Source organism: Diplotaxodon limnothrissa, linkage group LG15 (genome assembly GCF_057381915.1).
Source record: "Diplotaxodon limnothrissa isolate DT_005_m linkage group LG15, D_limnothrissa_male_GT1.1, whole genome shotgun sequence".
NCBI lineage: Eukaryota > Metazoa > Chordata > Actinopteri > Cichliformes > Cichlidae > Diplotaxodon > Diplotaxodon limnothrissa.
Genome location: NC_140610.1, coordinates 23312360 through 23380479, shown reverse-complemented (window position 1 = coordinate 23380479; position 68120 = coordinate 23312360). Strand labels below are relative to the sequence as shown.

The 68120-nt window shown below is 40.6% G+C and overlaps 2 protein-coding genes and 2 pseudogenes across 2 annotated transcripts; 3 read left to right on the top strand and 1 right to left on the bottom strand.

The window, feature by feature from the left end:
* Nucleotides 1-18809: 18809 nt before the first annotated feature.
* Nucleotides 18810-27754, top strand: LOC146617550 (cytochrome P450 2K1-like; annotated as a pseudogene).
* A 1760-nt stretch (nt 27755-29514) lies between these two features.
* LOC146617549 (cytochrome P450 2K1-like) lies at nt 29515-34949 on the top strand. Its single transcript, XM_085373342.1, has 9 exons — nt 29515-29821; nt 29913-30075; nt 30361-30510; nt 30605-30765; nt 30853-31032; nt 31239-31380; nt 31508-31692; nt 33731-33872; nt 33954-34949. The coding sequence occupies exons 1-9, from the start codon at nt 29615-29617 to the stop codon at nt 34139-34141; spliced, it is 1518 nt and encodes a 505-aa protein (XP_085229468.1). The 5' UTR covers nt 29515-29614; the 3' UTR covers nt 34142-34949.
* Nucleotides 34950-37622: 2673 nt separating this feature from the next.
* LOC146617548 (cytochrome P450 2K4-like) lies at nt 37623-48085 on the bottom strand. Its single transcript, XM_085373343.1, has 9 exons — nt 47843-48085; nt 47586-47748; nt 47328-47477; nt 47102-47259; nt 39520-39699; nt 39188-39329; nt 38904-39088; nt 38331-38472; nt 37623-38253 (listed from the first exon to the last, which is right to left on the bottom strand). Exons 1-9 carry the CDS (start codon nt 48035-48037, stop codon nt 38069-38071), a joined length of 1500 nt encoding a protein of 499 aa, XP_085229469.1. The 5' UTR covers nt 48038-48085; the 3' UTR covers nt 37623-38068.
* Nucleotides 48086-64206: 16121 nt separating this feature from the next.
* LOC146617547 (cytochrome P450 2K1-like) lies at nt 64207-66655 on the top strand (annotated as a pseudogene).
* Nucleotides 66656-68120: the final 1465 nt, after the last annotated feature.

The following is a 68120-nucleotide window of genomic DNA, read 5'->3' as shown; positions in this document are numbered from 1 at the left end:
AAGTTGATACGATAGGTGTAGCTACTAAAGATTTCAGGTGAGTGTAAATGTCAGTGACTTTGACATAAAGTTCAGAGGTCAAGTTTTCTGAAAAAATCATGAAAGCCATAACTCAAGAAGATTTTGAACTCAATACCGTAGCCGTATGTACAATAAATCTTGGATGAGTTTTCTGAAAATTTTGTAGATGTCAAAAAATTACTTTTCAACAAAATGCAATAGGATTTTGAAATTTAGATCATAGGATCAGCTCCTAAGATTCGTGGACGAGTTTGAATCTCAGTGACCTCGACTTCAAGGTTGAAAAGAAAAGTCAGAGTTTTTCTTAAAATCTTTTGAATGCAACAACTCAAGAATGAGGTGACGTAGGATTATAAAATTGATACCAGAGGTGTGCCTACTAAGAGGTTGAGGGGTAACATTGGTGGCTGCCAGTAGTTTTCAGATCATCGTTGTTGAAAATTTTTCACTGAAAATTATTTTACTGCATTTGAGTCTTGTTTCATCTCATCGCAAACCAGGCATAAAATGAAAAATTTCTAAAACTCTGAAAACATTTAAGTACATTTTTAAAAGTAGCAATTTAGTAGCTTTGTAAATGCACTAGAGTAGATTTCACAGGTATTTTCTTCATGCTACATGTCTATCCGCACGTTATTCTCAGCAGCTCTGTGTTTTATTGACTTTATTGGCAGCTCTCTGTCCATCTGAGGTGCATGAACTGTAACAACCCTTACTGTGTTACAGCACCACTAGGAGGGGTTGCCCTACTATTGTAATCGTTGGGAGAGTCCTCCTAGTGTGTGTGAGTATAGTGTGGCAACCATTACATGCTGCTAGTGTGTCTGTTCCGAGAGAGACCTTGCCATTGTAACAGGCTGGTGCCAGCGACTACCTATCCCCTCACATGTATGTACGGACGGAGTAGAGCCGTGGAGACCTGGCTTGTATGGTCTTATGTTGCTAATGTCAAATAAAGGTCTGTTGATCAACTTAACTGACTGGCTTCGAGTTATCCAGCTAACCGCCACACCACATTCCCACTGGACCAGTTAGCTGCTCTTTCCTCGCCAGATTGCTGTTACAGAACAGTCTGGAGAGCAAGATGAGCAATATTTTTTTAGTCATCTCAAAGGGCACAAAATCGGATCTTATAGCTTTTAGAAGTTTTTCAAACTCATGTTATCTGTGTAACCCCAGTCACGAGTCTAGACAGCTTGGCACAGTGTGTAATGATTTTTATTAGCAACAAGAGCATTTTTTGACTTGCATTGTTGTCACGACCACAGCTGCCGAGCTTCCTAGCTGACATCAGTACCTCACTCCGGGTCCCAGCGTCACTGTAAAAGGGGTGAGATGTGATTACACAATAACATACAGTTGTCCACCAGCCTCTCTGGCACTGCCCCTTGAGCCTGCTGCACCACCCCTCCCCTGCAGCGAAGTCAAAGACCACACCTCTGCCACAGTCTGATTTACAGTTTTTTCTGATTGCTTAAGCACATTTTTTGTAACTATTGGCTAATTTTGCAAAACTCTTCACACAAATAAGAAAACCTGTCACCCAATCATCAAAACATTGTAGTTCTCTTGCAAAAGCGAACACAGCTAGACTAACTCTTCACACCTTCGTAAAAGTGGTGTTTCCGTATCAAACAGTACACACAAGCCATCATCTACTAAGCACACAATGCGCCAACTGCACACTGATGGTATGAATACAAAACACATCTGGCTTTTGCTTTCTCTGTGCACAAGGTAGGCTATGTCAGTTTGAGCTCATACTTCTGTCATAGATCCATAAGCATAGAGGGATCCAAACTTCAAGTACTGGTGTTTATTCAAACACATCAAAACAAACACAAGTGTTCATTTCCAAGTATAGGATTATTTGCAATCGCCATAATGACTATATGGGTTACTTGGTCTGCAGTGAACATGCTTCCTCTGCCCCCAGCATCTGGTCATCTAGCAATTCTGTTAAGTAACAATTTCCGTATTTTTACATCAATGGTATTGGTGTGTTTCTCATTGGCATATGGCAGTGCTACAAATCTTTGTGCGAAGTGACTGTACTAACCGATTCTCATTTCAAGATGTCCCTATGGTACTTGCTACAGTGTAGCGGCTCGAGTTAGGCTGGACCCGTTGGCCAGCTACCCTCAGGGTCATTCCACGGTTGATTACATGGTCCACTATTGTAGCTCTGATGTCATCAGCAATTCTATTTCTTACTCTTCCTACCCTTCCTCTCCCCCCTCCTCATTTTCCTCTCCCCCCTCCTCATCTTCCTCTTGCTCCTCCTTGTCCTTGTCGTCCTCTTCATCCTACTTCTTCACCTCCACGTCCTCTTCCTCGGCCTCCTCTTCTTCTCACTCTTTCTGCTCCCTCCATTGTACTCCGCACACACAGCTTACCTGTATTATAGTGCTTAGGCTGATTGCAAAGTGAACTAATTATCTAAAAAAGTTTTCACATGTGAAAGTGTGCCAGACAGTTGGCAAATTAGTGTTAATGATAGCCATACATGTATATACTTTTGCTAGGAGTGTGTTGGAAATTTGGTAATTGAGTGTTGTGCAGTGAATTGTGCCTACAGTTTTGCAAAGTGTGTGTTACAAAATTGCAAACTGAGTGCAAAGCAGTTTTTGTGCTTTTAGTTTTGCAAACTCAGTGAGTGGTTTTGCTATAAGTCTGAATAGTTTTAGAGATTGTGCTACAGGAATCACAGTTAGGGTTTAAGCATTCAGAAAAAACTGTAAAGCTGTCTGATGCAGAAGACAACCACTCCCATTTAAAATTAAGATTTCATTAGAATCTACACTAAAATAGACAATTTATCACTAAATTAAAGCCTCATTATTTGCCGAGACGGATCTATAAGAATCTACAATACTAATTAAATGGCCCTTGAAAAGTTGGAGCTTGAGGGCAAGAAATTCAAATTCCTCTCAAACAGACACTGATGATTGAAAAGTACTGTGGAATCTGTTTTTAACATAAATTGCAACACCACCACCTTACTTTGGGCATTCACAACGATAAAGGTTGTAATGCTTTGCTGCAATATCTTCGTCAGTAATTGATTTATTAGCCCAGGTGTCAGATAACAAAAGAATATCAGTATCCAATGCTTTCTCCCAATTTTTTAAAATTATTTTTAGGAAGAAGACTTCTAACATTTAAATGAATAATATCTAGCTTTAAAATCAAAGGGAGTACTCAAACATTTGCAATCTGGATCAGGGTTAGGTTGTACATTTCCAGATAAAATAAGCACAAGAACAATGAAGCATTTTGTCTTAACAGAATTTTGAAGCATTACAGATTGATTTTTTTCTAGCCCCCGAGCTCTTTGGGAGGTGAGAGTACAGGGAAATAAACCAGTCATACAGAACAAATAAATCAATTACAGTTTTTTCTGAATGCTTAAACCCTAACTGTGATTCCTGTAGCACAATCTCTAAAACTATTCAGACTTATAGCAAAACCACTCACTGAGTTTGCAAAACTAAAAGCACAAAAACTGCTTTGCACTCAGTTTGCAATTTTGTAACACACACTTTGCAAAACTGTAGGCACAATTCACTGCACAACACTCAATTACCAAATTTCCAACACACTCCTAGCAAAAGTATACACATGTATGGCTATCATTAACACTAATTTGCCAACTGTCTGGCACACTTTCACATGTGAAAACTTTTTTAGATAATTAGTTCACTTTGCAATCAGCCTAAGCACTATAATACAGGTAAGCTGTGTGTGCGGAGTACAATGGAGGGAGCAGGAAGAGTGAGAAGTAGAGGAGGCCGAGGAAGAGGACGTGGAGGTGAAGAAGTAGGATGAAGAGGACAACAAGGACAAGGAGGAGCAAGAGGAAGACGAGGAGGGGGGAGAGGAAGATGAGGAGGGGGGAGAGGAAGGGTAGGAAGAGTAAGAAATAGAATTGCTGATGACATCAGAGCTACAATAGTGGACCATGTAATCAACCGTGGAATGACCCTGAGGGTAGCTGGCCAACGGGTCCAGCCTAACTTGAGCCGCTACACTGTAGCAAGTACCATAGGGACATCTTGAAATGAGAATCGGTTAGTACAGTCACTTCGCACAAAGATTTGTAGCACTGCCATATGCCAATGAGAAACACACCAATACCATTGATGTAAAAATACGGAAATTGTTACTTTACAGAATTGCTAGATGACCAGATGCTGGGGGCAGAGGAAGCATGTTCACTGCAGACCAAGTAACCCATATAGTCATTATGGCGATTGCAAATAATCCTATACTTGGAAATAAACACTTGTGTTTGTTTTGATGTGTGTGAATAAACACCAGTACTTGAAGTTTGGATCCCTCTATGCTTATGGATCTATGACAGAAGTATGAGCTCAAACTGACATAGCCTACCTTGTGCACAGAGAAAGCAAAAGCCAGATGTGTTTTGTATTCATACCATCAGTGTGCAGTTGGCGCATTGTGTGCTTAGTAGATGATGGCTTGTGTGTACTGTTTGATACGGAAACACCATTTTTACGAAGGTGTGAAGAGTTAATCTGGCTGTGTTTGCTTTTGCAAGAGAACTACAATGTTTTGATTATTGGGTGACAGGTTTTCTTATTTGTGTGAAGAGTTTTGCAAAATTAGCCAATAGTTACAAAAAATGTGCTTAAGCAATAGGGCTGAACGATATATCGCATTTGCGATAATATCGCGACATGATCAAGTGCAATTTTCTAACCGCAAAGGCTGCGATTATACTCTGGACATGTCCAAATTCATGGGCTGCATCCTCCTGAGGCCGCATTTGTAGACCGATTACGTCACAGCGACGCGCCGAAGGCTGTCCAAATTACTACCATATCCCAGAATTCATAGCGCGGCCCAGCCAAACTCCAGTTTCCAGCAATGGCGGCCGCTACTAAGTTTTAAAATTACTCATACTAATCTTTCAGGGTCACAAAATAAACTTTTAACATATTTTCAGGCGAGAAAGTAGTTGTGTAAACATCAAATATCTGCTCGGTTTATCAAGATATCCCATATTTGCAAAAGTGCTTCGACGTTTTCAGAGGCGTCTGCTACCCACCAGCTCGACAGCTAGCCGGGAGCTCGAGGGTTACTGATGCGGCCGAGAACGGCACAACTCCCGGCACATCATTTTCAGATCACCGCGGAGTTTTGCTGCTCGGGTTAAACGTAATATATAAGTCACTTAGACAACCTAAAAATGTTATTGTTGGGCTTTTTTCAGTGTTTTGTTCGTGAGTAAATCGGTTTGGCTGAGATTAAAGTTATTAGATTAGATAAAATAAAACTTTATTAATCCCCCGGGTGGGTTCCTCCTTGGTTTTCACACAGCTGACTAAACGTCAAACAGAAAACTTATTAAACAGAAGTATGAGACAGTCGAGAATTTACACCAGTGTCTGGTTATATTTTAGATAGCAAGAAGCAGACGGCCGAGTTTATTAAACTCCACCGAGACAGCGGTGACGCTAATCAGAACTAGACCGTCCAATTTCACGCCTTTAAATTTTAAAGGCGTGTTTGTGTGTGTGTTTATACAATTGCTATTATGTTTGCACTTTATGTGTAATGTTACTGACTGCAGAGATCAGTAAGATGTGTGTATTTTTTATTTATTAGTTTTATTTATTTAATATTATTTTTTAATTTAATGACTGTCTAGTAGTTCACAGATGTCGAAAAACTGAGTGTGGTAAAGCCACTGATTTTTTTTTATGTATATTTCTGCAATCTGCACATTGTACTGACTTTCATTTTAATGTTTACACCAGGGTTCCTTGTCAGCACTTTATGCTCAGGGCCCTGTTTCAGGAAGCCGGTTTAGTGGAAAAACTGAGTAAGTATACCCTGAGTTAACGAAAACTCTGGGTTTTCGGTTTCAGAAAGCGAGTTCAGATGAAGCCTCAGTGAGTCACTATGACGACACACTCCGTGAAGCTAACCTGCCCCCTAGCAGGTTTACTACAACTAACCCTGACTGTCTCCGCCCCTTTGTCGGAAACCTGACAGTAGGAAGTGTCGGACATGGCGTGCCCCTTCCTTGAAGAGCCAGTAGATCGTGAAGCCCAAATTCTCCGCAGGGCTCTCCGCCGGGAGAGAGTGATCAGAGCGCGTTTGGACATTTTATCATTTCCTGATGATTTTCTGTGTGAACGTCACCGTTTCTCAGCACAATCTATAATTTATTTGGATAACATCCTCAGGCCATATATTACGCATGTGACACATCGCGGACATGCTCTCAGTTCATTACATATTATTTGTATCGCACTTCGGTTTTTTGCAAACGGGAGCTTTCTGTATAATATTGGTGACGCTGAGCACGTTTCCAAGGCTACCGTCTGTCGGGCAGTCAGGAATGTTACAGTTGCACTGAAACGTCTCCTGTACACGTTTGTGGTGTTCCCCGGTCACAGACCCACAAGATTTATCAAAGAGGGATTCCACAAAATTGCAGGTATCAGGATGACCAAAACTTAATTTATGATGTGGTGATACTTGGACTACTACTTAAATTGCACATTTATTTTCAGGGTTCCCAGGCGTGATTGGCTGTACAGATGGCACTCACATTCCAATCATTGCTCCTTCAGTAAATGAAGGAGACTATGTGAACAGGAAGTCTTTCCACAGCATTAATGTACAGGTACATAGTTCCCTGTAGCATTTCAAACTAACAAATTATTTCATCATAGTAATGGATGCTAATTTGTGTTCTCTGCACTGTGAAGATCATATATGATGCTGCCAACATTATCACAAATGTGGAAGCCAAGTGGCCAGGCTCTGTCCATGACTCACAAATATTCCGTGAATGTACACTGAGCACAAAATTTGGACATGGTGAGTTGAGAATACTGTAAAATATATAAAGACCAATTGCTTCAGGGACATTTGAACTGAAGTGTATCCTTCTGTCTTAGGAGAGTTCACTGGCTACTTGCTTGGTGATAGGGGGTATCCATGTTTACCCTATTTGCTTACCCCTTACCCTGACCCTGAACCGGGCCCACAGCAGCGATATAATCTGGCTAATTGCAGGGCAAGAGCCAGAATTGAAATGACTATCGGAATGCTTAAGGCCCGGTTCCAGTGCCTGCAAAGACTCAGGGTCACCCCAGAAAGGGCATGTGACATTATTGTGGCATGTGTGATTCTTCACAACATTGCCACAATTAGAGGAGAACACTGTCCTTCTGAACCAAACATCAGCAGTGATCCAAACCATGAACATCCTGACCCTCCCACGGACATACAAGATGGAAGAGCAGTCAGAGACACCATATGTCACAGTCATTTCTTTTGACCCATCACCTCAACATGTTGAAAGAAGAATAAACAGATTTTTTGTTCAACTGGCTTTATTGGTCGCCTGTATTTCCTGTACACAAAGTATTAAAAGATGTAAACCTCATAAAGTGTCTCTGTTGCTTCCGCCTCTGTAACAGCTGTCAATGTTTCTTCATTATTTTCCTGTAGTAAAGAAATAAACAACATTGCTGTTCTACTGTAAACTCATATAATCTGTGGAGTATTACTCACAACTGCATGTTGGTCTGGCTCAACAGGAGGCTGCACCAGATGCAGTACACCACCACCATCAACTGATAGAATATGAGGTTTATACAGGTCACTTATAACTTACAAGGGACCAAATGGCAATTAACAAACATACCAATCACCTTACACTTCATTGTCATTATGCTCTCAAAGACAACCAAGACTGAGGGAAGGCAAAATCAGTAGGAAAATAACTTCACTACAAAATAATCCATTATGGTAAAGAGTTTATCAAATGAATGAGCAGCACTGCAAAGGTGACTGTGAAGAAAGGATGTATGCACATCATGTATTATTTTGGATTTACCCCCTATGTAGGCACTTGTGTCTTGCGGGGTTATTGACTCAGAGGATGTCCCCACAGAGATGCCTTCGGCCACAGGGCGCCCACTGTTTTGGCTGAGGGCCAACTGCTCAGCCTCTGTGAGTGGTGGTGGTGGAGGACCCCCACCTGTTTTTCGGGCCTCCGCTTTTTTTCTGTTGGCTATAACGGGTCACATTTGAGCATACAGAGTAAGCAAATATGTACTTGTAATGTGCTCAGATAATTTCAATAAGTGCTTACAGAAAGAAAATTAATGTAGCCTCTAACTGCAATTGATTTACATCGGACAAACAGACCAAGCACTATGGCTCATAATACAATTACACCTTACCTGTTTGGACTATATTTTTATATTTCATTTTTACTTGCTGCCAGGAACGTTTGGGGCCTGTTGGGTTGCACCTGCGCTCACATCACGTCACAAAATAAAATGTATAAAATAACAAATAAAATAACATATGATAAAATAACGTGTTAAATGGGTGGAAATCCCTAGATCAATGTTTATATTAACACTCAGGCATTGACTCTGTCGGCTATGTTTTGCCATGCATGCTCCCTTTCTTTTGCAGCTGTGGCTGTGTTACTTTTTTCCGCGGAATTTGCATGTTATCGGCATATACTGCCATCAGAATTTCGGCCTCAAGCGCTGTGAAATACATTGACCGCGCCCTCTTTCCCTCCGTCTCCATGGTGACTCGCTTAATCTGTGCTCCGCTTATCAGGGCTTTATGTATCCTCGTCCGCGCGCTTCACTTGGGGTTGACGCAACTCCGCGTTGATTGAACTAATTGTTATCAGCCTTTCTGAAACCGAATATTCCGAGTTGGACAGTTCGGGGTTACTCAACCCTGCGTATCGTTTTTCACTCTGAGTTTTCTAAACCGGCTTCCTGAAACAGGGCCCAGATGTTTGTAAGCTAAAAATAAACTATTGTGTATGTTCAAATATACTGTTGTGATTGAAGAAGTTAAATAAAAATGTCAGTCATCAATTCATGCATCACCTCATGTCATCATAACAGAAGTCTGTCTTCCAGGAAAGAACAGTTTAAAATTAATGTAATATAGTATTGGCCATACTATATGATGTATTGCTTGTCTTTGTTTAATAATACAGAAGACAAAGACCTTAAAAAATAATCGCATATCGCATCGCAATCGCAATATTGGGGCAAAAAATCGCAATTAGATTATTTTCCATAATCGTTCAGCCCTATTAAGCAATCAGAAAAAACTGTAATAACTATAGCGCCATATCTAAATTAGCTTAGTTTAGTAGTGAACAACTACAATATTTTTTTACAATCCTTTTTTTTTCTTTTCCAACATTAGTCAAGATTCAGAAAACAACACAACACAATAACTGCTGCTATTAAAGTGGTGAATGATATTATGCTGTCCTCGCCCTGAGTCTCTTAGTTTCACCAGCTAGACAGCGAGATAATGATGCTCCAATAACCAGACTTATTTTCCTTTTTGCGCTGACTTATTGAAGAATGGCCTCTGACCATTGCCTTCTCTATGACCATCGTAAAACTGAAAGTACAAAATACTGTATTAGCTAACTAACATTGTAAACTAGCTTGTTACACTCTTACTGCAAGCTAACAAGATAAAACTTTCAAATGTACAAATTATCGTACCATTTTTACACAAAACAAAAGATAATAATTATTTTATCGACTGTATAGGAATTTCTTTCACTTATCTATTAATCACATTATTGTAATGCCTTGGTGCCACTGGATTTTAACATGTCTGACACTCATACTTAAGACAAATGGTAGGGGGTGTAGTAAGGATGTTGGGGGAAACAGGAACTCCAGAGGACCAGTCTTTTGTCTCTTCGAGGACTCTGGGAAGTAGCAAGGGAGTGTGAACCTTAAGGTGTGAAACAGCTGTGTACTGCCTTTTGTTCCTGGAGAAGGTATTTAACTAAGAGCCATGCTAGGCTCAGTGAGACTCTGCTGACCCTGCCCCGTGGTCATGTAGGCTCTCCATCAAGCTTGGTTGTATGTTCTTTGTGTGTTTGGATTAAAAAATGTTAGCTGCCGCTCACCGCTCATCTGCAGGCTTTATTTAAATAGAAAACTTCCACAACACGACACTCATACATACAAACATATCTTGTCCAAGGAAACAACATTTTAAGGTCCGTATCAGCTTAGAACATTACGGTATCACTTTCCGCCATCTTTTATTTCTTCTTCACGTTCTCATTTTTTCCCTTCCCAAAGTAACCAAACCCATATTACAAAGCAGCCACTAGAGGGAGCTCTAGGGCAGTTTACAACTATAATATCCAATTTAAGTTATAAAAGGCAGAACACTCCTTGCCTGGTACAATATAATTGTGCCATTACAACAAACTTTTCTAATAAACATTTTGAACAGTTTAGGGCTATTTCAAACACTTATATATATCACTTGATAAAAGCAAAACCATATCAGCGATGGGTCTCAAAAACACTTATTCATTTCCATCCTTCACAGTCTTTACTTCTGCTTTTCGAACCTTATTGTCCTTGCTCTCAAATGTTCTTACAACTTTTCCCATGGACCAGTCATTTCTGTGTGCGAGAGCATCTTTCAATAACACAACATCACCAACTTTTATGTTTGTTTTATCATCAGTCCATTTTCTCCTTTGCTGTAGTGTTGAAAGATATTCACTTTTCCACTGTTTCCAAAAGCAGTCTGCCAAACACTGTACTTGCTTCCATTGCTTTGAGTAGAGGTCTGGCGGTCCAAAGCTTCCTGTTGGTGCAGATAATGCATTGACCTTTTGTGTAGGAGCATTGCTGGAGTGAGAAGGTTTGGTTTGTCTGGATCTGTTGAGACTGGTACAAGTGGTCTTGCATTCATTATTGCCATTACTTCTGCCATGAATGTACTTAACATTTCATGCGATAGTTGGACATGTACGGCTTTCAACAGAATACCATCTAGGATGCGCCTTGCAACTCCAATAAGTCTCTCCCATGATCCACCCATGTGTGACGAGTGTGGGGGATTAAACAGCCATGTGCATCCTTTCTCTTGCAGGTATGAGTTTAGTTCTGTGTCCTTGTGATCAATTTGCAACTCATTGCATGCTCCAACAAAATTTGTACCTCTATAAGATGTGAGTATTTGAGCAGGTCCACGGATGCAGAAAAATCTCCTTAGCGCATTGATGAAGCTGGATGTTGACATTGTTTCAATGAGCTCAATGTGCACAGCTCTCGTGGACATGCAGGTGAAAAGCACAGCCCAGCGTTTACTGTCTGCACTCCCTCCTCTGGTGCGACATGTGGTGACCGTCCAGGGTCCAAAGACATCCAGTCCTACACTAGTGAACGGTGGCATTGGTGTCAGCCTGTCCACGGGTAAATCTGCCATCTTTTGGGTCTGAAGTCGTCATCAAAGCTTTCGACACACTTGTAAATAACAGAAGAGACGAGCTGTTTACTGCCAATAATCCAAAATCCAGCACCTCTGAGCGCTCCTTCTGTTAGGTGACGCCCCTGATGTGCTACCTTCTCATGATAGTATCTAATAAGAAGGATGGCTATATGATGAGCATTTGGGATAATGAGTGGATGTTTCTCATCTTTTGTCAGGTGCCAATCGACCCCCTAGTCTGAGGAGCCCATCTTCATCAATAACTGGATTTAACCTTTGAAGACAGCTTTGTTTTGGAAGTGGCTGATTTTCTTTTATGCATCTGTACTCTTCTTTGAACGTTTCACTTTGTACTGTGTGAATGATGAACTTTGCTGCTTTAGACACTTCATCTGCGGTGTTAGTTTCACTGAAACACTTCCAGCCTTTACCTTCTGTGTTTGTTTTCTTGAATGATGCTGCCACACGCTTTAGTGATGCAATAGTGCGACACAATCTCATCCAGAGAGAGAGAATCTTTCAAAACGGCATGGCTCTAGCTGTGTTACTGAGGCTTTGGTAACAAAACTTGTTATATCAGGTCTGATCTCTGCATCTGTGTCAGGATCGATCAGTGTGAAACCATCACAGTGAGACTTCTCTATGTCGTGTTGTGTCAAAAAGGAAGGACCACTAAACCAGTTCGTAGAAGCCAATGCAGAAGCTGCAATCGGTCTAGTGGCTGTGTCTGCTGGATTGTCACTAGTGGCTATGTAAAACCACTGTGCTGGATGTGTAGTCTTCCTGGTTCTAATCACTCGGTTAGCCAAGTGTAGAACCTCTTTGTGTTGTTGTGTATGTAACCAAGAACGATTTTACTGTCTGTGAAAAATCTGACAGTGTCTACTTCAATGTCAATCCCATCTCTAATGAGTTCGTACATCTCTACAGCTAACACTGCTGCACATAACTCCAATCTAGGAACAGTGTGTGCGGGTCTTGGGGCTACTTTGGACTTGCCCATGATGAAACCTGAGTGCCACTGACCTTCACCATCAAGAGCTCTCAGATATGCCACTGCTCCTATAGCCATATTGGAAGCATCTGAAAATATGCACAGTTCTTTTTTCACAGCAATGGCCTGGGAGAATGGGAGGTAGCACCTCGGTATCTGTAGCCACTCAAGATCCTTCAATGAGCTTCTCCATTTGCTCCATTCATCTTCTCTTTCTGCAGGAAGTGATTCATCCCAGTCCTTTTGCTCCGAGGTCAATTCACGGAGAAGAGCTTTTCCCTGCATTGTGATGGGTGACACGAAACCCAGCGGGTCATACAGACTGTTAACAGTGGCCAAGACACCTCTCCTGGTGAACGGCTTTTGTTCAGTGGTGACGTGAAAGTTAAAACAGTCATTTTTAAGATTCCACAGTACCCCCAAGCTCCTTTGCAGGGGTATGTCATCCGACTTTAAATCCAAGTCTTTTAGATCCTTGGCTCTCTCAGCAGCAGGAAACGCTTCCACTACTTTGTGGTCATTAGAGGCTATTTTATGTAGCCTTAAGTTTGACTGTGCCAGCATCTTTTGAGCGCTTGTGAGAGTCTCAACAGCTTCTTCCACTGTTGCTGTGGATGTGAGACCATCATCAACATAAAAATGTCTCATTACAAACTGCTTTGCATCATGTCCGTGCTCTTCTTCTCCCTTGACTGCAGCATGCCTCATACAATAAATAGCCACAGCTGGGGAAGGGCTATTCCCAAAAACATGAACCCTCATTCTATAGTCACAAATACCTTGGTCGGGATCATTATCTTCATACCAAAGGAATCTCAGATAATCCCTATGATCCTCTCTCACTTCAAAACAATAAAACATTTGTTGCACATCAGCTGGAAATGCTACAGGCTCTTTCCTAAAACCCATAAGGACACCCAGTAGTGTGTTATTCAGGTCGGGTCCACTTAATAAGACTTTGTTAAGGGACTGTCCTTCAAATTCTGCACTTGAGTCAAAGACTACTCTCAGCTGATTAGGGTTTTGTGGGTGGTACACACCGAAGGATGGCAAGTACCAGTGTTCTTTGTTTGAGTCCAAATGTGGAGCGACTTCTGCATGATCATTGTCCAGCATGTTTTGAATGAATTCGATATATTGTCTTTTCATGGGTTCCGGTCCAGTGTCTTTCTGAGAGATTGGAGGCGCTTGAATGCTTGCTCTCTGTTACTCGGAAGCTCTGGTCTTGGAGAGCGGAATGGCAAAGGCGCCACCCAGCTGTTACATTCATTTTGATACACCTCCTTCTCCATGATGTCAATGAAGTCTTTGTCCTCTACTGACGGTGCTGGTTTGTCATCATCTTTTGTCCTGTCAAAAACAATTTCTCCCAGTTGATTGGTGTTTGTGTTTCCCCTGTCCTTTTTGGGGTCAGGTGTGGTGTTTAACTGGTCTTTGATTTGAAACGTGTTAGGACATGGGCAGAGGTAAGAAGCACGGCCATTCTGAAGAATATGTGTTTTGAGAACACTCACACTAGGGGGCTTATGCGTCTTTCCCATGCAGGCTTCCCCAACTATAACCCAGCCTAAATCCAAACGCTGCGCATAAGGTGTATTGTGTGGCCCACTGATTGTCTCTCTGACTTTGTGTACCTGTATAATGTCTCTTCCCAAAAGCGACAGAATAGGTACTTGTTCTTCTACAGGAGGTACTTTTTCAGCTATCTTCTGTAAGTGTGGGAACTTCATGGCCACTTGTGGAGAGGGAATCTCTCTTCTGTCGTCTGGAATCATGTCCCATTCAATCAGGTTTGGGAGTGGGAGCTTTACTTTACCATCCATTGACTCAATCATGAAGTTTATTGCCGTTCTGCCGACATTATCTGACAGTCCTGAGCATGTTCTGAGCTTGTAAGTCTCTGAGCGTGTCTTAATATTAAAGAGCTCAAAAAACTGAGACTTAGCTAGTGACTTGTTACTTTGTTCATCAAGCACTGCATACATCTTTCTAGCCTGTTCTTTTTCACCTTCTGGATAGACTAACACAGGACTTATTTTTGAGCATGAATGTGGGCTATCTTCATCACCACAGACTTCTGTGCATTTGGAAACAACTGAGGCATTTGAACTATCCTGTGTCTCCCCGCCATCATCTTTATCAGCTCCAGAGCTCTCAGCTGGAGCAGGGGGTGGACCTGGATGTAGCACTGCTAAATGCCTGTCGCTACCACAGTCCATACATTTTATTTGAGCCCTGCAGTCCCTTGCTAGATGTTGAGTAGAGCCACAGCATTTAAAACAGATTCTGTTCTCTTTTAAAAATGACTTGCGCTCATCTATGGGCTTTGCTCTAAAACTCTTGCACCTTTTACAGTTTTTTCTGAATGCTTAAACCCTAACTGTGATTCCTGTAGCACAATCTCTAAAACTATTCAGACTTATAGCAAAACCACTCACTGAGTTTGCAAAACTAAAAGCACAAAAACTGCTTTGCACTCAGTTTGCAATTTTGTAACACACACTTTGCAAAACTGTAGGCACAATTCACTGCACAACACTCAATTACCAAATTTCCAACACACTCCTAGCAAAAGTATACACATGTATGGCTATCATTAACACTAATTTGCCAACTGTCTGGCACACTTTCACATGTGAAAACTTTTTTAGATAATTAGTTCACTTTGCAATCAGCCTAAGCACTATAATACAGGTAAGCTGTGTGTGCGGAGTACAATGGAGGGAGCAGGAAGAGTGAGAAGTAGAGGAGGCCGAGGAAGAGGACGTGGAGGTGAAGAAGTAGGATGAAGAGGACGACAAGGACAAGGAGGAGCAAGAGGAAGACGAGGAGGGGGGAGAGGAAGATGAGGAGGGGGGAGAGGAAGGGTAGGAAGAGTAAGAAATAGAATTGCTGATGACATCAGAGCTACAATAGTGAACCATGTAATCAACCGTGGAATGACCCTGAGGGTAGCTGGCCAACGGGTCCAGCCTAACTTGAGCCGCTACACTGTAGCAAGTACCATAAGGACATCTTGAAATGAGAATCGGTTAGTACAGTCACTTCGCACAAAGATTTGTAGCACTGCCATATGCCAATGAGAAACACACCAATACCATTGATGTAAAAATACTGAAATTGTTACTTTAGAGAATTGCTAGATGACCAGATGCTGGGACAGAGGAAGCATGTTCACTGCAGACCAAGTAACCCATATAGTCATTATGGCGATTGCAAATAATCCTATACTTGGAAATAAACACTTGTGTTTGTTTTGATGTGTTTGAATAAACACCAGTGCTTGAAGTTTGGATCCCTCTATGCTTATGGATCTATGACAGAAGTATGAGCTCAAACTGACATAGCCTACCTTGTGCACAGAGAAAGCAAAGGCCAGATGTGTTTTGTATTCATACCATCAGTGTGCAGTTGGCGCATTGTGTGCTTAGTAGATGATGGCTTGTGTGTACTGTTTGATACGGAAACACCATTTTTACAAAGGTGTGAAGAGTTAATCTAGCTGTGTTTGCTTTTGCAAGAGAACTACAATGTTTTGATTATTGGGTGACAGGTTTTCTTATTTGTGTGAAGAGTTTTGCAAAATTAGCCAATAGTTACAAAAAATGTGCTTAAGCAATCAGAAAAAACTGTAAGAGGGTGACGCTTCTTATGTATTGGGCATACCTTGTCAGGGCTTTCTATAGGCTTGCTGTAACTATTTTGAGGTGAACTAGTGCCTGTAGGAATGTCCATTTTGTGTACACTAATCACTTGCCTGTTACTGCCTCTGAAGCTTTTCTCCTTCTTGAAGCTTGTGTCGGCAGGAGGTGTGATGACAAAGCTTGGGTCGTTTCTTATTTTGGCTTGTTGTCTTACAAACTTTGAAAAGACACTGAAAGGGGGGGAAACAACTTTATGTTCTTCTTTGTACTTTGCTCCTGTTGCAATCCATTTTTCCTGCAGTCCATATGGTAACTTTTCCACAATGGGGTTGACTCCGCGAGCTGTGTCCAAATATGAGAGGCCTGGTAGGTATCCTCCATCTTTTGCACATTCTATTTCCTGAAGAACGTCACCCAGCTCTCTTAACTTTGTGTTGTCTCTGTTGTTTAGTTTGGGAAACTGTTCAATCTTTTTTAACAGTGCATTTTCTACCACTTCTGGAGATCCATAACATTCCTCGAGTCTTTGCCACACAAGGTTGAGAGCTGCAGCTGGATTAAAGACATGGACTGATCGGATTCTTTTGGCCTGGTGACCAGACTCAACTCCAAGCCAATTGACCATTAAATCTAGCTCCTCTTGAGGTGTAACATGCAAGTCTTTAATAGCACTTTGAAATGACGCCTTCCACTCACAGTAGTTTTCTGGGTGGTCATCAAACTGCAAAAGTCCAGTACTTAACATTTCCCTCTGTGTCAGGTACCTTGTAATATCCTGGACACCCTGTGTCTCTGTTGATGTTTGAAGAGTGTCGTACGGATAAGGTTTGGGGGAATCCAGTCTCTCTCTCTGTTGTGTTTGGAGTTCCACTTTAACATTAGCCTTTTGAGCACTATGTGAGCCGTCTTTGTCTATATCTGCATTCATAGCCATTTCGCATTGTTCACGTGCAGCTTTGTGACAGGCAAGTGGATCTACTTTTAATTTGAATTCTTCAAGGGAAATATCTGAGTGTTTTTGTACATACTCTGCTGTGCGTTGTTTTGAACTAGTGGGTGGTCCCACCAATGGATAGCGCAGTTCACTTTTTGAGAGTCACTCCTCCTCTTCTTCATAAACTGCAACCTCTGCTTCTGCAACTGCAACAACCTTTTGACAACTCAAAACATGTAAATTAGCCTCAAGTTCAGTTTTTTGTTTCATTATAGCTGCTTCTCTTTCTGAATACGCCAGCTGTGCATGTGCAGCCTCTGCTTTTGCTCGTGCTTTAAGTGCTGCAGAACTTGTGGATGAACGCTTGGATGTACGCGAGCATCTAGACTCCCCCTGTGTATCTGCGTTGCTTGCATTATCCTTGTTCTCCATATCCACTGCGTTGTGCACTTGTTCTGTTTCTCTTTGGTCTAGTGTTTCTTCCTCTTCTGGAAGATCCAGTTGATTTTGCTTTCCTGACCGTAGACTCATAACTGATGTGCTGAAAATAGCTCCTCCTGCCCGCTGCGCTAATGTCTTTTTACTGTGTGTCTGCGCCCTGAGTCTCTTAGTTTCACCAGCTAGACAGTGAGATAACGATGCTCCAATAACCAGACTTATTTTCCTTTTTGCGCTGATTTATTGAAGAATGGCCTCTGACCATTGCCTTCTCTTTGACCATCGTAAAACTGAAAGTACAAAATACTGTATTAGCTAACTAACATTGTAAACTAGCTTGTTACACTCTTACTGCAAGCTAACAAGATAAAACTTTCAAATGTACAAGTTATCGTACCATTTTTACACAAAACTGAAGATAATAATTATTTTATCGACACTCATACTTACAGACATATCTTGTCCAAGGCAACAACATGTTAAGGTCCGTATCAGCTTAGAACGATAACATTACGGTATCACTTTCCGCCATCTTTTATTTCTTCTTCACGTTCTCATTTTTTCCCCTTTCCAAAGTAACCAAACCCATATTACAAAGCAGCCACTAGAGGGAGCTCTAGGGCAGTTTACAACTATGATATCCAATTTAAGTTATAAAAGGCAGAACAGATATTATTGATGCAATGAACTGCAAAAAATACTGTGCTGCTCTTTTTCTTGACTGGAAGCTTGAAGCTTTTTGACACAATAACCATGCCATTTTAGTAAACAGACTAAACAATATTGGTTTATCTTTAATTTCTTTGTCAAATTACTTTCTTCTTCCTCTTTTCTCCCAGTACCCAAAGGAGTTCCTCAGGGCTCCATATTAGGACCGTTGGTCTTTATCTCTATATGAATAACCTTTCTGATAATTTATCAAATGCAGCATTCCATCTTTTTGCAGATGACACAACTATTTATTCTTCATCTCCTACAGTAGCACAAACCCTTGAATTTCTGCAGTCTGCCTTCAGTCCCATTTAACTTAACTTACGGTGTTAAATGTAGACAAATCCGAGTTCATGTTGTTCTCAAATGGCAGAGTTGTTTCCTAAAAATAAAACAATTCAAGGTGCTGAAATTGTTCACATCTTAAAAGTATCTAGGTATTATTATAGATCAGAATTTGCCAATTATAGAAGTGTACACTAAAAGAGAAAGTATGCTGTATAGTGCAGACTAGGACCTGAGGCACCACACCAGCTCCAGCTGCAGCATCAAGAGCCTTTGAGTCTGTCTCTCTCTCTCTTCAACCCACCTGCCAGTCATTAAGCAATTAATTCACTACCACAGAAGTCACAGTCTAGTGTGCTAGCTGTGGTTTATATACATGTTTCTTGCTCTTTGACAATGTCTAAAAAAATAGTTTTTCTATAAATTTTGAAACATTCTGAGAAAAAAAATTGTCTCTTTCAGTTCAAATAACACATTTTGGATATTTTCTTTCAAGGCCATGGGGACAATAGATGCTGTTTTTATTGAGTCAACAAACTCTGTCTTCTTAGTAATGGTTCTGATTGTGCTGATACTGATCCTCTTCATCTCTTCCTCAAGCTTCAGTTCCAAAAGAAATGTAAAGGAGCCTCCAGGACCGAGAGCATTTCCCCTACTGGGGAATCTTCTGCAGCTGGACCTGAAAAGACTTGATATCTCATTAATGGAGGTCAGTTTTTTTTGTGGCAACTTTTCAGGGATTTTTTTCCCCCCCTGTGGCAGCTTTTTCACCTTTGATCTTCCGATGTCTGTGAAAATATCAACATACTCCACTGTTCTTAGTTATTTAAGAAATATGGATCAGTCTTCACCATCTATCTGGGACCTAAAAAAAGTGGTGGTACTGGCAGGATACAGGACAGTGAAGGAGGCACTTGTTGATTGCATGTTTGCATGTGAAGACAAGATTATGGAGGAATGTCAATACCTATTGATATTTTCAAGAAATCTAAAGGTACAGTTGAGTTTGTTTAAACTGGGATGAACTAGTATTATCTGAAATTTTACTTAAATATCTTTTTTTTCCTTTTTTGGGGGGGAGGGCACAGGAGAAGCTTTTGATACAACCCAACCAATTAACTGTGCAGTCTCTAACATAATCTGCTCCATTGTCTATGGACACAGATTTGAATATGATGATTCAATCATTTGCTAATGTTAATGTCTATGTGCAACGTGTTGCAATTTTTTCTGTTAATCAATAGAGAGAGATTATTTTCATAGTGGAGTCTTTGTTTTGTTTTTTTGTTTTTTTTGTAAAGAATAACTTTTGTTCTTGAACCTGCATCACAGAGCTTTGAAGTAAATGTAAAATAAGTGTTGGACAACTTTTTTTTATACTACTGAAGCTCCTTAAACTTTATTTTAGTGACTTTGCTGTTAAATGTCTATGTGCAGAAGGCTGGGATTATCAAAAGTCACTTCCATGATGATAACCTTTTAATTACAGTAATGAATCTGTTTGCTGCCGGCAAACACTGAGATGAGATGGGCACTTCTGCTTATAGCCAAATATCCAAAGATATAGGGTGAGGTGCCTGAGTAATCCTCGATTTGAAAATGCCAATGGACAGGAAGGAGTGACCATAACAAAATCAAAGGAAAGAAGTGATGTAAATTGCATTTCTTGACTATACAGTGGGGCAAAAAAGTATTTAGTCAGCCACCGATTGTGCAAGTTCCCCCACTTAAAATGATGACAGAGGTCAGTAATTTGCACCAGAGGTACACTTCAACTGTGAGAGACAGAATGTGGAAAAAAAAAAATCCATGAATCCACATGGTAGGATTTGTAAAGAATTTATTCGTAAATCAGGGTGGAAAATAAGTATTTGATCAATAACAAAAATACAACTCAATACTTTGTAACATAACCTTTGTTGGCAATAACAGAGGTCAAACGTTTACTATAGGTCTTTACCAGGTTTGCACACACAGTAGCTGGTATTTTGGCCCATTCCTCCATGCAGATCTTCTCGAGAGCAGTGAAGTTTTGGGGCTGTCGCCGAGCAACACGGACTTTCAACTCCCGCCACAGATTTTCTATGGGGTTGAGGTCTGGAGACTGGCTAGGCCACTCCAGGACTTTCAAATGCTTCTTACGGAGCCACTCCTTTGTTGCCCGGGCGGTGTGTTTTGGATCATTGTCATGTTGGAAGACCCAGCCTCGTTTCATCTTCAAAGTTCTCACTGATGGAAGGAGGTTTTGGCTCAAAATCTCACGATACATGGCCCCATTCATTCTGTCCTTAACACGGATCAGTCGTCCTGTCCCCTTGGCAGAAAAACAGCCCCATAGCATGATGTTTCCACCCCCATGCTTCACAGTAGGTATGGTGTTCTTGGGATGCAACTCAGTATTCTTCTTCCTCCAAACACGACGAGTTGAGTTTATACCAAAAAGTTCTACTTTGGTTTCATCTGACCACATGACATTCTCCCAATCCTCTGCTGTATCATCCATGTGCTCTCTGGCAAACTTCAGACGGGCCTGGACATGCACTGGCTTCAGCAGCGGAACACGTCTGGCACTGCGGGATTTGATTCCCTGCCGTTGTAGTGTGTTACTGATGGTGACCTTTGTTACTTTGGTCCCAGCTCCCTGCAGGTCATTCACCAGGTCCCCCCGTGTGGTTCTGGGATCTTTGCTCACCGTTCTCATGATCATTTTGACCCCACGGGATGAGATCTTGCGTGGAGCCCCAGATCGAGGGAGATTATCAGTGGTCTTGTATGTCTTCCATTTTCTGATGATTGCTCCCACAGTTGATTTTTTTCACACCAAGCTGCTTGCCTATTGTAGATTCACTCTTCCCAGTCTGGTGCAGGTCTACAATACTTTTCCTGGTGTCCTTCGAAAGCTCTTTGGTCTTGGCCATGGCGGAGTTTGGAGTCTGACTGTTTGAGGCTGTGGACAGGTGTCTTTTATACAGATGATGGGTTCAAACAGGTGCCATTCATACAGGTAACGAGTGGGGGACAGAAAAGCTTCTTACAGAAGACGTTACAGGTCTGTGAGAGCCAGAGATTTTCCTTGTTTCAGGTGACCAAATACTTATTTTCCACCCTGATTTACGAATAAATTCTTTACAAATCCTACCTTGTGAATTCATGGATTTTTTTTTCACATTCTGTCTCTCACAGTTGAAGTGTACCTCTGGTGCAAATTACTGACCTCTGTCATCATTTTAAGTGGGGGAACTTGCACAATCGGTGGCTGACTAAATACTTTTTTGCCCCACTGTAGCTTAGGGTTTTCAGAGATAAAATGTGTCCACTTTGTCTTTCATGTACCAGAAGAGGTCCAGGAGGAGCTGAGGAGGGTCATAGAAGACCAACAGGTGCAGGTTGCTGACAGGAAAAGTCTGCCCTTCACTGACCATTTGACTTGATATACACACCAGGAAAAATCTGCCCTTCACTGACGCCGTCATCCATGAGACACAGAGACTGAGCAGCATCAACCCCACTGCACTTCCTCACAAAACCACCCGAGACATCACTTTTCAGGGTCACTTTATCGAGAAGGTAAGACTGAATAACACAGCTACTATGGAAAACAAAGCTCAACAAAATACTCAACAAAGCTGTGGCCCATCAGGTACTTGGACTGGTTGAGGATAATAAGGACTGTGTGTAACATAACTAATTACTATAAGACATTATTATTTAACATACAGGAGGCATTTTCAGTTTGTGTATTGTCATTTCTGCAGGGAACCACAATGTTTCCTTTCTTGACATCTGTCCTGCATGATCCCAACAAGTGGGAGAGACCACATAGCTTTTATCCTGCTCACTTCCTGGACAAAGAGAAAAAGTTTGTCAAAAGAGATGCTTTCATTCCATTTTCTGCAGGTTTGTGAGCTCCTCACTGTTAAGGTTACATCTGCTCACAGGAGAGCAATCAATTTTTCATGAATTCTCTCTTGCAGGTCGCAGGATTTGCCTTGCAGAGAGTCTGGCCAGGATGGAGCTCTTCCTCTTCTTCGCAACCCTCTTGCAGCATTTTCGTTTCACACCTGCTCCTGGAGTTTCAGGGGACGAATTAGATCTCACTCCAAGTGTGGGCTTAACACTCAGCCCTTCACCTCACAAACTGTGTGCTGTTTCCTGTATGTGATGAAGAGGTGTTCTTAACAAAGTTAAGGCCCAAGTGTAAGATTTCTAACATTTCTGTTCTGCTCAGTAAAGGTAATGTGCCATAGCAATATACTTCTGTTGGCCTGTTAAAGAATCCAGCTCAGTTTAATGCATAATAATAATCGCTTGTGTTTAGAAAGTGTTTTGAAACACTTTTGTGATCTAGAAAAAGAAAAAAACTGCTGTGTTGCTGCTTATGCTCCAAAGTTGATGTACTCCCCAGTCTCATGTACTAAAGGAGGTCTTATTTTAGTTTTAAATTAGTCCTTTCTGTGGGGTTTTATTATTTGTTATTTCAAAGCAATTCACATGATCTACAAAATTAAATAAACCACTTTTAAATTTTATTTTCAAGGTTTTTGTATAACCCAGTCTTATCCATTAATTTACCATCTACCTGTATAACAGTCTGAATAGTTAAAAATACTAGATAATAAAAATTATTCAACACTATGTGAACAATGGCATGACATTTTTTCACATGATACAAATTCTGAACAACAAACAAATGCACAATCTTCCCGCCCCAGTACTTCTACAGCACAATTACACCAAAACTACACAAGCAAACATATCGCCTCTGGCCGATGGCGCGATATGGCAGCCTCGCTTCTGTCAGTCTGCCCCAGGGCAGCTGTGGCTACAACCGTAGCTTGCCTCCACCAGTGTGTGAATGCGAGAGTGAATGAATAGTGGAATTGTAAAGCGCTTTGTGTGCCTTGAAAAGCACTATATAAATCCAATCCATTATTATTATTATTATTATTATTATTATTATATTGACAAAGTGGAGGGTAAAGTGATTCAGAACAAAATGGCAATGACCTCTTTCTGAGTTTCCTTTGTCCTAAATGCAAATATTGAGAACAAGGAGTTTTACAACAAGCCAGAGTTCAAAAAGCACCTCATCTATTTCAGTGGATCACTGCTAGACCATAAAACCCAGAAAAAATATGTGAAAGTCGTTTAAGTAACAAAAAGATGATAGGTGATGAATTCATAAATGTTAAAAGTTAAACTTTAAAGGGACAAAGCTTTCCATTGGAGAGCTGGGACAGCACTACCCCAACCTCTGAGTCCAAAACACCACCACAAAAGGCTTGTTGAGGTCAACCTGGATCAGGATGGGCACACATGAGAAATGTTGCTTCAGCCGATCGAAGGCTTGCTGAACGGAGGAGGACTACTGACACGACATGTGGAAGGCAGCAACACCGTTCAGTAGGCCGACCATGACGGCAATGTTCCTCAGCCTACGGCCTGGAAAGTGGCCAACGACGGTGTGCTAGGCGTGAACAAGCTGGCCATGCCAGCCGAGGAGGATGTGGACTGGATGATGTAGGCCCAGACGAGGCAGGACCAGACAAGGCAGGTGGAGCTGCAGTCAACGGTGTGGAAACTAGTGGTGTGTGATACTGCATATTTTGGTATCGATGCGATACCATGTATGTAGCCGGGTGGAAGTTCGATATTATGGGACATGCCACTGGATGGCACTGTTTTTCTTTTGGGGTACCTCTGAGAGCGGAAGGGATCATGGGGATCTACGGAGACATGCATGAGTGCTAGCTTGCATTGGTTTTATGTGGGTGTGCAATGCCTTTTTTCGCTGCGTGATCTGTTTTGAACGCAAAGTGTGCAACAGTTAAGGCACCAGGAGTAGCTGCCACCAACTTCGCCGTTCGTCTCAGAGGGATCCATATTCCGTTTTCTGCTGGATTAATGCACTGAGAAGCCACTACAGTTATTTTTGCACTGCTAAGTTTTGTTTTATTTATGTTTGGGTTTATATCAGACACGAAATGACGCTAGATGTCCTTGAGTTCCAGATGCTGATAAAGTTGGGGAAATAACCTGCAGTAGCAGTGGGTTACCAGAGCACAAAGCTGTTACTGGATAGGAGCTGTCTGTAACAATTTTATTTCTTTATTTTTACAACCTTGTTATTTTCTTCTGAGCACTTACTTCATCATTCAGATTAAAAGAACCCCAAAGATAATCTGTGTTCTGGGCTGGTTAATTTAGCCAGGCTACATGTAAATACAGGCCAGTATCACCGATACAAATCTCAACAAATCTCATTTTCATGATCTCAAGCGTTTTTTGTGATGTTTCCTTTTTTATTATTAAATACTTAAAACCCAGAACATATTTGGCACAAAGTTTGTAATTAAATAGAAAACGCTTATAGAAAATGAATATTATCAATATTTATTAGAAAGATTTTTAATAAAAAGTCTACGCAAACCTCGACGACCTGACTGTTTCGTCTTTGCCAAAACCACAGCATTGCAAACAAGTCCGGAACTTAAAGTTTAGAATCGATCTCACCAGGCTAGTATCGATCCGATGCCGACCTGGTATTGGTACAATCGATATGTGGATCGATCCACTCACCACTAGTGGAAAATGCAGCTGCAGGTGACAGTGTGGAAACTGCAGGTGGTGGTACTGCAGGCAATGGCGTGGAAGCCACAGGTGATGGAGCAAGTGGTGGCAGTGCAGTCAATGGTGTGGAAGCCGTAGGTGGAGGATCTGGTGGCGCTGATGGCTGGATGAACTCCCTGGAGCCTCCAACAGAGACAGACAACTGAACGGGCCACTCCGATCCTCCAGCGGAGACAGCTGGTTCCGTTCTCCAGAACCCCCCAGTGGGAACAGAAGCAGGACCAGCAGGTGCGGAGACCCCTGGCAGCGACAAAACAGAACCAGCAGGCGTGGAGTCCTCTGGCAGCGATGATATGGCAGGAGGCCACTGTTATACTCGGAATTTGTTTTTAAAACCATGACTAGCCCTCCACTTCTACCTCAGCCCAGTCAGATGAAGATGTTCACACAACATGGCAAAACTGCATCTGAGACTTGACATCACACAGATGCACACAGACACGGATTCATAGTAAATGATGTCAGATGGTTTGAGCATGAACTGAGACTGCAGTTTGGGAAAGGCCTTGGTGGGGACTGTCACCAAACTGAGAACAAATGGCATGTAGTGCTTGCAGGGCAGACAGAGAACCTGAAGGGCCGTGCAACAAGGAGTGGGCTCACTTCTTAAAATTCTTTCCAAGTAATACATGCTTGGCACTGGTAATGTTATTAGAAAACAAAGCAAACAGTTGTATGCCTATATGCAAATGATACTCAGTTGTGTTTATCCATGAGGTCAGATCAAATCAAATAGTTAAACTATAGAATTAGCTTGAAAAGATAAAGGTCTGGATCACCACTATGTTTCTGTCTCTTAATTCAGACTAAACTAAAGAATCTGACTTGGCCAGGATATGCTCTTTAACAGTGATTATAGACTCTAAACTGCTTCCCTGTCATATGAAAAAAGGCCTCAAAGCCAGAATTAAAATAATTTGACTATGCAAGCTCCATCGTGTCTTAAACTCTCTCAGAGTGCAGGCTTACTTGAGGTTCCTGGAGTTTCCAAAAAAAGAGAGTAAGAAATGCCATCATCTCGCAGGCTCCTCTGTTGTGAAGCCAGTTCTCAGCAAGACCTGAATTTACAATATACAACACCTAAAGATGAACTTTGTTGTGAAGCAACATGATTGTAGGGTCTACCCTAAAATATAAACCGCCTAGAGGTTTGGCGCTGTAGAAATAAAATTGAATTGAACCTAAGTGAATTTAAATTAATCTGAAAATTAAAATGCAATTACAGTTTTTGCCCGTTGCTTGAACACTATAAACCCATGCTTAGACTAAAGTAACACAACGTGAAGCTGTTGTTACCATACCTCAAACACATGTACCCCTACCTTAAACAAAAGCGCTGCTTTGCACCCCAGTACCAATTATGCAACACACCTACTCCCTCATGCAACACACATGGTCCTGCATACTACACTCTATTTCATACATAAGACACTTCGCTCACAAAATGAAATCTCAGGGTGCCATTCGGAAAACACATGTATCCAAAATACAAAACACATCGGGTAATTGCAACCACTCAAATACACACCTGAAGGCACCTACTTGCAAAACCGAACACCAATTAGCCAACTACAAAAAGCCCTCAGCGTAGCCATTCCAAGAACTTTGCAAGCATGGATGGAGGGAGAGCAAGAGGATATTTACCCCGGTGCCTAGCGGGAGAGGACATTGCTTGCGATGTTGATGAGGTCCTGTGGCCAGACCCCAACAGACGGCGGGATCCATGAGCCCACTTATGCACAATTGTCATGGTTTTTTGTGTTTACAGTATAGTGTTTTTTCTATTGCAGTACTATTGTGTTGTTGTTGTTTTATTTGCTGTACCTGTATTCATGGTACTGCAATGTACAGTATTGAGTAGGTCTATTTGCGTTTATGGTTGTTTGGAAATGTGTCTCCTGTAAATGTGCCTTCTGAATAAACAATGGGAATCAAGGACTGCAGTGTTTTATGTACAGCAGACTAGTGTGTTCCCCCTGATCTGTGAGTGTTTGCATATGATGCAAGTATGTGTCATTTTGTCAACAGAGTTACATTTTGACAAAGGAATGTTAGGTTTTGACAGCAGAGTTTAGGTTTTGGGAGTAGAGTTCCAATTTGGCACAGATGTGAATAGTATATTTCCCAGTGTTGTGTCATGTGTACTTGTGTGTACAGTTTTGGCACAGCGAGCGGGGTTTTGCAAAATGTGTTCAAGCAGTGGGCAAAAACTGTAATAGAAAATTAAAGCTGGGCTGAAAATTTGTTCAGCTTCACCCTTTATGAATATTGGAAGATGTGTCAAGGTAAATGATTCTGATTCTTTCCAATATTCATCTTCATCTGGAAGCAGTTTTCTGTCATAAGAAGCATGTCCATTTTCTTTGATTTCCATATGAGTTATATACAATATAGAAAGCATTTTCAGTTTGTGTTTTGTAATTTCATCAGGGAACCACGTTTTTTTCTCTCTTGACATCTGTCCTGCATGATCCAGAGGAGTGGGAGAAACCACACAGCTTTTACCCTGCTCACTTCCTGGACAAAGAGAATTAATTTGTCAAGTGAGATGCATTCATTCCCTTTTCTGCAGGTTTGTGAGCTCAACTATCACTGTTTAGGTTACATTGATGAAAGTAGTTCTCTCTTGCAGGTCGCAGGATTTGTCTTGGAGAGAGTCTGGCCAGGATGGAGCGCTTCCTCTTCTTCACCACCCTCCATTTCCATTTCACTCCTGCACCTGGAGTTTCAGAGAATGAATTAGATCTGACTCCAGCTGTGGGTTTTACTCTCAGCCCTTCACCTCACAAACTGTGTGCTGTTTCCAGAATGTGAGGAACAGATATTCTCTAAAAACATATCTTGCTCTGGTTAAAAGATTCACCTCAGTTGTGTCATGATCCTGGGCCATGTTGGCCCAGCAGTCTTAGTATTCATGTCTTTTTGTATTTTGTTCCTTAATTGATTTCCCCTTGTGACTTTTATCCCCTGTGTGCCCCTCTATGTATCTGTGAGCCCTCGTCTCCCCTCATGTTTTATTCCATGTTTTCCCCAGCCTGTTATGTCTGTGTTCTCCCCGTGCTCTCTCTCCTCCTGTCTGAACCTCTGTGTACTTCCTGTTTTACTTTGACAGTCTCCTGTCAGTGTTGCATTTACTCCTGCCGTGTCTTGTTATGATTATCAGTGTCACCGGTGTTCCCCGTGTGTTCCCACTTCCCTCGTTAACCCTCTGTGTATTTATGTCTGCGTCTCCCTCAGTTTGGTGTCGTGTTCTCCCTCATGCTGTGTGCGATTCTCCTCGTGTCTCCTGGTATGCATTATAATTAGCTTTTCCCAGTTTAGTTTTGTATTGCTTGTGTTCTATTTTCCAGCAATAAAGCTGTGCTTTTGAGTTCAAGTTCTGTCCCCGTGAGTTTGCGTTTGGGTCCAATCCCCGCCTGCCACACAGCCGAAACATGACAAGTTGTTTCCAAAATGATCTGACTCCAGTTGTGGGCATTACTCTCAGCCCTTCTATTCACAAATTATTTGCTGTTTCCCAAATGTGAGGAAGAGATGCTCTTTAAAAGCTGTTGTTGCCCTGTGAAAATAAATCAGCCCAGTTTTTTTTCAGAATATTGCCTTCTGTCATTTTGTGTCCTTTATTTCAGAGTCACTGATTTACAAAATGTTTAGTTAATTTGCTCCTTTTTGTTTCAATGTAATTTTATTAGCCCAGTCTCATGTAGGTAAAGATGTCACATTTGCCTGTTTGCTTTAGAACAGTCTCTGAATAGCTGTCTGTAAAGTTTTGACTGACAATAAAGGCAGAATGTTTTGATCACTTAAAAATGCTACATCAGCACATGTATCATTTTCTCACTTGCTCTTAAAGATAATAATAATAATAAATGTTATTTATAAAGCACCTTTCAAGACACCAGAGAACACTATACAATAGATAAAAACACATAATAGAACAATGGCAAAAGCACAAGATAAAATTAACAAACAGTGGGTTGACAGTGAATATGCAGATTTGAACAGATGGGTTTTGAGTTTTTAACTGGGGGAGAAAACCAATGTTTCTTATATCTGGGGGTAGAGAGTTCCACAGCCTGGGAGAAATGTTCCCTCTAATTTTTCATGTGTCTGAAGCGAACACACAAACTCCCTGAGCGGTCCCTTGGACCACTGTGAGCAACAGCAGACATGTGCACTGTGGTCACACCAGCATCGAATCCATCCAAGTTACATGGTTTATTAATCAAATTACAGCATTTACGTTTATGTTAGACTACTTTTAATTAAGTGCTTTAGTCTATTTACAATGAAAATTTTAAAAAAATCTTCATATATATATATATATATATATATATATATATATATATATATATATATATATATATATATTTAAATATATAACATCTTACGGTTGCAGCTGAGCTTGTGGTTGTACATAGAAATGTCCTTCTAGTTGTTTCAGATCCAAGTACAATTTTAATATTTACATATTTGCACAGTCCAAAGTACCAGTTTGTTCACAGTAATGGTTTACTAGGTCGTTCATTTGGAACCTTTCTACTAAATCATCCCACCCCCTAGTACTTATTGTCTAGATTGGGCACCAAAGAAAAAATCTAGTTTAGTACCAAATGCAGAGTCAGAGAGTGTCCCTGTAAAAAGAACTCTCAGTGGATATTTGGTTTGAAAACCATGGGGATATTAGATGTTTTTCTCCATTGCTTCAGTTACACATTCTTGTTGGGGGCTTTCACAGTTTTCCTGTTCATGTATTTATTCTCCCCTTCCAGTTTCAGTACCAAAAAACATGGTAAGGAGCCTCCAGGACCCAGACCACTCCCCTTGCTTGGGAACCTGCTGCAGCTGGATCTGAAAAAACCCTACAACACATTACTGGAGGTGAGGTAGTTTTTGTATTATTTTTCTTTCAGGGTGTTTTGTAGATTCAGCTCACCAGGTAACACATTTGCCTTTGTTTTTCTGTCCCTAGTTATCTAAGAAATATGGATCAGTCTTTACTCTCTATCTGGGACCCAAAAAAGTGGTGGTCCTGGCAGGATACAAGACAGTGAAGGAGGCACTTGTCGACTATGATGACGTGTTTGGAGACAGAAATCCACTGGAGATCATGCGTGAACTCACTCAATCACATGGTATGGAAAATGACTATTATGTAGGGTTGCTATTTTTTTAACTATGAAATAAGAGACACTCTGTTATGTCAGAAACACAATGCACAACCCTCTGGACATAGTGTAAATATGCAGTGTATGTGACATTACAAGTAATGGTCAATATATGTGACATTTAAGGTAGACTAAAAGGACGAATCAGTTGGCAACCCTAATATTATGCTACAATAAATGTATTTTTTCACACAGTTACACTTTGAGGTTAATCTATCTTAGGTAAACTATTTTGTAAAAATTTCATTTCAGGGGTTGTGTGGTCCAACGGCGATTCATGGAAAGAAATGAGGCGCTTTGCACTGACTAACCTGAGAGACTTTGGGATGGGCAAGAGAGCATGTGAGGACAAAATAATTGAAGAATGTCAATACCTCATCGAAGTTTTTAAGAAATTTCAAGGTAAAACTAATCACATTGTGTTGAGTTTAGTAAATAGTAAATAAACTGACATTTTTTCTAAAGTTCATGTGCTATTTTATTTCTGTTGTAACAGGAGAAGCTTTTGATACAACCCAACCAGTTAACTGTGCAGTCTCTAATATTATCTGCTCCATCGTCTATGGCAGCAGATTTGAATATAATGATCCAGAGTTTATACTTCTGGTAAAGAGAACATCCAGAATTGTTAGACTTAGTGGAAGTCCCTCAATACAGGTATTAATTGCTACTTTTTGAAGTATATTCACTGACAGTATTATTTATTTTGCTTTGCATAAAGCATTACTTTGTCAACTTTGACAGATCTTTGACATGTGTCCATCGCTCTTCAAGTGGACTGGGGACAGAAATGAAATACACAAAATATATTCTGCTAATAAGAAACAAAACCGAGCCATCTTCAGTCGCTTAAAAGAGAGTCTGAATCCCCAGATGTGCAGAGGCTTTGTGGATGCCTTTCTCGTCCGCAAACAAAATCTGGAGGTTGGCATCTCTATCATCTTTCAAGTTGGTGTTCATGAATGTTTAACTGAAGCTCAGGGTGAAATTGTGCATGTTCCTGCCCAAAACTGTAGCTGTGTGTTCATAGAACTTTGAAATGTATCTGAAACCTCTGTTGATTTGCAACTCAACTAAACTTTAGGATTAGAATGATTTGAGTGACTTTTCTGTTAAATGTCTATGTGCAGGAATCTGGGATTACCAACAGTCACTTCCATAATGAAAACCTTATGATAACAGTCATGAATCTGTTTGCTGCCGGCACTGAGACAACATCAACTACACTGAGATGGGGACTTCTGCTTATGGCCAAATATCCAGAGATACAGGGTGAGAAGACTAAGTAAAAAAAGACAAGATCAAGTGAACCACAAAGCTTTTATGTATTTATTTAGTATAAGTGAAGTGTTTTAGTCAGGTAATGGGGATGTGTCCACTGCACTCTTTTATGCTTCAGATGAGGTCCAGGAAGAGCTGAGGAGGGTCATAGGAGATCGACAGGTGCAGGTTGCCGATAGGAAAAACCTTCCCTTCACTGACGCCGTCATCCATGAGACACAGAGACTGAGCAGCATCATCCCCACTGCACTTCCTCACAAAACCACCCGAGACATCACTTTTCAGGGTCACTTTATTGAGAAGGTAACACTAACACACTTACTATGGAAAACCGAAGATATACCAAAGAAATATCTTGATGGAAAAAATAAATGCAATATGAACAATGTCCTTTCAAGTTGGGGCCATGATACATGACGACAGGCAGGTCAGCCTAAATGCAGACAAAGGCATAGGCATTGCTTCTACTGATTTACCTGTCAGCAGGAAACTGAAGCTTACAGGGAGGTTGGCAGGAAAACTGCTGCCAGCAAAAGAAAGCTTTAAAATCATACAGGCAAGAATTACACAAGTTATCGTAAAAAAACAACTAAAAAACAACAAAAGCACCTTGCAAAACTTTGTAAAATGTGAAACTGGAGAATAGATTATGTGCCTTTTAGTGTGCTGTTCTGTTTTTCGTGATAATATTGTACAGATTCACAATGCTCTTTTTCTTTTAGATATTTTTTTCTGGCAATTTTGCCTTTATTGGATTATGTAGCAGTTAACGTAGACAGGAAACTGGGAAGAAAGAGGGGAAAGACACACAGCAAAGGGCTGCAGGTCAGACTCACACCTGAGCCTTCTTTCTCCAGCCGTGTAGCTGCCTGCTCACCCACTGAGCTAAAGTGGCACGCCAACAATCCTCCTTTTAAAACAGCATGTAAAAAAGAAGCTAAAGTGAGTGCAGAACCAATTAATAATTATAAAGAGCAGAAAAAAGCAAAATGCATATGATGGATTCTAGTTTGAACACTCTGGAGACAAAGTAAGAGAGGCAAAGTTGAGATTGTTTGGACATATGCAGAGTGGGGGAATTAAGGATTTTGGACAATGGTGAAGACAGAGCAGCCAGGCAGGAGGAAAAGATGAAGACCACAGAGAAGATGTATTTAAATAGTGAAGAAGGAGGACATGCAGAAGGTTAATGTGAAAGAACAGGGCGCTAAAGGGAATAGCTGAAAGGAAAAAAAAAGAGGAAGTTGCCTGCTGTTCACAATAATATTAGAAAAAAAGTGCAAGAACGACATGCAGGCCATCAAACGCATTAAGTAAATAAATGCTGATTAATTTGACAAAAGACACCATTATAAAGGATTACATCAGAGGGAAGGCTCAGGCTGAGCAGTTTAGAGACAAATTCAAAGAGCCAAGATTGAGATTATTTATACATTTGTTTGAGGAGGGATATTAAGCATGTTGGACAATGGTGAAAAGAGAGCAGGCAGGAGGAAACATGAAGATAGCAGTGCAGGAAGACATGCAGGAAGACAGTGTGACAGAAGAGGGCGCTAAAGGCAGCAGATGAATAATAAAAAAAAAAAAGAAGAATTACAACACTGTTATAGAAGAATGCAAGTATTTTCACCAATATGCTGCTGATCACAGCCTATATGCAAAGGGAAAAAAATGCTGATCAATTAATCTGTGTTGCAGCTAATCTGGATTTGTATTTCCCTCTTGTCTGGATACCCAGCTGATTCAAATACTCCACCTTGAGTAATAAACTGTGATTTTCTGGGGCGACCGAAAAACAAATTTAAAGTTAAATAACAAAATGTCCTTTTACTACCATAAAAATATAGAATATAGAATTTTTTAGTAATTACACAATGGAAAATGTATCGAATTTTATGGTAGAATAAATTAAAATAAATGGGAAATTATGTAATGAAATATCACCCATAAAAAAGTTTAAAAATATATATATATATACTGTTGTTAAACTAGTAACTGGATTTGTATTCTACAGTGTTTTTGATTGTACTGTAAAAGGGGTTGCCATGTCTATCTTTACTTAAGTAGAATGTATATTTAATATTTCTTCACTGTTAAAAAGGTATTTAACATAAAACTATTGAATTTACCCTTTAAAGATATTCTGAAAATGGCTTGTAACATACTGTTAATATCAAGTATTAACATGTCTGATCATGCTGATCAGACAGCCATTGAACATAACCCCCCTCATTACCTTTGCTAGAAGAAGTTTGACATTAGTAACATAAGTAACTTCTGTAAGCTATTAAAATGTATCATATAAAAAGCATTTTCAGTTTGTGTATTGTAATTTTTGCAGGGAACCACAGTGTTTCCTCTCTTGACATCTGCCCTGCATGATCCCAACGAGTGGGAAAGACCGCACAGCTTTTATCCTGCTCACTTCCTGGACAAAGAGAAAAAGTTTGTCAAGCGAGATGCCTTCATTCCATTTTCTGCAGGTTTGTGAGCTCAGCCATCACTGTTTAGTTTACTTTGACTCACAAGAGAGCCAGAAATGTTTCATGAATTCTCTCTTGCAGGTCGCAGGATTTGCCTCGGAGAGAGTCTGGCCAGGATGGAGCTCTTCCTCTTCTTCACCACCCTCCTTCAACATTTTCGTTTCACTCCTGCACCTGGAGTTTCAGAAGAAGAGTTAGATCTGACTGCAGTTGTGGGCATTACTCTCAGCCCTTCACCTCACAAACTATGTGCTGTTCCCTGTATGTAAGAAGGAGGCAGTCTAAACAAAGTTGTCCTATCTTCTCAATCCTTTTATAAAAATGAGTTCTTTTGGGTAGTTTCTTGTTTGGTTGGGGGTTTTTTTTATCAGCCCTTTATTTCATTTCTACAACATTTCAATCCTCCGATTTTTATGAAAATATGAGCATATGGTTCTGTTTTTAGTTATCATAGTTATCATAGGCATATGGATCGGCCTTTACAAACTAATGAAGCCCAACTCATTGTAACCATTTGGGCTTCATTGATACGTGTATGCTTTTGCATGAGCTGGAGATGGGCACCCTTCTTTGCCAAGGTTGTTAATCTTGTCAAACTGCATGACACACTGACAGACAGAGAAGACTGAAAATGACCATTCTGCAGATCCAACATCTAGAACATGGAGAGTGGAATATGAAAACAAATCTAACCAGTTAACCGGCATTTTACGTCCCAGGGCCTAGCTAATAAGAAACAATGTAAATAGGCTGAACATTCACGTTTTCGCACAGGCTTGGATTTTTTTTCCCCTTAATAATAAAACACAGAAACTTTAGAAAATGCACTTTGTATTTACTTGTGTAAACAGCACTGCCGTTTCACTCCTGCACCTAGCATTTCAAAGGATGAACTCCAACTAGTACCCTCATTCCTTCACCTCACAAACTTGATGCTATTTCCTGCGTGTGATGAAGTTGCATTTTTTTCCAAAGTTGTCCTACCCTGACGCCTGTCAAGGAATTCAGCCTTTAGTGCTTTCTATTTTTTTCTATTCTTTGTTATTTCAGAGAAGCTCACATGAAGTGCGAAATGAAATAAACTGATTTTGAAGAACAAGACTGCCTTTTCTTCTTACCTGTAAATCTCCACCTTGTTCTTTGGTGAGAGGTCCAAATGGTCCTGTTTTATGTAGTTTAGCATCACACAAATGGATCATATACTAGTATAGAGACATATGAGAGGAATGAAGTGATTTATTTTGAAAGTGTTTTAATGCAGATATGCTCATCCTCCATCAGGGAAGTAACAACAAGACAAGAGACAAGTTTTTTTTGTTTTTTTTTTGTCATAGTGTACCTGTCCATGGTTAACGTTTTTATTTAAAGAATATTCATTTCAAAAACAATTCAATTCAAAGCAATGTTCAACTTTGAGATATGAGATCTTTTATAAATATTCATGACATATTTTTATGCAGTATCTATAATTTGAAGAAAGTATCTGTCGTTATTGTAGTGTTAGAAATTCTGTTAAAACAGTAAGACATAATTTGATGTACCAAATGCCATTTGAAATGTGATGTCTGTTGACTGAAAAAGAGCGAAACCTAGGTTGCTTGGGTTTAGTTACTTTCTTGCAATCATTGGGGTGACCACACAGGTGTACAAGTACACAGGAAAATACACCTGAGATTTAAAAAGAAAGCTATGTCCTAAACTGTAACAGCTTAACTCTATATTGTATTTATTTCTTATAATTTAATACAAACTTGGGTTTTGTGATTTAAATAAAAATAAAAAGTATTTATATATATATATATATATATATATATATATATATATATATATATATATATATATATATATATATATATATATATATAGAGAGAGAGAGAGAGAGAGAGAGAGAGAGAGAGAGAGAGTTCTCATAAATCACATTTAGTGAGAAGCAGGATAAGTAATGCCTTAGCTGGCATCTTTCAAGCCGGTGAAGCTTCTCTAAAGAAAGAGATGACATCTGGGAGACTACTAGGGCCTTACAAACAGCCAGAGGTTGGATTGTGTCAGTATTTCTGTTTTTAGTCATTATCATTTCACTCAAATACATTCATTGCTTGATAATATTTGAGCAGTATGCTGTTTTATATGTAAGTGGAATTCATACAGAATCTTTCTACTGTATTTTTCCACCCTCGTCTGCTGGCTGTCTACAGAAAAAAAAAACTTTAAACCAAATGCTGCTCATCTATTTTATCTCCTCTTCCAAGAGTCCACCTATAGCTGCCCCAGAGGTGAATTCACTTTTTCCTGTCTATGCATTATACATTTATCTAGACAAGACTAAGTGCTTTAAGAAAAGCAACCAGCTTTTAATTTCCTGGACTTGTGGTCATAGAAGAAAACCTGTGTCTTCTTAGCAGTTCTCACACTAAGAAGTGACTATTGTGATAGCATATGAGTCCCAGGGACTGTATGTGGTGAAGAGGTGTGCCATAGAAACTTCTGTCGGTCTGTTAAGAATTCAACAATTTCAATAGAAATTTATAATTGAAGAGAAAAAATATTGCTGTGTTGCTGCTTTTGTTCCAAAGTCGATGTACTCCCGAATGTCATGCACTAAAAGAGGCCATATTTTTTGTATTATTTGAATTAGTTCTTTCTGTTTTTATCATTATTACTATTACTATTTGTTATTTCAAAGCCAATCATGTGATTCGGAAAAAGAAATAAACCCCTTTTGAATTGCCTTTGACACAGAACAAAATGGCAATGACCTCTTACTGAGTTTCCTTTGGCCTAAATGCAAACACTGAGAAAAAGAACGGTTTCACAACAAGCCAAAGTTCAAAAAGTACATCATGTACTTCAGTGGATCACTACTAGACCATAAAATCATGGGAATGATGTGTGAATGATTTACAAAGTAGTTTAACTGACAAAAAGTAAGAGTGAGTAATCACCTATCATCAACAAGAGCCCCTGTCTCTCTTCTACCACCACTTTTCAGTCCCGGACAGACAGTCTGTCTTGGTCTGTCTGTTGGAGCCTATCCCAGCTGTCATAGGGCGAGATGCAGGGCATGCCATGGACAGGTCGCCAGTCTGACGCAGGGCTAACACACAGAGACAGACAACCATTCACACTCACATTCACTCCTGCATTCACACCTATGGACAATTTAGATTGATCAATTAACCTATCCTCTTCTTGTATCATCGGTTATGAATGTGTGTGAATGTTAGATACAAGGTACTTATGCATGTATAAATGGGGCAATGAGGCAAATTGCATGAAGTGCTTTAAGTGTTCAGGTAGAGTAAGTGCTGTATGAGAACTAGCATTTATTAAAAATCTTAGATGAGTTTAAATCTCAGTAACGTTGACTTCAAAGTCAAGGTCAGAGGTCAAGCTTTCTGAAATTCTTGTGAATGTAATTACTCGGAAACAAGGTGATACAGGATTTTGAAATTGATACCAAAGGTGTATATGAGGAGGCTGGGAAGGTAGCACTGGTAATTGCCAGTATTTTTAGGATCATTGTTTCATATTTCTCACTGTGTATCATTGTTATTCAAAGTGTCTTGCTCCGCCTCCTGACATACTACAAATTCTACAATGTCAGAAACCTTTAAATACATTTATAACAGTAGCACAAGTGAAACTCACATTGCTTGGAACAAGTCACTTCTCTGACCACAATGGAGTCACCATGTTCAATTAACACATGTATGCAATGTACAAGAAAATCCACCTGAGAACTTGGTTGAAGTTAAAGATATATTTGGTTGTTGGTTGATACAGAAATACTTTAACAGTGGCAAACCACACCTTTTATGTACTGACCTGCACACTTTGTTAGTTACATTTTGCTTTATTTCAGCTGCATTCTACATTTATCTCTGCTTTAACCAGCTCCTAAAGATGAAGATTATAATTGATTATCATTAGTTCACAGATCAATTTGTCTTTCCACTCACTCATCGATTCGTTTTCTTGTGTTTAAGTGTACATTTTTATTCAAGCTAATTGACATGAATCAAAAATATCCTTACAAAGCTCCTCGTGGTGCTGCAGGTTTCTTTCGGAGTCTCAAACTGATTTTGCTTGCTTAAAGAAGAATCAAAGAAACACCACCCCTTCTACCTATTTCATTAGAAGCTTGTTTTATATAAAATATTTCTTGTTTAGAATTAATTACATCAGCCCACTGTGTCTCACAAGGGGACAGCACACAGTTTAACATTTGAAGGGTTAAGGATGAGACTATCAGATGGTGATAGAAGCAGTTCATCCTCTGAAACTCCAGGTGGAAAAGTAATTCGGAAGTGCTGCAGAAGGGTGGTGAAGAAGATGAAGACTTCCGTTCTGGCCAGATTTGCTCCGGGACAAACCCTGCGACCTGAAATAGAAAACAAAAAAATACACTACATTTTATCTGATAGTAATCTGGGTCATGACAAGAAGTTGATTACAAACCTGCAGAAAAAACCATGAAGGCATCACGCTGGATAAACTTTCCATCTTTGTCCAGGAAGTGTTCCGGATAAAAAGTGTACGGTTTCTCCCATTTACTCTCATCAGACAGAACAGAAAACAGGAAAGGATACACAGCTGTCCCCTGTTGAATACACAAACCAAACTTTTTTCCTCCCTTTTTTAATATGTATTCACAGGATATTACACAAAAATCAAATATTATTTTTTAGCTGTGACTTCAAAACAAAATTTCATCTGGGACAAAATGAGTTTTTGAAAACCTACTTGATTCATTTAATCTAGCTTAAAAAAAATCAAGCTGATGAACATTTTTCACACTGTTGTATTCTATAAATATTGATCACAGAATATTTCCTCCTTGATGCTGGAACATGCTGACTACTGCAAATTCCATGAAATGTTGATCTTCAATTTGATAATCAAACACTGAGAGAAAGAATCATTCAACTCTCTTTTTCCACATCTGTGACGATGTTTTAGTAATCAAAATATGATTATTTTTTAAGCTTCAATATATAATAAACACATCATTTGTTTTCTGATATATTTTACCTTCTTAATGAAGTGACCTCTAAAGGTAATGTCCTGTGAAGTTCTGTGAGGAAGCCCCAGGGCAGCAACAGCTGTTAGCCTCTGTGTCTCATGGATGACAGCATTGGTGAAAGGCAGCTCTGTCCTGTCTTTAAACTGAACCTGACGATTTCCCACTACACTACTTAGCTCCTCCCGGACCTTCTCTGGAAGATGAAAGGGCTCGAAGGATGTAATAAATCTGACTTCAGTGTAACATAAATTTTTGTTGTTTGCAAGCACTTTGAACATTTACAGGTTCTTACCCTGTATCTTTGGATACTTGGCCATAAGAAAAAGTCCCCATGTGACTGTGCGTGCTGATGTTTCAGTGCCAGCAACAAATAAATTCATTATTGTTATCAAGAGGTTTTCATTGTGGAAATGACTGGTGGTAATTCCAGATTTCTGCGTATAAAACCAGAAGTTATTCAACAGCTGAAGCTTTTGATTATGACACAGATTCACATTGCTGTGTTAAACAGATTTCTATTCACCAGTTGGGCAGAAGCACCACCAGGTTAGGATAACGTGTTCACATTATTGCCATTGCTCTTTAAAAAACAATATCAGCATTGTATAAATTTTTGTTCCTCACCTCCAAATTGTCTTGGTGAATCAGAAAGGCATCCACAAATCCTCTGCACATCTTTGGATCGAGAGTTTCTTTCAAATGACTCACCAATTTCCTCTGTTGTTCCCTATTGGCTGCAAATGCTTTTTTGAATTCATTTGGGTAAGAGAACCATTTGCCAATCCACGGGACCATGTTATAAAGCTGTAAAAACCCAAATGCATCTGTGTTAGTAAGGGCAAGCAAATGTTTGTTCATTTCATAAGAAGAAAAACTAATGTGTCTGAAAGTAGTTTAAAGGATTATGGTTTGTTATGATTTTATTTTTAAAATCAGAAATGTCAAGTAAGGGGGGGACCGTGCCACCCTCCAGTGTAATTTAAGTTTACTGGTTAGTTCTGAGGTTATTCTTATTACATCATGAGGTATTCTTATGAACACTTTAGTTTCTTGTCTATTGGGTTTCTGTTGTGTCAAAGGCTACGTTCACACTGCGGGTCTTAATGCTCAATTTCAATTCTTTGATCAAATACAATTTTTTTTTGTCTGGTTGTTCATACTACAAATAAAATGTGAAAGCAAACGCGCTCTAGTGTGAACGGTTCACTGCCCTCAAAGTGCCCGCATGCGCAAAAGAGACGTCACACACAACGTGCTCTGTTTATGGCAGTAAAATGGCGGCTACAAAGCTAGTAGGTGTTGTTCCAGTAGTCTATCAATTTCTGCACAGTCGCAACCAACAGAATTTTGACAAATAATTAGAGAAAGAAGGACACTGAGAAAAAAAGAGTGCCCGTGCTTTAACATTGGTCTCGTTTGGAGCAGTGGCTGCTACCTCCACTCAGAGGTTTATCTTCTCCGGCGCTGATAATTGGCGTCTTGTGTCAGTGACATAAAAGACGGATTAAATGTGACATGACCATTCAAAGAGCAGTCACTTTCTAAAACATCAGATATGTATCGGATTCAGTACCACATACGAAAGTGACCTAGGTTGCATTTGAAAATACTGAATTTCTGCTGTTCAAACTGTCATACCATGATCGGATATGGGTCGCATAGGGTCAAAAAAGTCGGATTTGATGTGCTTTCGTCTGCAGTGTGAACGTAGCCTTAGTCCTCTGTGTGTTGGTGATATGTGTGTTGCTGTGTGTCCTTGTGTCTCCCCTTTTTGTTTACATTGTCATTGGTCTCCACAGTGTTTGGAAGGTTACTTTTAAAATGTATTCCACTACAGATTACAGAATACATGCCCGAAAATGTATTTTGTAACGTATTCTGTTACATTAGTCAATGAGAGTAACATATTCTGAATACTTTGGATTACTTAATATATTATCATGCTGTTTACAACTACCGTACATGAATGTACTATTGCTGTGTGATTTATTACTATTACTGAAGGCTACTCGCCGTACCAATACCAACTAGATTTTTAAATCTTAATATAAAATGACTAACAGTAGGGTGGACATTAGGTAAGGCTGCACTTTTTGCAGCGATCTCATATATAAGAATATTCCTCACGTATATAAAACAGGTCTATGGCTCCGAACCGTAGTAAAGGGACCTCTGGCTAATACGTCGGGTTCCGTGTTGGGCTCGTAGCCGAAAACTAGCTTTACTTTGTTGTCTGGGTCAACTTTGCTAGCAAGAGACAGAGAGAAGCATTGAAAGGCTGCTCCAAAAGGAACTTATTGTTTCGGAAAAAAACACGAACACAGTCGAGTCTAAATAGCTTACTTACAACTGGGCTCGTCAGGCATTCTTGTTAGCTGCAGTGGTTATTATTATATTTACATGCTTCCAGCTCCCGTTTCTGGTCGGCGACAACTCGTATTTTCGACTCTCCAAGAAACGATTTTTGGAATATCAACAAATTAAATCCATAGTAAAAAAGAAATTTAATCCCAGTGAAGCTGAATTACAAACACCACCAAGTGTTGTGGAATTTTTTAACCTAAAAGCCCCCAAATTATTGTTTTAAATATACAGAACACTTTCTAAAATAGATGAATCAATATCCCTTCCTATTGCAAAATGGGAAGCAGATTTATCGATCAACTTAGACCAAAACCTTTGGTCTCAGATATGCTTAAAAACCTTTCAATGGATCAGAAATCCCAGTTTGCAATTAATACAATACAAAATAATACATAGAGTGCACTATACTGGTCATAGGATGTTCAAGATGGCCTATACACCTTCCAACAACTGCTCACACTGTCTAGCAAATACACCGGACAATTACATCCACGCTCTTTGGTTCTGTCCACCAGTTCAGAAGTTTTGGCGTGAGAAATGTGAAGACTTATCAAAGTGTCTGAAATGTAACATTCCAGCCTCCCCTTTAGTATGCTTGCTGGGCAACTTGGATGAGGTCACTGCAGAAATAAACACAGCCCACGTTGTTTTTACGGCCCTATGCATTGCCAAGAAAATGGTCCTCATTAACTGGAAAAATAAAAATAATCTTAATTCTAACCAATATAGAAACCATCTAATAGATCACATTAGTCTTGATACAGCCTCTGCCATCACATTTGATCAATCCCTTTGGGCTCCTTTGATCAGCTTCATCACCTAGTGGGGGTGGGGGGTCATGGTTTGGTCCTGCCTTCACTATTGTGGTTGATATGGGGGTAGGGACGGCCTTAGGGCGTCTGGGGAGTCCCTAGGGACGTTTTCCCTGGAGGGCCTAACCCGGGGGACGTGGCCATGAACTGGTTAGGGGCTCTGGTGGCTCTTAGATGGTGTTTTCCTTGTGGCTGCGTACAGCGGAGATGGGGGAGGGTGTGTGCTGGCCGACGTTGGTTACTGGCCTGGTAGCCTGGCTGCCCCTGGGTGGGTCCGGGACGGGCGTGGAGGCTTGGGGGTCTGGGGGTGCTCCGCCCCCGGTCTGGGGTGCTGGCTGGGCCTTGGGGGCTTGGGTCCTGGCTGTTGTGTCGCCGGAGCTGTGGGCGGGTGGGTGCAGGGGGGCTCAGCCCCAGTGCAGGGGATCTCTGATGCATCGGCCCAACTAGGGGGCTCTCTAACTGGTGGGGAGGCTGTTATATCTTTGCAGGTGGTCTCCTCACTACAGGAGCTCACTCTGCAGGTGGGGGAGAGATATAGGATAGGTAGAGAAGGAACTCAACCTGGGTGTCTATTGTCTTGTGTAGTTTGGGAGATGATTGGATGATGGGGTGGGTGCAGTTTTCTCTGGGGTGGAGTCGGGTGGGCTACCCCGGACTCTGTGCTGCTGCTGCGGGCCCCGGTCCGGATGGGTCTGGGCCCCCTTGCCCTGGTGGGTTCCAGAGTGTGGGGGTGCCTACTGGGGTCAGCGGGGGAGCTGGCCCCAGGGAGGGGCCGCTTGCCCCTCCCTTTCTTCCCTCCCCATCCTCAGCTGCCTCCCTATTCCCACTCTACCACACACACCCACACACGCAGGGCTTGGGGTGTAGGGGAGGCACTCCCCCTCTGTCCCCTTCTGGCCGCCTGTGCCTCAATTTTATTCTGCAACCTAGACATCCACATTACTCACACTCTCACATAACACATACATATAGGGCCTTGGGGGTGGGCACCTTTTACAGCATCCAGAGGATGGTCGGTGTATTCCAACCCACCTCTGGCGCTGGTGCCCTACCCACAATTTTAAATGCATATAGACACTGAGGGTTTTCGGAAGGAGCTCTCTGATAGGAAGCAGGAACATGCTCTCCTGTGTTTTAAATGCACTTTAGAACAGCACACAGCAACACTACATATGAGCGGGTGTAGGGAGGTTTGAGGTCTTCACTCACCCCGGTTCTGTTAGCCGTCAGGGCTGAGGGGCTGGGAGGAGGTGCTGGCCGTCAGATTGGGGTCTGGGATGCAGGGCCTCCCTGCTACTGCAGATAAGGAGGTGGTCCGCTTGCCTCCACCCCAGAGAAGGGTTACATCTCCTGGGTCTAGGTGCGGCTTGCCCCTCTGGGGGCGGGGGTACCTGGACCTGGGATATAGAGTATGTTTGGGGAGTGTGACTGTCTGTGCAGTGTCTATTTGTGTCTGTCTACACGTTGGGTGAGTGCCGAGTATTTGGTTGTGTATATGGGGGTGGGAAGGCACGTTTGTGTCCGCGTGCGCCTGTTCGTCTGTGTCTATATGTCAGGTTGGGTCTTAGACTCAACCTCTCTGGGTACATCTATGGCCCTCCAAAGTATGGAGGCCTATCTCCCCTCACCACACTCCCTGCCGGTGGCTGATGCCCTCAGACGTTGGTGTTTTGGTGGTTCTTGTCGACTGGGGCTGGGCGCTCATGTATGTACCGGCTCACTCCTGGTGGCCGATTGGCGGGGCCTGGCGCCTGTGGGCCCCTTCCGGGGGGTGGGGTACCCTCAGGCCTCAGGCCTCTGGGCCTGAAGCTCGGTCCTCTCTGGCACAGCTGGCTGCCGGCAGAGCCCGCGGGCACGCCACTGCAACCCCCTCTGGCTTCTGCTCCATAGCTCCTGGGTGACCTCTCGTTTGGGGCTCTACTCAGCTCTTCCTAGGAGGGTGGCACGGTTCAAGGTTCAAGGTTCAAGGTTCTTTATTTGTCACATGCATAGTTGTACAAGTATAACACACAGTGAAATGTAGCCTGACACGCTCCTCGACATGTGCAAAAATTGGGGGGGAGGGGGGGGGGGGGGGGGGTAGAGGAAGAACATTATATATATATATACATACATATAGTATATACACTGGGTGAATGTGCAGTAGTAGCAGCAAGCAGGTGAATTCTGTACATTAATATGAATAGACATCTGACTATTTTACAGGATAGACAATATAAACATATTTAAAATTAAAGGAATTGAAATGTACATTGTGCCTTGGTTTAGAGTGTCTGGAAGAGAGTCCTGTCTCAGTCAATTATAGATGATGTGAGAGGGCGGGTGTGTGTGTTTAGGGCACGGATGGCTTGGGGATAGAAGCTCCTCTTGAGTCTCTCTGTCCTTGCCCGGAAGATGCGGAACCTTCTACCAGATTGCACAAGTTGGAACAGTTTGTTGCCAGGATGGGATGGGTCCTTCAGTATCTGCGCTGCTCTAGTCCAGCATCTCCTGGTGTAGGTGTCCTGAAGCGGGGGGAGAACAATCCTGCAGCAGCGTTCTGCTGTACGGATCACTCTCTGGAGAGCTTTTTGGTCCTTCACACAGCTGTTCCCAAACCACGATGTCATGTTCTGTGTGAGGATGCTCTCCACAGCGCCTGTATAGAAAATCCTGAGGATCTTTGGAGAGACCCTGAACTTCCACAGTTGTCGTAGGTGATACAGGCGCTGCCTAGCCTTTTTGGTCTGGACCTGAATGTGGGCAGCCCATGTCAGGTCTGAGGAGATGTGGACACCAAGATACTTGAAGGACTGCACCCTCTCCACTGGAGCTCCATTGATGATGATGGGCTTGTAGTCTCTGTGCTGACCCCTTCTGAAGTCCACCACCAGCTCCTTGGTCTTGCTGACGTTCAGCTGGAGGTGGTTGTCCTGGCACCACGATGCCAGATTCTTCACTTCATCCATGTAGGCCGCCTCATCGTTGTTGGAGATGGCACCCAACACCACTGTGTCGTCAGCAAACTTCACAATGGTGTTGGAGCCATGGGTGGCCACACAGTCTGAAGTGTAGAGGGAGTAGAGCAGTGGCGAGAGGACACATCCCTGAGGTGCTCCTGTGTTGATGGTGATGCTGTTGGAGAAGCACCTGCCCACCCTCACCACCTGAGTTCTGCCAGTGAGGAAGTCCAACACCCATGCACACAGACGGCTGTTAAGTCCCAGATCCCTCAGCTTTGTGAACAGTCTGCAGGGCACTATTGTGTTCCCCCCCTTTGGTGGTCCTCTTCGGGTCCTCATACTCTGGGGCCTCTGGATGTCTGGGGCCTGGATCTCCTCCATACCTGCTTCATGCCCTGGGGGACGGGGCTATGGCTCCCCACACTCCCTAGCAGATCGTTACATGGAGAAACCTTTGGAATGCAAGCATGCTGATCCACACAGGTATGCACACAGGTGTACACACGGGTATTCACAGACGCGGACTACACCTTTCTTGGCTGCTGCCTCAAAGCACATTGTGCGCTGTCTATCTTGTGTGCTGCACAATAGCGTTTAATATTTAGTATCTACTGTTATCTACTGCTAGCTAGTTTATTGTGATGGTGTTGTATTTATTATGTTGCTAATTTTTTGTTTGTTTTCTCTTCTGTTTTTTTTCTCCACACAGGTGATCCAGGTGTTTTGTTTGTTTTTCTTTCTTTCTTCCCCCCTTTCTCACCGTGTCTTCTCCCCTCTGTTTTTCTTTCTCTCCCTCTCTTTCTTTCATTCTTTCTCCCTGTCCTATCCCCCAGTCATGTCTATCCCGTTTGTAGCAACCGAAAATCAAATCAAATAAATACATAATTATAATAAAGGTCAATCAAATGGACCAATATGGCAAGGCCATGATGATCCACTTGGTAAAATAAATCCGCTTGGCATCTTTCTTGGTCTTACGACAACAATTCTGATGGCTAAAGATCCAAACGGGACAAAAAATAAATAAATAAATAGAAAATAATAATGTGTTAGTCTGTTGCTAAAAGTTGTTTCTTCTGTTCATACCGATTTGCGAGTGGTAATTTGCTGTTTGTGGTAGAATTTGTTTAGCATACTTGAAGGATGATTGAAAAAATCTATTATCTTGTTGTTTATATCTATTAATCACAAATTCATGGTTGAAAACAGAACGAGAAATTCATTTGTTGTTTTACGTGTGGTTAAAATAATTTCATGCACAATGAGAGATATATTCAAAGCATGCTTGTAATGTATTACTGTGGTAATGTGAAAGAGATGTGAAAAGAGATAAAGAACTAAAGCTATAGCTGTGATACAAGAGTAGAAACGGAGCTGGCTGTGTGCAATAATGTTAATATTGTTGTGCAGGCTAGGTTTTTTTCTTGTTCGTGTGGAAGAAACTAAGATTTTGGATCACAATGGATTCTCTCCGGAGGGAGATGGCGAGCCTGAGCCCGGACTGAACTTTACAGAGGAATTTACTCTTCTTCCTCGACGGAGACTCCCAAGTGGTAACACACAAACCACAAACAAAAGAGAAAAAGAACTAGACTAAGAATTTTTGACATGACGAATGACCGAAGACAAAAAGACAATTGAACATTGAGCTCAAAGGGACTATTTTTTTTTTTTTTTTTTTGTTTTGCCGGCTTATTCTTATTATTGTTATTATTACCATTACTACTGTCAATGTGGAATTTGTGTCTTGTTTATTTCATTTTGTGTAAAATAATAACCGTTGCTGCTCAGATTCCTGTCTCCAGCCATTTCATTCCATATTTGCCTCGCTTTCTATTGTAGCCCTGCCGAACCTAGCAACTGGTCCGTAGTTTGGCTGTCCTAAACTATTTAAAATGAGTCAGTGGTTACACTTGGAAAAGGTAAAGCCCCTGGAGGAAGTGATCATTAAAAAGAAAGCAAAGTTAAATGAACAGTAGCAAATATTTGAAAACATATCACTACACAGACATAAGCAAAGCACTGCCCCTTAGTTATAAAAGTCAGTTAGAATTTACAAACAAAATCTTTAAAAACTTTAAAATATACCTGGACAGATGGGGCACTCAAAAGTGTGGTGTTTCTACATGTACGATGTACCAAAGATGTAAACTCCAGGTCATTGTAATCAAATCTGTTGCCATAGATCAAGGAGCAGAAAATATTGGCAGTTGCATTGTTTAATGATTGCTTGACATCAAATTCTCCTGCAAAGAAAATTACAAAAAGTTCATTTGTATCAAAAAGTTGCAGTTTCTGTCAGTTCACTGTTTACCTTTGAACTGTTTAAAAGCTTCCATAAGGTAATGACACTCCTCAATGATTTTGTCCTCAAATTCTTTCTTTCCCATTCCAAAGTCCTTCAGGTTGATCATTGAAAAGCGCCTCATCTCTTTCCATGTGTCATCATTAGCCCACACAATACCTGATTTGACAGAAACAACTTTCAGTAATATAGATAAAGGTTATACATAGTTGCTAATTATGACTCACACTCAAATGTGTTTGCAAAAGTCTTGTCTTAATTACGCACCATGTCCTTGAAAATGCTCATCAATAATTGGTGTCAGATCCCTTTCTCCAAACACTTCAGCATAGTCAACAAGTGCCTCCTTTACTGCGTTGTATCCTACCAGGACCACCACTTTTTTGGTCCCCAGATAGATGGTGAAAATAGATCCAAATTGTTTGGATAGCTAAAAACAACAAAAAATGTTCATATATCTTTGTTTAAAATACATTAAAATGATCAGATACATTGAAAGAAAATTCCTCCAATGACTTCCTCACCTCCAGTAACGTGACATGTGTTTTCTTCAGGTACAGCTGCGGGAAGTTCCCAAAAATGGGATATGGTGTGGGTCCTGGAGGCTCCTTTCCATCCTTTTGGGTTATGTTAGAGAAAAGGCAGTGGATCAATAGAAGGACTGTCAGACACAAAACAATTGAATAAATCCCCTGGAGAAAAACATATAGTATATCCATGGCTTAAGCTCAGTGACTTCTGTTGGTTATTCCAACTGACAGACAGGATGACTGTGTCATGGTCAAGGTTCAAGGTTCAAGGTTCAAGGTTCTTTATTTGTCACATGCATAGTTATACAAGTATAACACACAGTGAAATGTAGCCTGACACGCTCCTCGACATGTGCAAAAATTGGGGGGGGGGGGGGGGGGGGGGTGTAGAGGAAGAACATTATATATATCTACATATAGTATATACACTGGGTGAATGTGCAGTAGTAGCAGCAAGCAGGTGAATTCTGTACATTAATATGAATAGACATCTGACTATTTTATGGTCCGGGTGAGTGCTGGGCCTTCCCACAGGGCCGGCATTTCCACCCCTAGGCAGAGCTGCCACAGCATGCTGACAGGCTGCACCTGAGCATAATTGGAATTGCCGGCTTCTTAAGACCAGCGCTCAGACTCACACCTCGCCAGATCGTCGGCAAACCTTTGTCAGTCAGGGCTTTCACAGTTTCTCCACTCTCAGAGGACCTCTGGACGTTGTCAAGCCGCTGCCGTCACCTGTTAGGATTTCAGCGCTGGTCTGTTTACAGTTTCTCCGTGCCTGCCTGCCTCCCTGCCCAGCGCTCAGAATAATCATCTCCCCTCACCCAGATTTCCCAGTGTCGGGTTCTCCATTCAATCCACAACAGCCCCGTGGCTTCACCACGGACACTTCCAGTGCTCCTTCTAGTTTTGTTTCATAGAAATGCCAAGTCGGCCATGTGTGTTTCAAAGTAAAGGATTGTGAATTTCTGAGTTAGAACTGTGTGACTCCAAGCGGAGTATTATGAATCATAGTGTGCCTCTAAGCTAAAGTTATATCTAAATTCATGCTCCAGAGTAGAGTTTCTAGCGTGTGTTAAGTTTATTTAGGTTGCCGCTAGCACTCAGTTTCTCATGAGTGTTTTTAAGTTATTCCTTGTTTACGTTGAGCAATTCTAAGTTATGGTGAGCACTTTGAGCACCTCTCACCGTCGTTCGCTGTTTACATTAATTGCACCACTGTAAATAAAGCTTTGTCACCCTCAGTCCCAGCACCTCCGAGTGTTGTCTGCCTTAGAGTCCGTTTTCCTACTGGCCTCAGGCCGTGACAGACTGAGTGTTTTAGTGAAGTCCAGATAACCTCGTACATATTTGTTTTGTACTTTGGTCTGTAACAACAGATAAGTAATCAGGAAAGGACCAAAACATGGGATGCAATAGCCAAGTTAACTTTTGTTTAGTGTGAGTAAAAATTACCCAATTTAAAGTTAAATATTCTTAAAAGAATTCTCAAGTATTTTTTGAATATGAGTCAAGATGGCACTGGTGTTTGTGGCCTGCCATTTACCTGTCTTTCCTGTCCTGTTTGTTGTTATTTTGATAACGTTGACTTTCTTTCAAGATGCATTTTCGTTGATGGTTTATGATTGCCAAACATATATATCTGTCCACCCATAATACAGTGTATATGCTGTATGTAATCAGTTATGGCCAAAAACTTAGCTTTAATTACCAATTCATTCATCTGCATTCATTTCACCGATCAATCCGAGTGAACATTTGTCCTAAATTAAAACTGTAGAGTCTTAACCTTACAATATGAAGTGGTTTGAGGCTAGATTAGTTGATGGTAAGTGGTGCTATATCAATAAAACTGAACAGAGCTATTAAAACAAAACACATGGATGACCAGAGCCCCCCCAGCACAAGGCTGACAGGACTTTTCCCCCATATGATAAAGAAACAGAATAAAACATAAATAGATTAAGACGGATTACAATACCAAACTTAAAGATAAAAGTGCATTTACTGGACTTGTTTTGTCAGCGCTTGCTTTACAGACAAGAGAGGACAATGAAGTACAATTAGAAGTGCTTGTCCTGATAAAGACTTTTGAAATGTAAACAGCAGCTACAGTGGGGCAAAAAAGTATTTAGTCAGCCACCGATTGTGCAAGTTCCCCCACCTAAAATGATGACAGAGGTCAGTAATTTGCACCAGAGGTACACTTCAACTGTGAGAGACAGAATGTGAAAAAAAAAAATCCATGAATCCACATGGTAGGATTTGTAAAGAATTTATTCGTAAATCAGGGTGGAAAATAAGTATTTGGTCAATAACAAAAATACAACTCAATACTTTGTAACATAACCTTTGTTGGCAATAACAGAGGTCAAACGTTTACTATAGGTCTTTACCAGGTTTGCACACACAGTAGCTGGTATTTTGGCCCATTCCTCCATGCAGATCTTCTCGAGAGCAGTGATGTTTTGGGGCTGTCGCCGAGCAACACGGACTTTCAACTCCCACCACAGATTTTCTATGGCGTTGAGGTCTGGAGACTGGCTAGGCCACTCCAGGACTTTCAAATGCTTCTTACGGAGCCACTCCTTTGTTGCCCGGGCGGTGTGTTTTGGATCATTGTCATGTTGGAAGACCCAGCCTCGTTTCATCTTCAAAGTTCTCACTGATGGAAGGAGGTTTTGGCTCAAAATCTCACGATACATGGCCCCATTCATTCTGTCCTTAACACGGATCAGTCGTCCTGTCCCCTTGGCAGAAAAACAGCCCCATAGCATGATGTTTCCACCCCCATGCTTCACAGTAGGTATGGTGTTCTTGGGATGCAACTCAATATTCTTCTTCCTCCAAACACGACGAGTTGAGTTTATACCAAAAAGTTCTACTTTGGTTTCATCTGACCACATGACATTCTCCCAATCCTCTGCTGTATCATCCATGTGCTCTCTGGCAAACTTCAGACGGGCCTGGACATGCACTGGCTTCAGCAGCGGAATACGTCTGGCACTGCGGGATTTGATTCCCTGCCGTTGTAGTGTGTTACTGATGGTGACCTTTGTTACTTTGGTCCCAGCTCTCTGCAGGTCATTCACCAGGTCCCCCCGTGTGGTTCTGGGCTCTTTGCTCACCGTTCTCATGATCATTTTGACCCCACGGGATGAGATCTTGCATGGAGCCCCAGATCGAGGGAGATTATCAGTGGTCTTGTATGTCTTCCATTTTCTGATGATTGCTCCCACAGTTGATTTTTTCACACCAAGCTGCTTGCCTATTGTAGATTCACTCTTCCCAGTCTGGTGCAGGTCTACAATACTTTTCCTGGTGTCCTTCGAAAGCTCTTTGGTCTTGGCCATGGCGGCGTTTGGAGTCTGACTGTTTGAGGCTGTGGACAGGTGTCTTTTATACAGATGATGAGTTCAAACACGTGCCATTCATACAGGTAACGAGTGGGGGACAGAAAAGCTTCTTACAGAAGACGTTACAGGTCTGTGAGAGCCAGAGATTTTCCTTGTTTGAGGTGACCAAATACTTATTTTCCACCCTGATTTACGAATAAATTCTTTACAAATCCTACCATGTGAATTCATGGATTTTTTTTTCACATTCTGTCTCTCACAGTTGAAGTGTACCTCTGGTGCAAATTACTGACCTCTGTCATCATTTTAAGTGGGGGAACTTGCACAATTGGTGGCTGACTAAATACTTTTTTGCCCCACTGTAACCTTTGTTGGCAATAACAGAGGTTTACTATAGGTCTTTACCAGGTTTGCACACACAGTAGCTGGTATTTTGGCCCATTCCTCCATGCAGATCTTCTCGAGAGCAGTGATGTTTTGGGGCTGTCGCCGAGCAACACGGACTTTCAACTCCCGCCACAGATTTTCTATGGGGTTGAGGTCTGGAGACTGGCTAGGCCACTCCAGGACTTTCAAATGCTTCTTACGGAGCCACTCCTTTGTTGCCCGGGCGGTGTGTTTTGGATCATTGTCATGTTGGAAGACCCAGCCTCGTTTCATCTTCAAAGTTCTCACTGATGGAAGGAGGTTTTGGCTCAAAATCTCACGATACATGGCCCCATTCATTCTGTCCTTAACACGGATCAGTCGTCCTGTCCCCTTGGCAGAAAAACAGCCCCATAGCATGATGTTTCCACCCCCATGCTTCACAGTAGGTATGGTGTTCTTGGGATGCAACTCAGTATTCTTCTTCCTCCAAACACGACGAGTTGAGTTTATACCAAAAAGTTCTACTTTGGTTTCATCTGACCACATGACATTCTCCCAATCCTCTGCTGTATCATCCATGTGCTCTCTGGCAAACTTCAGACGGGCCTGGACATGCACTGGCTTCAGCAGCGGAACACGTCTGGCACTGCGGGATTTGATTCCCTGCCGTTGTAGTGTGTTACTGATGGTGACCTTTGTTACTTTGGTCCCAGCTCTCTGCAGGTCATTCACCAGGTCCCCCCGTGTGGTTCTGGGATCTTTGCTCACCGTTCTCATGATCATTTTGACCCCACGGGATGAGATCTTGCGTGGAGCCCCAGATCGAGGGAGATTATCAGTGGTCTTGTATGTCTTCCATTTTCTGATGATTGCTCCCACAGTTGATTTTTTCACACCAAGCTGCTTGCCTATTGTAGATTCACTCTTCCCAGTCTGGTGCAGGTCTACAATACTTTTCCTGGTGTCCTTCGAAAGCTCTTTGGTCTTGGCCATGGCGGAGTTTGGAGTCTGACTGTTTGAGGCTGTGGACAGGTGTCTTTTATACAGATGATGAGTTCAAACAGGTGCCATTCATACAGGTAACGAGTGGGGGACAGAAAAGCGTCTTACAGAAGACGTTACAGGTCTGTGAGAGCCAGAGATTTTCCTTGTTTGAGGTGACCAAATACTTATTTTCCACCCTAATTTACAAATAAATTCTTTACAAATCCTACCATGTGAATTCATGGATTTTTTTTTCACATTCTGTCTCTCACAGTTGAAGTGTACCTCTGGTGCAAATTACTGACCTCTGTCATCATTTTAAGTGGGGGAACTTGCACAATCGGTGGCTGACTAAATACTTTTTTGCCCCACTGTAAGTCAACAAGGATCTGTGTCCACACTCCTCCTGTGTCCACAAATCCTCAGCAGTGACAACGCTTTAACGCCATAGTTCAAAATCCTCAGTGCACACCTTTTTCTCCGCTGTGTTCACGGTGCTTTCAGCTGTTTAACTTTAGGGAGGGGAGAAAGGTTTGACATCTTTCACAACCATTAAATGTTAGAAGAGCCTCTGAAAATGAGGTCAAGTTCACTTCCCAAAGATTTCGTTTCGCTGTACAGCACTTTGGTCAACCTGTGTTGTTTTTAAATGTGCTTACAAAAAAGTTGACTTTACTTGAAACATATATTTCACCCCAAAAATCATGCACACACGCACACCCCAATCAAATCATCTCATGTGTAAAGTGCAATAATGCAAGTCATATTATGACTTTTGACAGGAACATTGTTTTCTGCAAGTGACTCCTAACAACATTACACTCTGCAGCTACATATGATATAGTCACCTGTCAGACTTCTACAAAATGAGCAGCCAAAGTAAAAAGTTGGCAGGCTCTGTAACTCATCTCCGAATCTAATGATTGTGATTATGAACCAAACAATTAAGCTGCTGTTGCCACCTGACCTGGTGGGTGTCAGTGAGGGGTTTAAACAGAATTCCTGCAACTATGTATTATATTAAAATAGGAGATCATGTTTTGGCTGTAGGATTTATTCTGCAGCACTTGCAGAGGCTTTATGCTCTTCCTGAGCTCTATGTGTCACCTAGTGGCATTTTTAGGTATTGCCAAGCAGCTATAACATGAAGTATAGTGAGACAACAATATTTAATCCATATATATTTCTTGAACACACATTTCCAACCTTTAACACTGCTATTTATATCCTTCCAAGCAAGAGAATCACATCAAAAAATAGCAAAATAATAGTGGTAATAGTGACTTGTGTGACAGACAGTAAGCTTTTGAGCTTGTCATGGCCAACTCAGTACAGAAAGTCATTCTCAAAATGATTAATCTAAAAGGACGGTGTGTTTGTGTTTTGGGGGTATATCCATGCAAATGCATATACATGGATTTTTGGGGGTCCTCATCCTGGCTTGTGTCTTTAAGTCAAAGGATGAATCAACAGCCAGTGTCATGGCCTTTTAAGTTCCAGAACAGAAAAATAGTCTAAGAAAAGGCCGTGGGTGGCAACAGGTGGTTTGTTTCAGAATGCACTTCTGACTTGATTCTTTGAAAATACATGGCGTTTATTTCATGGTAAAATATAATCCAAAAATCAACCTAATAATTTTTTTGGCACTTGACCATGCTCTCATCACTGCTGAGAGTGGAACCCAGGTACACGAACCTGTCCACCTCTTCTAGCTGCTGCTGCTGATTCACAGTGACCGCTGTGGAGATCAGGGAAATATTTTACTGATAATTTCATCATTACCATTACATTAATTATCATTTCATTAAAGCATTTATTCAATAGATTACACATGTTCTTAGTTAAGATTATTACACCTATCACAGATAGCTTCTGTCTGGTAAAAGGTCAGAAGCGTCAACGGGCGGGGTGAGGCCGAGTGCATTTTGAGGTCGAGACATACATACACACGAACAGTAGTTAGACTCATGTTTAGGTAAGAGTTCAAATAATAGTTTGCAAAAGCTTGTGACTGCAAAATTGTGTCTGCCTAAGGGACAGTTTGTTCCAGGAGATTAGCGAGAGTTAGAAGATTAATAGGAAGCACCTGGCCTCGAGACGGAGAAGATGTCCTTTTAAATGTGTCAAAAGTCATCAACAGAACATTTGTGGTTTCGAAACTGTTAAGTCTAATTGTTGAATGTTGCCATTGTGTTTCTTAAATTTGTACAGTCTTAGTTCAAGCAGTAGGATCAAAGCCATTCCTTTGATCCTGACCACCTCTCCAACCATTCTGTGCTGGGGGAGATTTTATTGCAGATACATCCTATCTGGAAGATCTGCTTCTTTTCTGACCCTTTGGTCAGCAGGAGGTCTGACACACACACACACACACACACACACACACACACACACACACACACACACACACACACTCTTACTTAAATACAGAAGTTCACACATCTTGGGACCATGTGGGCGTGGCTTTGCTCTGACGTGTTTTGTGTGAACTGTCTCTCAATAAAAGGTAGCAGGAGGAGGTCAGATCATGTTTTCTTCATGATGAATAAGTCTCTAGAATTAGCGGGGCTGTGGAAACACAGACCCAACAGAAACGTATGCATGTATTGTATCTGCTTTGACGCATGAGGGGGCGTCATAAATAATACCCTGATGTTATAAAAACAACTGCTTGTGTATCATTGGGTGGAGATCGATGCTGTCTGTGTGCGTTGGAGCGTTGGTGCGAGCAAGGCTACATTGTCCGCAAAGTCCAAATCCATGAACTGCTGAAGGGGATTGCGTCCAGCGACACCCATCGTTCCAATTGTTCGGCGCATGACATGGTCGATGGCGATGTTGAAGAGGAATGGCGATAGGACACAGCCTTGTCGCACACCCGTATCAATGTTAAAACATTTCGTAATGCCATTTTCTGCCGTTTGGTTTCTGACACTTTCAGGTAATTAAACATGCCCTGGTTCATCATTACTCTACCTGAAAAAGAAACAACAACAGTGTCCAGAATGATATTATGGACCTTGACCTGAAAGGGGCATCAGGTTGAGGGTACAGGGTTGTCTTCTAAGAGCTCTTGTGGCATTCTTTTCTTTTTTCTAACACGTTTGTGTGGAATATAGCCTCCACAACTAGCTCACTGTTCGTCTCTTCCAGTTGTTTATTGGTCCAACTCACAAACTCATCAGCTGCTCCTTTAACTCCCTGAAACTCCCTGATATATTTAATGAGGCTATCCTTTATTCTGTCAACCAAACACTGAGCTGCTAAAATATTAGAAGACATGGGCCATAAGGACAACCTTATACTTCACAAGTGTTTCAATGTGTCCCTTTGCTTTTTCCATTTCTCCGTTTCTATCACACTATCTGTTGTGTCTGTTAATACAAGACTGAGAATTGTTCATAACACCAGATGTGGATCAGCGTAAGAGACTTCTCAGAGAGAAATTAAGAGAACCCATGATGTTGTTCCTGCATATTGGCAGCACCATCAGTGGAGTTGCCCACACGTGCAAATATGAATACTGATTTAATCTTAAGTTTGTTTCACTGCCTCTGTGAAATACTTCCTTGTAGATTTTCCACAGCCCACCACAGCAGTAAAGTGCTCATGAATGGCGTCTGTCACATATCTTAGGACAATAGCACACTGTTCTAGTCTGTTGACATCTGTTGGTTATATAAATTTGAAATGAAAACATGTCTCACTTGCATTTGTACTCTATCACTTTTCTGAGAGCATCCACAACTTTATTGACTATATCCTTTGACATAAGGGTCACAAAAGAACCCCTATCTTTTGCACCTGTGTCATTCCATCTGGCTGGTACAACTTCTAATGTGCTGTTGAAGGCACATATCATACCCCCTCAAAAGGGTTAACAACTCTAGAAAGTTGCCATGATTGACTGCAGTGTTTTATGGAGAGTAAGCACCCTCTAATCCCTCTGTAACGAAGTCCACTATGACTTTTGCCACATCTAAATTCTATTATCTGATGCTCATGATTTAAAGACATTTTTGTCTTGCAGAAGGAATTTTACATCTGTCCTTAGCCAGTAGAAAGTATGCATCAACACTGTCTCTCCAATTTTCTCATGAGCTGATGAATATGTTCCCATGCTTTCATACCACCTTTTATGAATGTATTATCAATTTCTATCAGGTCAAACACCAAAAACAACAATAGAGGGATTGTTTGTTCTTTTCATTAAATGTCACCCACTTGTGGTTGATGGCATGCTTGTTGTTAAACAATTTAGGGAAACTTGTGGGCTATTGTAGATGGTAACTGAAAAACATTTGTAGATCCTGCGCTTGAAGATGAGCAACGTAATCAAATTCCATGTCCGCATACTTCCAGCTGCCTGAGTATCTTGGACCTTCTGCTGCAATGCTGCTACTGTCTCACTGGGCTCTATAGCTTCCATTTCAGCATCTGACTCACCTATAATGTATATCATTATAAAACGTAGGACATACGCTCTGGGAATTTATGGACTGAGATAGCAGCCAATGCTTAAATATTGTTAATCTATTTTATTTGGGATCATATCAATTTTAATACATTAATTTTGCTTAGTCTAGTCAAAACACCTATGCCTGTGCTTATACCACTCTGAATACATAGATATCATTTTGAATCTATCAGTCACATCTGTTATGTACATCGTTTTTAAAGAGTTAACTGGTATCCTGTTTACCTGTCCCCTCTGTAGTCATAACCATGCTCCTCATGTCCAGCTGGGTTCACCAGCAGGATCAGACTGGTTAACCTCCTGGTCTGATGCTAAAAAAAAACATTTAAGCGCTAGCCTATGTTGCCTATAAGTTATAATATTGCTCTTCAAGTATTTTGTATGTTTTTTGGGGTTTTTTTTACAATTTATATCACAATTGTCTATTATTCATATTCACGATGCTCAATATAGGCTATTTGTCTTGAAAGGCTAAAATAAATTAGACTACCTACTATCATGTCTTAATATGATTTGGATACATTTCTTCTCTGCGTGTTATATTTTACACTAGACATAAATAACTTACTTTGAATTACTTAACTCTGTTAAGACTATTCAAGAACCAAGAAGAACCAACACAAAGCTCAGAGAGCAATGGTGACAGAAGATCACAGGTGAAATTGGATGATGACTTGGTGGTGCACATGTGTGACTGCATGTATCTTGTAATTTAACATTATATAATTCACATATAAAGCTATGAATTGTAATTTTAAATGGTTTAAAAGCATGTAGAATAGCATATGCAGGCAAGTATATTCCTCCTTTTTTTTTTTTTTTTAAATCAAGAAGCAAAGACAAAAAGGAAAAAAAAGAAAAAGAAACAGGGCAGGGTTCGGTGGTTGAATCATCCGTCCCCACCAATGCCAAAACCAAATCTACGCCTTTGATATATACATATGATATCTTCTGTTTGCTATTTATTCCTGATGACTTTACTATTGATATTTTCTTTCACTCCTGCAAAGTTGGCGTGGAGCATGCATATTTTTTGGTACATGTCCAATGACAAAAAAAGCGCTATTTTATTCTATTCTTCTATTTTGTGTTCAGACCTGTAATGACTTTTTGCTTTCAGTTCATGGATCTTGAATTTGGTTTTTTTTGTATTGTTTTTTTTTTTTGTTTTAGTCCTTAACATTTATCAACTTATGTTCTCTCTTCCTCATGTGGCTATCACTTGGAATGTTAAATCAGCCTTCTTTTCCCTATTTATCCACCTCTATTCTCCCTGTTTGATTTGGCATTACCTGTTTGTCACTCTGTATCTGGAAGTCCCACATGACTTTAGTTCAGTTGTTCTTAGCTACATTTTGGAGGAGGACTCCATTTTGATCTTGTGACTTCCAGCCCATATTCCACAGAGATATTTCTGTGTACTATAACAGCCACTTGGTTATGGCAAGCTATATAGGACCTGCCTTCTAGCATATTACTCTCTACTGATAGATACTGGTCTATTTTGTGGGCATCTTTGCAAAGCCTGCGCCTGGCATTCTGCCTGGTGTGGTACACATTGGATTTTAATAAACTTGCAGTTAAAGCAATGATTAGCAACTCTGCTCTGTCTTTCAGTCCAGCTTTGTCAAGCCATTGGTAGGACATTTGTAGTAGAGCATGGTGATATGACCCAAAATATTTATCACGATATACATTTGAAAATTTGCAATAACGATATAACTGACGATATAATTGACACTAGACAAAATATTTTACAACTCCTTAACTTTATTAGTGCAAAAAAAAACCCCATCAATGTATTTTCACTTAAACAAGCAGCTTTTTTAAGTGCATTAAAGTTATATAAAAATGTAACAGTACAAATGCAAATTCCTTGCTGACAGTTTAACCAAAAGGCATTTCCAGTGGAAATTGGCCGACATATCCTCAGCATAGCCATGTATAATATCCACGAAACTTTAAAAGAAGTTATACACACACAATGCGGTAATATTATGTAGGGCTGGGTATCATCACTGATTTCTAGAATCAATTCAATTCCGATTCACAAGGTCCCGAATCGATTCGATCCATGATTCGATTTAATTCGATTCGATTCGATTCGATTCAATTCGATTTGAATCTGGGAAATTTTGACAGTCAGAAATATTATAATTCAGATCAGTACATTTACATATTTTTGTATCTAAAGGAAGCTGACACACGCAAGACTTTATCAAAGGTGTGAGCATCACAGCAGAGGCCTTTGTGTCAAAGTAGCTGAAGATAAAACACAGAAAAACATGAAGGGGATTTTCCTGGCCTGGGATTTTATAAAAATATTCTGCAGTACATCAAAAACGAAAGAAAACCATTAATCAACATATGAACATTACCTCTGAAGTTACAGAGGTTTTATTAGAGACACAGCTAAGCATTTTGCATTTTGCATAATTTTAAAAAGTTTAAATTTGTTCAGTACTGAACGGCAGAAATTAGGTTTTCTTTTCGGAAGTATATAAAATGAAAAAAACACCATCGGCCGACAGCGCTGTAAACAACGGTAGACTTGTGCGTAACAAGCAAGCGAATAATGCAGAAAACAGATTTTTAGACGGGAAACTGTTCTTGAAGTACAGAGAGAGAGAGAGAGACGGAGAGAAAGCTGTGCATCGTGGTCGAAGCAAAACAGTAAAAGTCAGAGTGAATTCGTGACGATGTTTATGTGAAGCGTAGTTTGGATCTTCTTTTGCTGCTGGTTCGGTCAATATTGTTTGGAGAGACATCAAACTAACAGCTTTAGAATCAGTGCATAAAGGGCGTGAACACAAAGCGCGGACCCGCCGACAGATCAGAATCAGCGAGCTGTCGGCTTTCAGCCCCGACTGTGAGAAAGGCGACATCTAACTGATTCTGATCCGCGGGTTGCGCTGTGTGTTTAAGTCTTTGTGCAGAATCCGTGTTCCTGCTCTCATTTACTGTCTTAGCTGTTTGGTGGTTGTTGAAATTTTGTGAGATTTCACCAGAGATTCTGGCATTTCGGGCAAAATAAATTTATATTAAAAAAAATCGATTCAGGATTTTAATGAATCGATTTTACGTTATCCAAGCCAGAATCGATTTTAATCGATAAATTGATTATAAAAACCCACCCCTAATATTATGTTGAAGCACAGTACGTATCACTCCGCCAGGCTCCTGCCTACGATAGCCGTAATGCGCCGACAATCCATCAAGCGGTGCGGCTTCGTAGCTTAGCAAAGTCGTACTGAAACATTTGACAGATTTTCGAGCGCCCTGTAGCACATAAAATCGTTTCGAGGTCAGTAAACACAACCAGAATTCATACATAAGGCCCATTGGGGCACTGTCGATTTTCAGAAAAATCAAAGGATTGATTTTAAGTGTACCGCATTTTCCACAAAACACGGTAATAACGACGACCCGCTAGCATGCTCTACCAAAAATAGTGCTTTGTTGTGTATCTGACGGATGAAAGCTAAACCAGTTCCACACCACTGAAGTTGCAGCTTTTTTACAAACCAATTCTGGTTCATCCGTTTCATTTAACGATCCGCTTTCGCTCTTCTCATTCTGCATCGTGGCCATGTGTGTATGTAAACAAAGGCACTGCGCATGCGCGTTTTACCCATATTCTATCGCGATATTTCATTTTCTTATCGTTGCCCAACATTACACCTGTATTACCGTGAACGGTATGATATAGCTTAGCCCTAATTTGTAGGACGAACATCAAGGGTTTGTCCTACAAAGGTTTGTCCTTTGATGAAGTTTCGGATACAAAATTTCTGGGTGTGATAATAGATAACAAAATCTGCTGGAAACCTCACATAAAGCATATACAAGCCAAACTGTCAAGAAGCATCTCCGTACTAAGTAAAGTTAAATATTTTTTGCCTTCCAAATCACTCCGGGTACTTTATTGTTCACTTATATTGCCATATTTGGAATACTGTGTGGAAATTTGGGGAAACACATATAAAACTGCACTTCAACCAATATGTAAAATTTAAAAAAAAAGCAATCAGGATGATTAATAAAGCAGGATTTAGAGACCATACTAACATCATGTTTTTGAAATTAAAAATACTGAAGTTTATGGATCTTATAAAATATAAAACTGCAAAAATTATGTACAAGGCCAGATACAATATGTTACCAGGAAATATACAGAGGATGTTCTATGACAGAGAAGGAGACTATGAATTGAGGGGGAAATTGAATCTAAGGATTCTTAAAGCACGGTCAAAGGTTAAAACCTTTTGTGTCACTATTTATGGGGTAAAACTGTGGAATAGTTTTACTATAGATCTACAGCAATGCTCAGGAATTAGTAAGTTCATGAAAATACTTCGAAAACTGATTTTGGAAGAATATGATACCGATAAAGATGATCACCCATTGTATGTATAAAAATATCAAATTATATCCAAATTATATCAATCACGGTAGCCAAGTTTATATAGGTTCTCCTCGTGTATTGTGTGGAGTATGTGATGATGGGAATTAGGTGAATTATGTGGGATCAATAAGATGTTGAGCAGGGGTAGGAATTAATAAGTATGTTCATACTTCTTCCTACTCCTTTTCAGACCAAACATTGTTACATTATGTCAGACGATTTTGTTTTATTTCATTATATTTTTTTTGTTTATCTGAACACATACGTGTGTGTGTGTATATCTACATATATATTCGTATCTGTAAATGAAAATATATGTAGTGTGTATATATTGTTTTTTGTTTTATATGTCTGAAACAAATAAAGATACAATACAATGACACTTACTGCTCCTCCACCTCTTCTTTTACTGTTGTTTCTGCTGATTGCGCTATTTACTAAGTACCTCATCGCTCAGAGCCATCGTATTTGATGTACTGATGGATTTTTGTACTTACATCATGCATAGTAGCTTTAACAGCTGACTTTTTACTTTCTCTTTCAAATGACTGTAGAGTAAAACTGTGACATGAGGGATTCTTGGAAAGGTAAAGACGAAGCACTAGAGAGAGGGGTAAACTCTGTTTCTAGCTTGTGAGGTTGCAGGTCAGATATGGCAGCCAAGAGCATCTAAGTAATACAAAATACTTATAAACATGGAAGAAACTAAACTTGTGGGTGTGAAATGCTGCAGTGCAAAACAAATATTCTGGCATCAGAGAGGAGGAATCCCAGCTCTTCAGAAGTCTTCCCTTCCCTGATAAATGAATATATCTGTCAGTGCTCTGTGTGCGGGCAGGAGGAGATGTGGATCCAAGTGCAGGACTCTGAGACGGAAATATAACTGAAAACCACAGCTTTATTGCTGGCACCAACAAAACAGAAACCAAACATGAAAACACTAACTGGAACACACAGGCAGGATCTGAGGGTACGACACGACACCGAGCACGGGAAAACACAGGGCTTAAATACACAGGGTAATAATGAGGGAATGGGCAACAGGAGGGAGATGAGGGCTGATGAGACAGGGAACAAAGCTGCACACACTAACATAAGACAAAGACTTTCACAATAAAACAGGAATCACTACTCATTACCCAAGCAAATCATAATTCAGAGAAAAACCAAACATAAGAACTAATCTCTTAACAAGAATAACTGAAACATAGATTATAATAATAATCAACAAAGCACCAGAGAAACATAAAGAACAATCCATAATTCAAAAAATAAACCAAAACATAATAAACTCAAAATGCTGGGTCAAATCCCCCCAGAACCGTGACAACATCACAGGTTACCACTTGTAAACCTATGATATATACACACATAAGAATTCCCAAAGCCTCTTTAACAAAATAAAGCTCTCCACAAAGTGTATAGAATTAAAGAGTGCACAAAAACAGGCAATTACAAAAAAATGGGTTCTACGAGCACAATACAGGAAAAAAAAATGCTGAAATTAACCATCAATAAACCATAACTGGAGTATTTGTGATATATTAAGTCATTTAATTAGCTTACCATAACTGAAAGTAGTATTTTACTTTTAATAGATAGAGTTAGAATAGATACAGATAAATTTAAGGCCATTGTTGTGTAACACACAATTTTTGACAAACACATATAGGGACCTTCCAACTTAAAAAAAAAACCCACCAGGTGCAGTAACCAAATCAAACTCCAGGGGAGTTGTCTTGATACACGGAGGATAACAAAAATCGGGTAACTGTGAATAGTAAGGACTTCTTCTGAAACTTTGAATTTAGGCCTGTAACACCTATATAAACACCCTCCAGTTTGGCCCTGCCCTATAATTCAAACTGTCCAGACATCGCTGTGTGTATCCTTGCCAAATGTCCAGACAAATATCATTGGAGCACACATGCACACACACACACACACACACACACACACACACACACACACACACACACACACACACACACACACACACCTGCGTGTTAATCTGCATGTTTTTGTTTGGAGTTTTTTTTGCACTAACGGTGTTGGCTAATCCTTCTAACAGAGCCAGCAGGGTGACAAGTTAAAATAACAAAAAAGATCCTGTTGTTTATTCAAAAAGTTCATGCAGGTAAATGACATATTTCACAACATGTGTTAAAAAACTGCTTTAAAAAATTAAAATCTCATTGTGTTAAAATCAGGGGGTTGAATTTGTTTATTTAATTTTATATTGTTAAGAATCAACATTTTGTCAATGATCTATGAAGTCTGAATGAGGTCACCTGAGATCTACTACTTTTGTCTCTGCCCACTTACATGAAATCACAGTATCCCCATTTGAGTAAAGGTTCTCAGTGAGGAAGCATCAGTTCATCATTTCAATATGATTATTTCTCCTGTTCAGGGGTGTAACATCAGTACCATTCAGGACTGTGAACCATCTCCAGAGGAAGATAAGATATCTGGAGATGGTTTCTAAGAATTTATTTTTTAACTTTTAGAAACATTTTGTGAATATTTTAAAAAGCAAAGCCCTACTTTTCTGATTCACATGAAAAGTTTAGACACTGATCGAAACACCGCCTTACTCAGTAATGATTTACTGCTTTACTACTGAAGCTTCCCAATGTTTATTCTATCCCCCTTGTACTGGCTTTCCAGTTTGGCCGCCAAAGTGATGTGCTGACGTGTTTCATCCAAAATGATGAGTCACTGAGGCTCTAAAGTAAAAGGTCTCCTAATGGTTTGTTTCACAGCCATGGGGATATTAGATGTATTTCTCCATTCCCTCAGTTCTGCCTTCTTGTTAGGGGCACTGACAGTCATCCTCCTTGTCTATTTCATCGTCACTCCAAGCTTCAATTCTCAAAAAAAACCAAAAGGGTCCTCCAGGACCCAGACCACTTCCTGTGCTGGGGAACCTGCTACAGTTGGACCTGAAAGGACCTTACAAAACATTGCTGGAGGTGAGAAAGTAATTGAACTATGCTGCAGATACAGTTCTCCAGGCAGCTTTTTAGCGTTGGTTTCTTTGATGTGTGTGAAAATATGATCATATTCTGTTTTTCTTAGTCATCCAAGAAATATGGATCAGTCTTCACGGTTTATCTGGGTCCAAACAAAGTGGTGATTCTGGCAGGATACAGGACGGTGAAGGAGGCACTTGTTGACTATGATGAAGAGTTTGGAGACAGAAGCCCAACAAACATTGCACATGAATTAACCAAAGAGCATGGTAAAGGAATAATATTATTTCTTAAAATCTTTTAGCTTTTTTTCTATTTTGGTACTGTCAAACTAAAATATGACCACTCTCAGGAGTTCTGTGGTCCAATGGTGACTCATGGAGAGAAATGAGATGCTTTGCATTGACTAAACTGAGAGACTTTGGAATGGGCAAGAGAGCATGTGAGGACAAAATAATTGAGGAATGTCAACATCTCATTGAAGTATTTAAGAAATTTAAAGGTAAAAATTTATCACATTTGTTTGAACTGAATTGAATTAATGGTCCAATTACTTATACTGACTGTATGTGTTTGTTTTGCTACAGGAGAAGCGTTTGATACTATACTATATATATATATATATATATATATATATATATATATTAAGTCCTTGTGTTGCTTTTTCTTTTAGTAAACCTTTAGCTTAAAATCGCTTCATGAGAGACATCTGCTCCCTCGCAGTCCATGAAAAAAGTCTTCTGTACTCTCGTAAAGGGTATTCTCACGAGACACTAGCTCTTACACTTTACACGTGTACATTTCAAATAAAGACATTTCAACACAAGCTATATGTACATTAATGAAATTATGTAGCTTATTATAAATCAGTCATCTATGTCATGAAATCTACACAGAACATTTTAACAGCATTTACAATGCTTCTTTTTCTACTGTCCAACCCCCATCCAATTTTGGGATTAGGATGATTTGAGTGACTTTGCTGTTAAATGTCTATGTGCAGGAATCTGGGATTACCAACAGTCACTTCCATGATGATAATCTTCTGATAACAGTCATGAATCTGTTTGCTGCCGGCACTGAGACAACATCAACTACACTGAGATGGGGACTTCTGCTAATGGCCAAATATCCAAAGATACAGGGTGAGGAGCTCAAATAATCCACAACTTGAAGACACTTTTACTGGAAATCAAATGACACATGTGACAAGAGCAATATCACAATAATCGTACATTTATTGAGTATGGTGGAGTGTTACTGTTACTCTAATAGGGATCAAATGTGTCCACTACTCTTGTTCATACTCTAGATGAGGTTCAGGAGCTGAGGAGGGTCATAGGAGACCGACAGATGCAGGTTGCTGACAGGAAAAACCTTCCCTTCACTGACGCCGTCATCCATGAGACACAGAGACTGAGCAGCATCGTCCCCACTGCACTTCCTCACAAAACCACCCGAGACATCACTTTTCAGGGTCACTTTATCGAGAAGGTAAGACTAATTGCTATCTATTCAAAGCTGCCTGGCACTGAGCCAGTAAGTTTTGAAATAATGTAACTACATCCCACATCCTGTGTCAACTCTGAGTTGAAGTGCCAAAGTTGTAAAGCTACAAAAAACACAAATGCAGACAAAAAGAGTAAAAATGAGTGGGAACAGTTGTTATCAGTTTACTGAGTGCACAAAACAGAAGCTTGATGCCATCTTGGACGGGCAATCACAGGAATACGGGAAAGTTTGAAACTGAATCCAAATCAAAAGTATGTGCTGTTTTTATGTGTTGTCTTAGTACGTTTTGTACTTTGTGCATCTCTGAAATCAGCTGTTATCTGCAGGGAACCACAGTGTTTCCTCTCTTGACATCTGTCCTGCATGATCCAAGTGAGTGGGAGAGGCCTCACAGCTTTTATCCTGCTCATTTCTTGGACAAAGAGAAAAAGTTTGTCAAGCGAGATGCCTTCATTCCATTTTCTGCAGGTTTGTGAGCTCAGCCATTACCACTGAGGTACATCTCTTCACAGGACAATTGATTATTATTCATCTCTTGCAGGTCGCAGGATTTGCCTCGGAGAGAGTCTGGCCAGGATGGAGCTCTTCCTCTTCTTCACCACCCTCCTGCAGCGTTTTCGTTTCACTCCTGCACCTGGAGTTTCAGAGGATGAATTGGATCTCACTCCAGCTGTGGGCATTACTCTCAGCCCTTCACCTCACAAACTGTGTGCTGTTTCCAGAATGTGAGGAACAGATGTTCTCTAAAAATATATGTCTCCTGGTTAAAAGATTCACCTCAGTTTATTCCAAAATGATCTGACCCCAGTTGTGGGCATTACTCTCAGCCCTTCGATTCACAAATTATTTGCTGTTTCCCGTTTGTATGCCCTGTGAAAATAAATCAGCCTAATTTTTTTTCAGAATATTGCCTTCTGTGTCCTTTATTTCAGAGTCACTGATTTACAAAATGTTTAGTTCATTTGTTCCTTTTTGTTTCAAGGTAATTTTATTAGCCCAGTCTCATGTAGGTAAAGATGTCACATTTGCCTGTTTGCTTTAGAATAGTCTCTGAGTAGCTGTCTGTAAAGTTTTGACTGACAATAAAGGCAGAATGTTTTGATTATCTAAAAATGCTACACCAGCACATGTATCATTTTCTCCCTTGCTCATAAATGTTAAAGGTTTTTCTCCACAATAAAGATCAAATGCTGCAACAGTGTACGTCATACCCATTACTGCCCTCTCTAGATCATTTTGATAATTCAAACTGTCCAGACAACGCTGTGTGTATCCTTCCCAAAGGAGGACTCCTTCACTTTTCTTAGCAAATACCCACAATGCTGTAGAGGTTTACAGGTGGGTTGACAAAACAATATTATTATTGTTAGCATTGTTGGTCAGCCATGTCTGGGTGAGCGTGGAAGTACTGACCTTATTTTGAGTTTGATTCCATAAAAAGTGACAAAAACATTAGTGTCCGTTGTGCGTGGGAAGAAAACGTCTTTTTACAGCGGAAAAAAAAAATTCCTAAACTTCCAAGCAAGCACCGAGTGCGCTACGACGTAATGGGAAACTCACGAAGAAACTCGCGGATTCTTCAACTGACTGCTGCGGCACACCTGCACCAGGGTAAACCTCCGCCTACCCCTCTCCTGCTTTACAGGTGAAAATAGAGCAACAGGACCACTAGTCTTTGACTTTATTTATTTTCTGCTGGGTTTTACTTGCATCTATTTGAAAGACTGAGTGTAGACACAAAAAATATTTTATTTTATTTGCTGGAATCTGCAGAAAATAGGTTTAAATATTAAACAAATTTCTTCCAGTCAGAGAATGTTGCATATAATTAAATTTTTGATTGATGCATAAAGATAAAAGATTAAAACTGATAAAACAAGTTTTAAAAAGAGACTTTTCCATTTGATTACATTTTGTATGATGGATTATGCAGAAAAAGTAGAATTGGGCTGAAAGATCTATCGCTTTATCACCTATTCAGGTTGTAAATCGTGTTTTTAAAAAGTAACTAAGTAATTATTACTTTTGAAAATAAGTAATCAGTAAAATAATGGGATTACTTTTTTGGGGAAGTAATCAGTAATTAGTTACTGATTACTTTTTTCAAGTCACTTGACCAACACTGGTCTTAAATAGTTTTATTTTTATTCGGTATCTACAATTTGAATCAATTGTCAAAATTGCTGAAATCAAG

What these genes read in the sequence shown, in the direction of transcription:
- LOC146617549 (XM_085373342.1), top strand. Translation starts at nt 29,615, where the DNA reads ATGGGGATATTAGATGTTTTTCTCCATTGCTTCAGTTACACATTCTTG. An exon ending in TGAACTCACTCAATCACATG is followed by an intron (nt 30,076 to 30,360) that starts GTATGGAAAATG and finishes ATTTCATTTCAG; the next exon opens with GGGTTGTGTGGTCCAACGGC. An exon ending in TCCGCAAACAAAATCTGGAG is followed by an intron (nt 31,033 to 31,238) that starts GTTGGCATCTCT and finishes GTCTATGTGCAG; the next exon opens with GAATCTGGGATTACCAACAG.
- LOC146617548 (XM_085373343.1), bottom strand. Translation starts at nt 48,037, where the DNA reads ATGGATATACTATATGTTTTTCTCCAGGGGATTTATTCAATTGTTTTG. An exon ending in CACATGTCACGTTACTGGAG is followed by an intron (nt 47,749 to 47,842) that starts GTGAGGAAGTCA and finishes TGTTGTTTTTAG; the next exon opens with CTATCCAAACAATTTGGATC. An exon ending in GAGGTCACTTCATTAAGAAG is followed by an intron (nt 38,473 to 38,903) that starts GTAAAATATATC and finishes TGTATTCAACAG; the next exon opens with GGGACAGCTGTGTATCCTTT.